Here is a 72,089-nt window from a genome sequence, read left to right on the forward strand (position 1 = left end):
GAACCAATAACAGTCAACTCTGGCAGAACCAAAAACGGTCAACTCTGGTAGAACCAAAAACAGTCAACTCTGGTAGAACCAAAAACAGTCAACACGGTCAACTCTGTGGTAGAACCAAAAACAGTCAACTGGTAGAACCAAAAACGGTCAACTCTGGTAGAACCAAAAACGGTCAACTCTGGTAGAACCAAAAACGGTCAACTCTGGTAGAACCAAAAACGGTCAACTCTGGTAGAACCAAAACGGTCAACTCTGGTAGAACCAAAAACGGTCAACTCTGTGGTAGAACCAAAAACAGTCAACTCTGGTAGAACAAAAAACGGTCAACTCTGGTAGAACCAAAAACGGTCAACTCTGGTAGAACCAAAAACGGTCAACTCTGGTAGAACAAAAAACGGTCAACTCTGGTAGAACCAAAAACGGTCAACTCTGGTAGAACCAAAAACGGTCAACTCTGGTAGAACCAAAAACAGTCAACTCTGGTAGAACCAAAAACGATCAACTCTGTGGTAGAACCAAAAATGGTCAACTCTGTGGTAGAACCAAAAACGGTCAACTCTGGTAGTACTGTGGCACCTGCTGGACACGCTCACCATCCACTAAACTAGGAGACTACTCCTCCGGCCACACGGTGGCGCTGTCTGTGTATGAAGGGATTCTCTTTTTACATAGCAGCGTCGGCAAGGTTCCTCTGTTTTGATGTTAAAGAGGTAAAGTTTACTGTTTTGAATCCTGTTGCGAGGAAGTGTTTGGGATCATCAAAAGGAGTTCAATAAATATCATGCATATGTTTCATTTGTTACAGAAAGCGTTTGTTTACATTCACAGTATGTTTCGAAGGATCTGCTTTTAAAGGTAGGAGAGCTGTCTACTTGCTATCTTGATTGTGAGCTAACTAGTTTAGAGTATGATTCATCTGACCGTAAACTAGCTCTAGCTAGATAGCCAACTAACGCTAACGTTGCTTTGCAAGCTGATTATGAGAGCTCATCTCGCCAATGTCAGAACTACCTTGCTATGCTACAAGCTACTGATCTTGGCGAAGCGGTCTCACTGCAGTCCCTGGTTCGAATCCTGGCTGCATCACATCCGGCCGTGATTGGGAGTCCCATAGCGGTGTATGGGGTTCTGCCTGCTTCAATGTTTCGCCTTTTATCGTTGTGGTTCTGCTTACGACTTAATTTTCTGTTGAACTGATATCTCTAACATGAACTTATCTATAGCATTATGAACTGCTGAATAAAGGAGGCTCACAATGTATTGGAGTTTTACTCACTGTCAACATGATCTGACCTGACGCACTTCAAATCAAATGAGGTCTGGACGATATGGAGAAAACATCATATTGTGTGTTTTTTTATTAGACGGTTATACGGTATTTTATGTTTTAGAATAATAAAAGTTAAACATGTTCTTTATGAGTAGTGCGTGACCCTAGGGTGTACATTCTGAGTGTTATATACTGTTCAATTAAACTTCAACCCCAAATTATTTTCAGCATTTAAATCTATTTCTGCATTTCCTGCACTCATGTGAGATCATTTCCACACTGCCACGTAGGGCTGGACGATATGGGCAAACAATCTAGGCCTTATTTTTAAACACATGTTGGAATTGCAATTTGACTTGTGATTTAGAGCAAAACACTTGGGTGAACTGTTGGAATCGTGGAAAATAATTATTATTTAAATTCTATAGTTATAAGTTGGCACTTCGAATACAATTTGACATGACAACAAATTAAAATGCCAGGGAGGAGTTATTGCCACAGGGAAGGAACCACAGTGTTTACAAGTGTTTCCTAGGGGACCCTATAATTTTTCACTACATGTTTTCACTTAGCTACTTCATGAAGTTAACATATTCTTGCTTAGCGTGTTCCTCTTTGATTTAGGTTTACAACATCACTGGTATTATCAGTCCCTTTGGAAGGCTGTACCTTATTCTAAAATTGATTAAATCGTTTTTTTTCCCTCAATCTATACACACTACCCCACAAAAACAGGTTATTAGAGATTTTTGCTAATTTATTACACAAAAAAAAAATCACATTAACATAATTATTCAGACCCTTTACTCAGTACTTTGTTGAAGCACCTTTGGCAGCGATTACAGCCTCCAGTCTTCTTGGGTATGACTCTACAAGCTTGGTACACCTGTATTTGGGGAGTTTCTCCCATTCTTCTCTACAGATCCTCTCAAGCTCTGTCAGGTTGGATGGGGAGTGTCGCTGCACAGCTATTTTCAGGTCTCTCCAGAGATGTTCGATCAGGTTCAAGTCTGGGCTCTGACTGGGCCACTCATGGACACTCAGAGACTTGTCCTGAAGCCACTCCTGTGTTTTCTTGGCTGTGTGCTTAGGGTTGTTGTCCTGTTGGAAGTTGAACCTTCGCCCCCAATCTGAGGTCCTGAGGGCTCTGGAGCAGGTTTTCATTAACAATCTCTCAGTACTTTGCTCTGTTCATCTTTGCCTTGATCCTGATTAGTCTCCCAGTCTCTGCCGCTGGAAAACACACCCACAGCATGATGCTGCCACCACCATGCTTCACAATAGGGATGGTGCCACCACCATGCTTCACCGTAGGGATGGTGCCAGGTTTCCTCCAGACGTGACACTTGACATTCAGGTCAAAGAGTTCAATCTTGGTTTCATCAGACCAGAGAATCTTGTTTCTCATGGTCTGAGAGTCCTTTAGGTGCCTTTTGGCAAACTCCAAGCGGGCTGTCATGTGCCTTTTACTGAGGAGTGGCTTCCGTCTGGCCACTCTACCATAAAGGCCTGATTGGTGGAGTGCTGCAGAGATGGTTGTCCTTCTAGAAGGTTCTCCCATCTCCACAGAGGAACTCTGTCAAAATGACCATCCGTTTCTTGGTCACCTCCCTGTCCAAAGCCCTTCTCCCCCGATTGCTCAGTTTGGCCTGGTGGCCAGCTTTAGGAAGACTGTTGGTGGTTCCAAACTTCTTCCATTTAAGAATGATGGAGGCCATTGTGTTCTTGGGGACCTTCAATGCTCAGAATGATGGAGGCCACCTTCAATGCTGCAGAATGATGGAGGCCACTGTGTTCTTGGGGACCTTCAATGCTCAGAATGATGGAGGCCATGCTGCAGAATGATGGAGGCCACTGTGTTCTTGGGGACCTTCAATGCTGCAGAATGATGGAGGCCACTGTGTTCTTGGGGACCTTCAATGCTGCAGAATGATGGAGGCCACTGTGTTCTTGGGGACCTTCAATGCTGCAGAATGATGGAGGCCATAGGGGACCTTCAATGCTGCAGAATGATGGAGGCCACTGTGTTCCTGGGGACCTTCAATGCTGCAGAAATGTTTTGTCTCAGATCTGTGCCTTGCTACCATCCTGTCTCAGAGCTCTACGGACAAATCTTTCAACCTCATGGCTTGGTTTTTGCTCTGACATGCGCTGTCAACTGTGGAACCTTAAATAGACAGGTTTGTGCCTTTCCAAATCATGTCCGATTAATTTAATTTACCACAGGTGGACTCCAATCAAGTTCTAGAAACATCTCAGGGATGGTCAATGGAAACAGGATGCACCTGAGGTCAATTTAGAGTCTCATAGCAAAGGGTCTGAATACTTATGTAAATACATTATTTATGTTTTTTATTTTTAATAACTTTGCAAAAATGTCTATAAACCAGTTTTCGGCTTTGTCATTATGGGGTATTGTGTGCAGATAGTGGTGAATTTATTTCAAAAATCCATTTTAGAATAAGTCTATAACGTAACAAAATGTGTAAAAAGACAAGGGGTCTGTATACTTTCCAAAGGCACTGTATAGCTAATTATGTTTTCTCTTACTCAGGGTAGCCTAGTGGTTAGTGTTGGACAAGTAACTGAAAGGTTGCAGATTGAATCCCCAAGCTGACAAGGTACAAATCTGTCATTCTGCCCCTGAACAAGGCAGTTAACCCACTTTTCCTAGGCCGTCATTGTAAATAAGAATTTGTTCTTAACTGACTTGCCTAGTTAAATAAATGTATTCGCTGGCTAGCGATTAGCGTTAGTGGCTAACATGATTTAGGTCCAACTTGCTAAGAAAAGACAAACTAGCTGTTTGCTGATGTAGGAAACACAAACTAATAGTGTCACTATAGAAAACTGGTGGATTTATATTAAGAAGCAAAGTGAAAGCAGCATCGTTGTTGTGTTGACCAGGAAGACTGATTATACAAGTCTCTCTGCATTGACCAGGCAGACTGATTATACAAGTCTCTCTGTGTTGACCAGGCAGACTGATTATACAAGTCTCTCTGTGTTGGCCCTACACCCAGGCAGACTGATTATCCAAGTCTGGCCTCTGCATCCCTACCACAGAAGCAGACTGCTCAGCCCAGTCAAAAGTTCGCTCTCTGTGTGGAACAAACCAGGCAGACTGATTATACAAGTGAAACCCCTCTCTTTAAGGAATACCAGGCAGACTGTAATTATAAAATATTTTAGATGCACTGACCAGGCAGATTTGATTATACTGGATAAAGTCTCTAAATGACTGTGTTGACCAGGCAGACTGATTATACAAGTCTCTCTGTGTTGTGTTGACCAGGCAGACTGAATATACAAGTCTCTCTGTGTTGACCAGGCAGACTGAATATACAAGTCTCTCTCTGTGTTGTGTTGACCAGACAGACTGAATATACAAGTCTCTCTCTGTGTTGACCAGGCAGACTGAATATACAAGTCTCTCTCTGTGTTGTGTTGACCAGGCAGACTGATTATACAAGTCTCTCTGTGCTGCATTGACCAGGCAGACTGATTATACAAGTCTCTCTGTGTTGACCAGGCAGACTGAATATACAAGTCTCTCTCTGTGTTGTGTTGACCAGGCAGACTGATTATACAAGTCTCTCTGTGCTGCATTGACCAGGCAGACTGATTATACAAGTCTCTCTGTGTTGACCAGGCAGACTGATTATACAAGTCTCTCTGTGTTGTGTTGACCAGGCAGACTGAATATACAAGTCTCTCTCTGTGTTGTGTTGACCAGGCAGACTGATTATACAAGTCTCTCTCTGTGCTGCATTGACCAGGTAGACTGAATATACAAGTCTCTCTGTGTTGACCAGGCAGACTGATTATACAAGTCTCTCTGTGTTGACCAGGCAGACTGATTATACAAGTCTCTCTGTGTTGTGTTGACCATGCAGACTGAATATACAAGTCTCTCTGTGTTGTGTTGACCAGGCAGACTGAATATACAAGTCTCTCTGTGTTGTGTTGACCAGGCAGACTGAATATACAAGTCTCTCTGTGTTGTGTTGACCAGGCAGACTGAATATACAAGTCTCTCTCTGTGTTGTGTTGACCAGACAGACTGATTATACAAGTCTCTCAGTGCTGCATTGACGAGGCAGACTGATTATACAAGTCTCTCTGTGTTGTGTTGACCAGGCAGACTGAATATACAAGTCTCTCTGTGTTGTGTTGACCAGGCAGACTGATTATACAAGTCTCTCTGTGTTGACCAGGCAGACTGATTATACAAGTCTCTCTGTGTTGTGTTGACCAGGCAGACTGAATATACAAGTCTCTCTCTGTGTTGTGTTGACCATGCAGACTGAGTACAATTCTCTCTCTGTGCTGCATTGACCAGGCAGACTGAATATACAAGTCTCTCTGTGTTGACCAGGCAGACTGAATATACAAGTCTCTGTGTTGACCAGGCAGACTGAATATACAAGTCTGTCTGTGTTGTGTTGACCATGCAGACTAACGATAACATAGCTATATACACAGGGTACCAGTACTGAGTCAATGAGAAACGATAACATGGCTATATACACAGGGCAGACTGAGTCAATGAGTAACGATAACATGGCTATATACACAGGGTACCAGTCTGTGATAGCATGGCTATATACACAGGGTACCAGTACCGAGTCAATGAGTAACGATAACATGGCTATATACACAGGGTACCAGTACTGAGTCAATGAGTAACGATAACATGGCTATATACACAGGGTACCAGTACTGAGTCAATGAGTAACGATAACATGGCTATATACACAGGGTACCAGTACTGAGTCAACGTGCAGGGGTATGAGGTAATTGAGGTAGGTATGTACATATAACTAGGAATAAAGTGACTAGGCAACAGGATAGATAATAAACAGTAGCAGCAGTGAAGTAGCAGCAGTGAATGTGAGGAGTCAACAGAGTTGGGGCAGAAAGGGTTGATGCAGACCGTCCAGGTAGATGTTTGGTTACTATTCAACTAACTACTTATCAGTCTCATGGGGGTAGAAGTTACTATTCAACTAACTACTTATCAGTCTCATGGGGTAGATGTTTGGTTACTATTCAACTAGTTATCAGTCTCATGTCATTAGAAGCTGTTTGGTTACTATTCAACTAACTACTTATCAGTCTCATGTCATGGGGGTAGAAGCTGTTTGGTTACTATTCAACTAACTACTTATCATTCAACTATTCAACTACTAGTTATCAGTCTCATGGGGGTAGAAGTTTGGTTACTATTCAACTAACTACTTATCAGTCTTTGCTGTTGGTTACTATTCAACTAACTAGTTATCAGTCTCATGTCATGGGGGTAGAAGCTGTTTGGTTACTATTCAACTAACTAGTTATATCAGTTCTCTAGTTATCAGTCTCATGGGGGTAGAAGCTGTTTGGTTACTATTCAACTAACTAACTATCAGTCTCATGGTTTGGGGGTAGAAGCTGTTTGGTTACTATTCAACTAACTAGTTATCAGTCCTGAAGCTGTTTGGGTACTATTCAACTAACTAACTATCAGTCTCATGGGGTAGACGCTGTTTGGCTACTATTCAACTAACTAGTTATCAGTCTCATGGGGGTAGAAGTCTCATGGTTTGGGGTAGAAGCTGTTTGGTTACTATTCAACTAACTAGTTATCAGTCTCATGGGGTGTTTGGTTACTATTCAATTCAACTAACTATCACTATCAGTTACTATTCAACTAACTAGTTATCAGTTTGGGGGAAGCTGTTTGGTTACTATTCAACTAACTAACTATCAGTCTCATGGTTTGGGGGTAGAAGCTGTTTGGTTACTATTCAACTAACTAACTATCAGTCTCATGGTTTGGGGGTAGAAGCTGTTCGGGGTCCTGTTGGTTCCAGACTTGGGGCATCGGCATCGGTTTGGACCATGATACATCCTCAGTGATGTGAGAGGGGTTTGACTTGTAATTCCTCCCCAGCTTCCTGAGTCTCTGGGGCGGGTTGACTGTCTAGGACCAGGATGGAGACGGCGCTGTTGGATGGCTGGAAGGAGGAGAGGGCGGAGCTGAGGGCGGAGGTGTCTCGCCTGCAGAATGAGCTGGCTGAGAGTCACGCTGAGAGAGAGGAGCTGGAGTCACGTGCCCAGGCCCTCACAGACCGGGTGAGTCCCCACCTCCCCAGGCCCTCACAGACAGGGTGAGTCTCCACCTCCCCAGGCCCTCACAGACAGGGTGAGTCCCCACCTCCCCAGGCCCTCACAGACAGGGTGAGTCCCCACCTCCCCAGGCCCTCACAGACAGTGTGAGTCCCCACCTCCCCAGGCCCTCACAGACAGGGTGAGTCCCCACCTCCCCAGGCCCTCACAGACAGGGTGAGTCCCCACCTCCCGAGGCCCTCACAGGCAGGGTGAGTCCCCACCTCCCCAGGCCCTCACAGACAGGGTGAGTCCCCACCTCCCCAGGCCCTCACAGACAGGGTGAGTCCCCACCTCCCCAGGCCCTCCAGACAGGGTGAGTCCCCACCTCCCCAGGCCCTCACAGACAGGGTGAGTCCCCACCTCCCCAGGCCCTCACAGACAGGGTGAGTCCCCACCTCCCCAGGCCCTCACAGACAGGGTGAGTCCCCACCTCCCCAGGCCCTCACAGACAGGGTGAGTCCCCACCTCCCCAGGCCCTCACAGACAGGGTGAGTCCCCACCTCCCCAGGCCCTCACAGACAGGGTGAGTCCCCACCTCCCCAGACCCTCACAGACAGGGTGAGTCCCCACCTCCCCAGGCCCTCACAGACAGGGTGAGTCCCCACCTCCCCAGGCCCTCACAGACAGGGTGAGTCCCCACCTCCCCAGGCCCTCACAGACAGGGTGAGTCCCCACCTCCCCAGGCCCTCACAGACAGGGTGAGTCCCCACCTCCCCAGGCCCTCACAGACAGGGCGAGTCCCCACCTCCCCAGGCCCTCACATTTGAACTCGTCTTTTGGGACCAGACCTCAACACTGTTGAGTGGAGAATGGGTTGAGTTCTGGTCTTCTGGAGAAACCTACATTTTCTGGAGTCGAGGCTTTCTTTTAGGACGGACCCCATTTAGTGGACTGGTTGGTTGTTTGGTCGTTACGCTTTTGGTCAACCCAGATTGTTTTGGTCGAGCAGTAACAATATATATATATATAAATACATACAGTTGAAGTGGGAAGTTTACATACACCTTAGCCAAATACATTTAAACTCAGTTTTACACAATTCCTGACATTTAATCCTAGTAAATATTCCCTGTTTTAGGTCAGTTAGGATCACCACTTTATTTTCAGATTGTGAAATGTCAGAATAATAGTAGAGAGAATGATTTATTTCAGCTTTTATTTCTTTCATCACATTCCCAGTGGGTCAGAAGTTTACATATCATTGTCCATCTGCATTGGAACACAGGAGTGATGGTTGCTGATAATGGGCCTCTGTGCGACCTATGTCGATATTCCATTAAAAATCAGCTGTTTCCAGCTACAATAGTAATTTACAACATTAACCATGTCTACACTGTATTTATGATCAATTTGATGATATTTGAATAGACAAAAAAAATGTGCTTTTCTTTAAAAAACAAGGACATTTCTAAGTGACCCCAAACGTTTTGAACAGCAGTGTAACTAACTCTCTGTCTCTATCCCCTGGTTAGCTGTCCCAGTCCCTGGACCCGTCCCTGTGTGTGCGCCCGGACAGTGACCTGAGAAGGAAGATGAGAGATGGCAGAGAGAGGGAGGCCCGGCAGGCTCTACTCATCCACAAACTGCAGAACAAGGTCTGGGTTTAAAGGGTTGGCGCTGTGGGGCTATAATGGACTTGTACATGGCAATGGGGCGGCAGGGTAGCCTAGTGGTTAGAGTGTAGAGGCGGCATGGTAGCCTAGTGGTTAGAGTGTAGAGGCGGCAGGGTAGCCTAGTGGTTAGAGTGTAGAGGCGGCAGGTAGCCTAGTGGTTAGAGTGTAGAGGCGGCAGGTAGCCTAGTGGTTAGAGTGTAGGGGTGGCAGGGTAGCCTAGTGGTTAGAGTGTAGGGGTGGCAGGGTAACCTAGTGGTTAGAGTGTAGGGGCGGCAGGGTAACCTAGTGGTTAGAGTGTAGGGGTGGCAGGGTAACCTAGTGGTTAGAGTGTAGGGGCGGCAGGGTAACCTAGTGGTTAGAGTGTAGGGGTGGCAGGTAGCCTAGTGGTTAGAGTGTAGGGGCGGCAGGTAGCCTAGTGGTTAGAGTGTAGGGGCGGCAGGTAGCCTAGTGGTTAGAGTGTAGGGGCGGCAGGTAGCCTACTGGTTAGAGTGGAGGGGCGGCAGGTAGCCTAGTGGTTAGAGTGGAGGGGCGGCAGGGTTTAAAGGGTTGGCGCTGTGGGGCTATAATGGACTTGTAATGGCAATGGGGCGGCAGGGTAGCCTAGTGGTTAGAGCATTGGACTAGTAACCGGAAGGTTGCAAGTTCAAACCCCCGAGCAAATCTGTCGTTCTGCACATGAACAGGCAGTTAACCCACTGTTCCTAGGCCGTCATTGAAAATAAGAATTTGTTCTTAACTGACTTGCCTAGTTACATAAAATATATTTTAAGAGCATACAGTCATCAAGTCAATGATCAGCGACTGGGCAGAATAAAATAATATAATAATATAATATATAATAATATAATAATATAATATATAATATAATATACTAAACATGGCCGTGGAAATAATTGTTGCTCCCTTGTTTACACTGTGATCATATGGTCTGTTGTCAGGTGGTTGAATACCGGGATCGCTGTCAGGGTTTGGAATACCAGGTGAAGACTGAAGAAAGAGAGATCCTGAAACGTGAGGTTAGAGGGAAATCTATCATTGGATGAATACCTTATTTAACCAGGTCCATTAAGATATTGAATCTCTTTTTCAAGCTCTTGATGAAGTGTGTTTAGCTGTAGTTTATTGAATCAGCAGAGAGGAAGAGGCGACACGGATAAAACACATCGGTCTGTTTTTTTTGCCCACCAAGCGATGAGTTGAGAGAGTGTCGAATTTGTTAAAACAAAATATGAATAGCTTATTTGCTATGTGTGGCTTATTTGATCGAATAGAAGTTTTGTAATGATTTGGTCGTTACGAGTGTACTGATATATCTTGAAAACACTTTATATCAGCGTTTTGCCTGGTTGCCACAAGATACCACAGACACAAAGTCATAAACCCATGCTATTTATACTATTTATTTTCTTAAAATGTGATTTTAAACCTAACCCTAACCGCACTGCTAACCTTACGCCTAACCTTAAATTAAGACCGACAAGCAAATGTTTGTTTTCATGACTTTTTATGATGTAGCCATTTTGAATTTGTGGCTGTGGTAACTAGTGGAAACCGTTGTGCCTGTTGTAAACACGCATATCTGCTCTCTTATTGGCTAGAATGGTCCCACCTGATCTCGCCTCCTACCGACTGCCTTCCATTTTTTAAATAATTTCCCCCCCAATGTTAGAGTGGCCACTACAGTATCAAGTCAATAATCTAATGTGTGATATCAGTTAATTTGGGTTTGTCTTCCTCTGTTGTGTTGTTGTGCAGAGGAGGATCAGGGATGAGCACAGTGACTCCTTAGAGAGCGCCCTCATCAGGCTGGAGGAAGAACAGCAGAGGTGAGTGGGACACATCGTGTCTGAAAACTGTGTTAAACAGACACAGAAGATCTAAGGGTGTCTGGGTTGAATAAATCACAGTTAAAGAAGATGTTGTTAACTGTGTCAGAGTGTTGTCAACAAACACTCTTTTCAGACCAGGTAGGTATTAGTCTTCCCAAAGTCAATCCAAAACTTAATTTATTGATAAGACAGAGAGCAGAATGTGCCATCCATGGAGTTAGACTCAACCACTACTTCCATGGTAATCGTCCCAGTCGTTTACTGGCCTACAAGCTACGCAGTAATGATCAATTAACTGATATAGCAACTATTGAATCTGAAACTGTGGAAAACAATCAGAATGAATGAATGAATGAAATATTTTCCTGCTTCTTCATTTGGGAGAGATGTGAATACATCACTAATTTAGCTTTTCTTAAAAAAGGTGTCCTCACTCGCCCATTATGTTTGATAAATATCGATATTAAACTGTTCATCTCCAGACTTACTTACCCAAATAGGTCCACACGGACCAAAGCGGGTTGGGTTAAAACCCGTTTCTCTTCAGATAACCTCGGTCGACTATTACATGTCTTAGATGCTTGATCAGAACCAACAGCTCCTTGGCTGTACTATGTCTCGAGGCAGAAAGAGGTTTTAATAGACTAGATGGTCTGGTCTGCCTTGGAACATATGGGAATTGGCTCCAATTGTATTAATATGATTAAAGTACTATATGCCAATCTATGACTATCTATATGACTATGATATGATATGACTATCTCTCAGCCATAGTTATAACAGGTAATATCTGCTCGGTTTAAAATCACTAGAAGCAGCAGACAAGGTGATGCAATTCTCCTTTGCCATTTTTGTTATACATTGGAACACCTGGCCCAGGCAATTCCTCAATCGAAATAAATAACACCAATTTCCCTCAAATCTACTGATCACTTCATCTCATTATACGCAGATTATATTTTACTATATCTAGACCATGTATCTCAATCACTCCCAAACACATTGAAAATCACAGATCAATTCAGCTTTTATCTCATGTTATAAAGATAATCGGCCCTACTGTTGGATGGTTGGATGGAGGCGTGGGGTTGGAGGAACAGGAAGAGAGGTTGGATGGAGGCGTGGGGTTGGGGGAACAGGAAGAGAGTTGGATGGAGGTGTGGGGTTGGGGGAACAGGCGTGGGGTTGGGGGAAGGAAGAGAGTTGGATGGAGGCGTGGGGTTGGGGGAACAGGAAGAAGAGAGGTTGGGGGAACAGGAAGAGATGGATGGAGGCGTGGGGTTGGGGGAACAGGAAGAGAGTTGGATGGAGGCGTGGGGTTGGGGGAACAGGAAGAGAGGTTGGATGGAGGCGTGGGGTTGGGGGAACAGGGAGAGAGGTTGGATGGAGGCGTGGGGTTGGAGGAACAGGAAGAGAGGTTGGATGGAGGGTTGGGAGAACAGGAAGAGAGGTTGGATGGAGGCGTGGGGTTGGAGGAACAGGAAGAGAGGTTGGATGGAGGCGTGGGGTGGGGGAACAGGAAGAGAGGTTGGATGGAGGCGTGGGGGTTGGGGGAACAGGAAGAGAGGTTGGATGGATGCGTAGGGTTGGGAGAACAGGAAGAGAGGTTGGATGGAGGCGTGGGTTTGGGAGAACAGGAAGAGAGGTTGGATGGAGGCGTGGGGTTGGGGGAACAGGAAGAGAGTTGGATGGAGGCGTGGGGTTGGGGGAACAGGAAGAGAGGTTGGATGGAGGCGTGGGGTTGGGGGAACAGGAAAAGAGGTTGGATGGAGGCGTGGGGTTGGGGGAACAGGAAGAGAGGTTGGATGGAGGCGTGGGGTTGGGGGAACAGGAAGAGAGATTGGATGGAGCCGTGGGGTTGGGGGAACAGGAAGAGAGGTTGGATGGAGGCGTGGGGTTGGGGGAACAGGAAGAGAGGTTGGATGGAGCCGTGGTGTTGGGGGAACAGGAAGAGAGGCGTGGGGTTGGGGGAACAGGAAGAGAGGTTGGATGGAAGCGTGGGGTTGGGGGAACAGGAAGAGAGATTGGATGGAGGCGTGGTGGGAACAGGGGGTGGTGGGAACAGGAAGAGAGGTTGGAAGGAGGCGTGGGGTGGGGGGAACAGGAAGAGAGGTTGGATGGAGGCGTAGGGTTGGGGGAACAGGAAGAGAGATTGGATGGAGGCGTGGGGTGGTGGGAACAGGAAGAGAGGTTGGATGGAGGTGTGGGGTGGGGGAACAGGAAGAGAGGTTGGATGGAGGCGTGGGGTTGGGGGAACAGGAAGAGAGTTGGATGGAGGCGTGGGGTTGGGGGAACAGGAAGAGAGGTTGGATGGAAGCGTGGGGTTGGGGGAACAGGAAGAGAGGTTGGATGGAGGCGTGGGGTTGGGGGAACAGGAAGAGAGTTGGATGGAGGCGTGGGGTTGGGGGAACAGGAAGAGAGGTTGGATGGAGGCGTGGGGTTGGGGGAACAGGAAGAGAGGTTGGATGGAGGCGTGGGGTTGGGGGAACAGGAAGAGAGTTGGATGGAGGCGTGGGGTTGGGGGAACAGGAAGAGAGGTTGGATGGAGGCGTGGGGTTGGGGGAACAGGGAGAGAGGTTGGATGGAGGCGTGGGGTTGGAGGAACAGGAAGAGAGGTTGGATGGAGGGTTGGGAGAACAGGAAGAGAGGTTGGATGGAGGCGTGGGGTTGGATGGAGCGTGGGGTTGGAGGAACAGGAAGAGAGGTTGGATGGAGGCGTGGGGTGGGGGAACAGGAAGAGAGGTTGGATGGAGGCGTGGGGGTTGGGGGAACAGGAAGAGAGGTTGGATGGAGGCGTGGGGGTTGGGGGAACAGGAAGAGAGATTGGATGGAGGCGTGGGGGTTGGGGGAACAGGAAGAGAGGTTGGATGGAGGCGTGGGGGTTGGGGGAACAGGAAGAGAGGTTGGATGGAGGCGTGGGGTTGTGGGAACAGGAAGAGAGGTTGGATGGAGGCGTGGGGTTGGGAGAACAGGAAGAGAGGTTGGATGGAGGCGTGGGGTTGGGAGAACAGGAAGAGAGGTTGGATGGAGGCGTGGGGTTGGGGGAACAGGAAGAGAGGTTGGATGGAGGCGTAGGGTTGGAGGAACAGGAAGAGAGGTTGGATGGAGGCGTGGGGGTTGGGGGAACAGGAAGAGAGGTTGGATGGAGGCGTGGGGTTGTGGGAACAGGAAGAGAGGTTGGATGGAGGCGTGGGGTTGGGGGAACAGGAAGAGAGGTTGGATGGAGGCGTAGGGTTGGAGGAACAGGAAGAGAGGTTGAATGGAGGCGTGGGGGAACAGGAAGTAGGGTGGCTCACCACATTAGGTTTCTTTATCTTTATATAATGACTGTTATAACTTTTACAACTTTTATATGATCAATACTTTATTTTGTTTATGTACTTTTTTCTAAATGTTTTAGTTTGTTTTTGAGTGTCAGCTCACAGGTAAATATAATATAAACTGCTGTTAAATCATAGGAATGTGTCTATAGTACCTGCAACCACCACTATATATATATTTATTTTGTCACAATCAATATAATAAGGTACCGTGACAAGATTGTGACGCTTAATTCCCTTTGGGTGTGTTTGGGTGTGTTTGGGTGTGTTTGGTGTGTGTTTGTGTGTGTTTGGGTATGTTTGGGTGTGTTTGGTGTGTGTTTGGGTGTGTTTGGGTGTGGTTGGGTGTGTTTGGTGTGTGGGTGTGTGTGTTTGGGTGTGTTTGGTGTGTGTTTGGGTATGTTTGGGTGTGTTTGGTGTATGTTTGGGTGTGGTTGGGTGTGTTTGGTGTGTGGTTGGGTGTGTTTGGTGTGTGGGTGTGTGTGTTTGGGTGTGTTTGGTGGTGTTTGGGTATGTTTGGGTGTGTTTGTGTATGTTTGGGTGTGTTTGGTGTGTTTGGGTGTGGTTGGGTGTTTGGGTGTGTTTTGTGTTTGTGAGCAGGAGTGTAGGGCTGGCAGAGCTGAACTCTCTCCTTCGAGGCCAGCTCAGCCAATCAGGCCAGGTAAATGAAGCACTGAGAGAGGACCTTTGCAAACTGACTACCGATTGGTCCAAAGCGGTGGAGGAGGCGGGACTGAGGGAGATGGAGTGGCAGAAAGAGAAAGAGGTAGACTGATTGACATTAGACTGACTAGGAGATGTGTTTCATTGTTGTTTCCTAAGTTACTGGAGTTGTGTCGTCATGCAGGACCATCCCTGTCTTCCTTCCCCTCTTCTCTCTCTCTCTTCTTCTTCAGCGACTGACCGGTCATGTCGACCGGGGGCAGAGTCGTCTGATGTCCATGTGGGGAGATGTGGTCACTCTGAGACGACACTGTCACACTGTGAAGACTGCCACTGACAGGTGAGGTAAACAGATGCCTGGAAAACAATTCAAACCAGTATCTTAAACTCTATCTCTACACGTGTGTCTGAAGTGGCACCCTACTCCCTATATAGTGCACTACTTTTGACTAGAGCTGTGGTTTAAAGAGCCCTATGGCTCTGGTCTAAAGTAATGCACTGCATAGGGATTAGAGTGCCATTCTGGATGTACGTCTGATATATAGTCCAGTTGATAATGATTGTTGTTTGTCTCACCCACAGGGACCTCTGGGAGCTTAGAGCTGAGTTCTCTCGTCTGTCTTCCTCTCTCCTCTCCCACTGTGATTCAGTGGTGTCTCTATCTCTACGGCCCAGTGACCCTACAACCAGCCTCCATCCTGCTCCCCGCTCTGCCTCCGCCCCACCCCACTCCTCCACCCCGGGCTCACCTCCTCTCTCCTCCACCCTAGGCCCTCTCTCCTTGCAGGATCTGGAACACGACCAGAAGGAGAGAGAGCGGGAGAGAGAGGAGAGAGAGAGGGAGCTGACAGAGCTCAGAGCCCTCTATGAAGCTGAGACCCTGCATCTGAATAACAGGTCAGACTAGAAGGTTACTCCAGCCGTAAAGGGAGCCCTGCCTCTGAATAACAGGTCAGACTAGAAGGTTACTCCAGCCGTAAAGGGAGCCCTGCATCTGAATAACAGGTCAGACTAGAAGGTTACTCCAGCCGTAAAGGGAGCCTTGCATCTGAATAACAGGTCAGACTAGAAGGTTACTCCAGCCGTAAAGGGAGCCCTGCCTCTGAATAACAGGTCAGACTAGAAGGTTACTCCAGCCGTAAAGGGAGCCTTGCATCTGAATAACAGGTCAGACTAGAAGGTTACTCCAGCCTAAAAGGTTACTCCAGCCGTAAAGGGAGCCCTGCATCTGAATAACAGGTCAGACTAGAAGGTTACTCCAGCCGTAAAGGGAGCCCTGCCTCTGAATAACAGGTCAGACTAGAAGGTTACTCCAGCCGTAAAGGGAGCCCTGCATCTGAATAACAGGTCAGACTAGAAGGTTACTCCAGCCGTAAAGGGAGCCCTGCATCTGAATAACAGGTCAGACTAGAAGGTTACTCCAGCCGTAAAGGGAGCCCTGCATCTGAATAACAGGTCAGACTAGAAGGTTACTCCAGCCGTAAAGGGAGCCCTGCCTCTGAATAACAGGTCAGACTAGAAGGTTACTCCAGCCGTAAAGGGAGCCCTGCCTCTGAATAACAGGTCAGACTAGAAGGTTACTCCAGCCGTAAAGGGAGCCCTGCCTCTGAATAACAGGTCAGACTAGAAGGTTACTCCAGCCGTAAAGGGAGCCCTGCCTCTGAATAACAGGTCAGACTAGAAGGTTACTCCAGCCGTAAAGGGAGCCCTGCCTCTGAATAACAGGTCAGACTAGAAGGTTACTCCAGCCGTAAAGGGAGCGCTGCCTTTCCTGCATTCACCATCTGAAAACAATACTCACTGCTTTGGTTGTGTCCCAAATGGCACATTATTCCCTGTATAGTGCATTCCCTTTGACCGGGGGGCTCTCCCTTTGACCTGGGGGCTCTCTCTTTGACCTGGGGGCTCTCTCTTTGACCGGGGGCTCTCCCTTTGACCGGGGGCTCTCCCTTTGACCTGGGGGCTCTCTCTTTGACCTGGGGGCTTCCCTTTGACCTGGGGGCTCTCCCTTTGACCTGGGGGGCTCTCTCTTTGACCTGGGGGCACTCCCTTTGACCGGGGGCTCTCCCTTTGACCTGGGGGCTCTCCCTTTGACCTGGGGGGCTCTCTCTTTGACCTGGGGGCTCTCCCTTTGACCTGGGGGCTCTCTCTTTGACCTGGGGGCTCTCTCTTTGACCTGGGGGCTCTCTCTTTGACCTGGGGGCTCTCGGGGGCTCTTTGACCTGGGGGCTCTCTCTTTGACCTGGGGGCTCTCCCTTTGACCTGGGGGCTCTCCCTTTGACCTGGGGGCTCTCTCTTTGACCTGGGGGCTCTCTCTTTGACCTGGGGGCTCTCTCTTTGACCTGGGGCTCTCTCTTTGACCGGGGGCTCTCTCTTTGACCTGGGGGCACTCCCTTTGACCGGGGGGGCTCTCTCTTTGACCTGGGGGCTCTCCCTTTGACCGGGGGCTCTCCCTTTGACCTGGGGGCTCTCCCTTTGACCGGGGGCTCTCCTCTTTGACCTGGGGGCTCTCCCTTTGACCTGGGGGCTCTCCCTTTGACCTGGGGGCTCTCCTTTGACCTGGGGCTCTCTCTTTGACCGGGGGCTCTCTCTTTGACCTGGGGGCACTCCCTTTGACCGGGGGCTCTCCCTTTGACCTGGGGGCTCTCCCTTTGACCTGGGGGCTCTCTCTTTGACCTGGGGGCTCTCTCTTTGACCTCTCCCTTTGACCGGGGGCTCTCTCTTTGACCTGGGGCTCTCCCTTTGACCTGGGGGCTCTCTCTTTGACCTGGGGGCTCTCCCTTTGACCTGGGGGCTCTCCTTTGACCGGGGGCTCTCCCTTTGACCTGGGGGCTCTCTCTTTGACCTGGGGGCTCCCTTTGACCGGGGGCTCTCCCTTTGACCTGGGGGCTCTCCCTTTGACCTGGGGGCTCTCTTTGACCTGGGGGCTCTCCTTTGACCTGGGGGCTCTCCCTTTGACCTGGGGGCTCTCTTTGACCTGGGGCTCTCTCTTTGACCTGGGGGCTCTCTCTTTGACCGGGGGCTCTCCCTTTGACCGGGGGCTCTCCTTTGACCTGGGGGCTCTTTCTTTGACCTGGGGGCTCTCTCTTTGACCGGGGGCTCTCTCTTTGACCTGGGGGCACTCCCTTTGACCTGGGGGCTCTCTCTTTGACCTGGGGGCTCTCTCTTTGACCTGGGGGCTCTCTCTTTGACCGGGGGCTCTCTCTTTGACCTGGGGGCTCTCACTTTGACCGGGGGCACTCCCTTTGACCGGGGGCTCTCTCTTTGACCTGGGGCACTCCTCTTTGACCTGGGGGCACTCTCTTTGACCTGGGGGCACTCTCTTTGACCTGGGGGCACTCTCTTTGACCTGGGGGCACTCTCTTTGACCTGGGGGCTCTCTTTGACCTGGGGGCTCTCCTTTGACCTGGGGGCACTCCCTTTGACCTGGGGGCACTCTCTTTGACCGGGGGGCACTCCTTTGACCGGGGGCACTCCCTTTGACCGGGGGCTCTCTCTTTGACCGGGGGCTCTCCCTTTGACCTGGGGGCACTCCATTTGACCGGGGGCTCTCCCTTTGACCTGGGGGCTCTCTCTTTGACCTGGGGGCTCTCTTTGACCTGGGGCACTCCCTTTGACCGGGGGCTCTCCCTTTGACCTGGGGGCTCTCCCTTTGACCGGGGGCTCTCTCTTTGACCTGGGGGCTCTCCCTTTGACCTGGGGGCTCTCTCTTTGACCTGGGGGCTCTCTCTTTGACCTGGGGCTCTCTCTTTGACTGGGGGCTCTCTCTTTGACCTGGGGGCACTCTCTTTGACCTGGGGGCTCTCCCTTTGACCTGGGGGCTCTCTCTTTGACCTGGGGGCTCTCTCTTTGACCGGGGGCTCTCTCTTTGACCTGGGGGCACTCCTTTGACCTGGGGGCTCTCTCTTTGACCTGGGGGCTCTCTCTTTGACCTGGGGGCACTCCCTTTGACCTGGGGGCTCTCTCTTTGACCTGGGGGCACTCTCTTTGACCTGGGGGCTCTCCTTTGACCGGGGGCACTCTCTTTGACCGGGGGGGCACTCTCTTTGACCTGGGGGCTCTCTTTGACCTCTTTGACCTGGGGGCACTCTCTTTGACCTGGGGGCTCTCTCTTTGACCTGGGGGCTCTCTCTTTGACCTGGGGGCTCTCTTTGACCGGGGGCCTCTCCCTTTGACCGGGGGCCTCTCCCTTTGACCGGGGGCCTCTCCCTTTGACCGGGGGCACTCCTTTGACCGGGGGGCACTCTCTTTGACCGGGGGCCTTTGACCGGGGGCACTCCCTTTGACCTGGGGGCTCTCCCTTTGACCGGGGGCCTCTCCCTTTCCTGGGAACCTTTGGTTGCATTTGACCAGGGGACTTTGGGACACAGCCTTTGTCTCTGCCTCAGACATGATACATCCTGTTTCTCATTGTCTAGAGGTAAACAGGGTTGCATTTGGGACACAGCCTTTGTCTCTGCCTCAGACATGATACATCCTGTTTCTCATTGTCTAGAGGTAGACAGGGTTGTTTCTGCACTCCTCCAACCGTCCTCCTCTCACTCTGCATCCACAGGACAGGAGTTACACAGTTACACACACTGCACAGGATCTCAGAGTTATCTCCTAGCATTCAGGATCAAAAGATAGAACGCCAGGAGGAGGAGATGAAGATGGAGCGAGGGATGGCTTCGGAGAAGAAAGAGGAGAGACAGACAAACACAGAGAGAACTCTAGAGTGTGTCTATCAGGCCGTTCTAAAACTGGTAAGACTGACCGCTCGGATCAGAATATACAGAGCATTGGGGAAGTATCACGTTTACATAAGTATTCATTTGTTGAAGCACCTTTGGCAGCGATTACAGCCTCCAGTCTTCTTGGGTTTGACGCTACAAGCTTGGCACACCTGTATTTGAGGAGTTTCTCCCATTCTTCTCTGTAGATCCTCTCAAGCTCTGTCAGGTTGGATGGGGAGTGTCGCTGCACAGCTATTTTCAGGTCTCTCCAGAGATGTTCGACCGGGTTCAAGTCCGGGCTCTGGCTGGACCACTCAAGGACATTCAGAGTCTTGTCCCTAAGCCACTCCTACGTTGTCTTGGCTGTGTGCTTAGGGTCAATGTCCTGTTGGAAGGTGAACCTTCGCCACGGTCTGAGATCCTGAACACTCTGGGTCAGGTTTTCATCAAGGATCTCTCTGTACTTTGCTCTGTTCATCTTTCCCTCCATCCTGACTAGTCTCCCAGTGCCTGCTGCTGAAAAACATCCCCACAGCATGATCCTGTCACCACCATGCTTCACTGTAAGGATGGTGCCACCACCATGCTTCACTGTAAGGATGGTGCCAGGTTTCCTCCAGACGTGGTGCTTGGCATTCAGGTCAAAGAGTTCAATCTTGGTTTCATCAGATCAGAGAATTTTGTTTCTCATTGTCTGAGAGTCCTTTGGGTGCCTTTTGGCAAACTCCAAGCAGGCTGTCATGTGCCTTTTACTGAGGAGTGGCTTATGTCTGGTCACTTTACCATAAAGGCCTGATTGGTGGAGTGCTGCAGAGATGGTTGTCCTTCAGGAAGGTTCTCCCATCTCCACAGAGGAACTCTGAACCTCTGTCAGTGTGACCATTGGGTTCTTGGTCACCTCCCTGACCAAGGCCCTTCTCACCTGTTTGCTCAGTTTGGCTGGACGGCCAGGTCTAGGAAGAATCTTGGTGGTTCCAAACTTCTTCAATTTAAGAATGATGGAGGCCACTGTGTTCTTGGGGACCTTCAATGCTGCAGAAATGATGGAGGCCACTGTGTTCTTAGGGACCTTCAATGCTGCAGAAAATGTTGTGGTACCCTTCCCCAGATCTTTGCCTTGCTACCATCCTGTCTCGGAGCAATACGGACAAATCTTTCAACCTCATGGCTTGGTTTTTTCTCTGACATGCACTGTCAACTGTGGGACCTTATATAGACAGGTGTCTGCCTTTCCAAATCATGTCCAATCAATTGAATTTACCTCAAGTGGACTCCAATCAAGTTGTAGAAACATCTCAAGGATGATCAATGGAAACAGGATGCACCTGAGCTCTATTTTGAGTCTTAAGGCAAAGGGTCTGAATACTTATGTAAATAAGGTATTTATGTTTTTTATTTTTTATAAATTTGCTAAACAAAAAATGTTTCAACTGTTTTCGCATTGTCATTATGGGATATTGTGTGTAATTTTTTATTTTTTTTAAATGAAGAAAATATTTAATCCATTTTAGAATAAGGCTATTTACAAATCAATTGTTTTGGTACCCTTCCTTCTACTACGTATAAATGAACACATCCCCCCAGCCCACTGTATCGGTCCATTAGAATAGCCTGTTTAATGTTATAAATTAACACATCCCCCCAGCCCACTGTATTGGTCCATTAGAATAGCCTGTTTAATGTTATAAATGAACACATCCCCCCAGCCCACTGTATTGGTCCATTAGAATAGTCTGTTTAATGTTATAAATGAACACCCCCCCCCCCCAGCCCACTGTAGTGGTCCATTAGAATAGCCTGTTTAATGTTATAAATGAACACCCCCCCCCCCAGCCCACTGTATTGGTCCATTAGAATAGTCTGTTTAATGTTATAAATGAACACATCCCCCAGCCCACTGTATTGGTCCATTAGAATAGCCTGTTTAATGTTATAAATGAACACATCCCCCAGCCCACTGTATTGGTCCATTAGAATAGTCTGTTTAATGTTATAAATGAACACATCCCCCAGCCCACTGTATTGGTCCATTAGAATAGCCTGTTTAATGTTATAAATGAACACACCCCCCAGCCCACTGTATTGGTCCATTAGAATAGTCTGTTTAATGTTATAAATGAACACATCCCCCAGCCCACTGTATTGGTCCATTAGAATAGTCTGTTTAATGTTATAAATGAACACATCCCCCAGCCCACTGTATTGGTCCATTAGAATAGCCTGTTTAATGTTATAAATGAACACCCCCCCCCCAGCCCACTGTATTGGTCCATTAGAATAGTCTGTTTAATGTTATAAATGAACACCCCCCCCCCCCCCCCCAGCCCACTGTATTGGTCCATTAGAATAGCCTGTTTAATGTTATAAATGAACACATCCCCCAGCCCACTGTATTGGTCCATTAGAATAGCCTGTTTAATGTTATAAATGAACACATCCCCCAGCCCACTGTATTGGTCCATTAGAATAGCCTGTTTAATGTTATAAATGAACACACCCCCAGCCCACTGTATTGGTCCATTAGAATAGCCTGTTTAATGTTATAAATGAACACATCCCCCAGCCCACTGTATTGGTCCATTAGAATAGCCTGTTTAATGTTATAAATGAACACATCCCCCCCCCCCCCCCCAGCCCACTGTATTGGTCCATTAGAATAGCCTGTTTAATGTTATAAATGAACACACCCCCCAGCCCACTGTATTGGTCCATTAGAATAGTCTGTTTAATGTTATAAATGAACACACCCCCCAGCCCACTGTATTGGTCCATTAGAATAGCCTGTTTTACATATATTCTGTTGTTTCTCTTGTCCAGTCCAAGGTGCTGAGCTCCCAGAGTCTGGATGGACAGAGTAGCAGTAGCCATACTCTGTCTCTGTCCAGTGATTGGTTAGGACCAGACCTGTTGACTAGAGGGCTAACCCAGGTGCTGGCTGTATTGGCCCAGGCTGAGACCAACCTGCTGTGGCGGCACCAGGAAGTACAGGTCTGTTGATGACATGTATCTGTCCCGCTGTTCCGATAGGCTGTTTGAAGACGGCACCCAGCAGGCCAAGCGTGTTCTACTGATGTCATTTCAACCTGTTTTTCCTCCTGGGTAGCGAAGATATCTCTTCTTTTTTCGCCATGAACTAGTTAAGACCAAACAACCAACCAGTGTCCATGTCTCATCCCTTCAGGAGGCTGCGGCCAGCCTGCGGAGGCTGGGTGAGGAGAGAGCAGGACTGGAACAGAGAGTCAGACAGCTGGAGACGGACACAGAGGAGAGGCAGAAACAGAGCCTGTATGAAGAACAGGAGCTCGCTCACATTCAGGACATGTTACTCAGGTAGGACATGTTACTCAGGTAGGACATGTTACTCAGGTAGGACATGTTACTCAGGTAGGACATGTTACTCAGGTAGGACATGTTACTCAGGTAGGACATGTTACTCATGTTACTCAGGTAGGACATGTTACTCAGGTAGGACATGTTACTCAGTAGGACATGTTACTCAGGTAGGACACTCAGGTAGGACATGTTACTCAGGTAGGACACTCAGGACATGTTACTCAGGTAGGACATGTTACTCAGGTAGGACATGTTATTCAGGTAGGACATGTTACTCAGGTAGGACACGCATGACATGTTACTCAGGTAGGACACGCAGGACATGTTACTCAGGTAGGACATGTTACTCAGGTAGGACATGATACTCAGGTATGACATGTTACTCAGGTAGGACACACAGGACATGTTACTCAGGTAGGACATGTTACTCAGGTAGGACATGTTACTCAGGTAGGACATGATACTCAGGTAGGACATGATACTCAGGTAGGACATGTTACTCAGGTAGGACATGTTACTCAGGTAGGACACACAGGGCATGTTACTCAGTTAGGACACTCAGGACATGTTACTCAGGTAGGACACACAGGACATGTTACTCAGGTAGGACACACAGGACATGTTACTCAGGTAGTACACTCAGGACATGTTACTCAGGTAGGACATGTTCCTCAGGTAGGACACTCACAACATGTTACTCAGGTAGGACACACAGGACATGTTACTCAGGTAGGACATGTTACTCAGGTAGGACACTCACAACATGTTACTCAGGTAGGACATGTTCCTCAGGTAGGACACTCACAACATGTTACTCAGGTAGGACACACAGGACATGTTACTCAGGTAGGACACTCAGGTAGGACATGTTACTCAGGTAGGACATGTTACTCAGGTAGGACACTCAGGACATGTTACTCAGGTAGGACACACAGGACATGTTACTCAGGTAGGACACACAGGACATGTTACTCAGGTAGGACATGTTACTCAGGTAGGACACACAGGACATGTTACTCAGGTAGGACACTCAGGACATGTTACTCAGGTAGGACACTCAGGACATGTTACTCGGGTAGGACATGTTACTCAGGTAGGACACACAGGACATGTTACTCAGGTAGGACATGTTACTCAGGTAGGACACTCAGGACATGTTACTCAGGTAGGACACTCAGAACATGTTACTCGGGTAGGACATGTTACTCAGGTAGGACACACAGGACATGTTGCTCAGGTAGGACACTCAGGACATGTTACTCAGGTAGGACATGTTACTCAGGTAGGACATGTTACTCAGGTAGGACATGTTACTCAGGTAGGACACTCAGGACATGTTACTCAGGTAGGACATGTTACTCAGGTAGGACACTCAGAACATGTTACTCAGGTAGGACACACAGGACATGTTACTCAGGTAGGACATGTTACTCAGGTAGGACACTCACAACATGTTACTCAGGTAGGACATGTTCCTCAGGTAGGACACTCACAACATGTTACTCAGGTAGGACACACAGGACATGTTACTCAGGTAGGACACGCAGGACATGTTACTCAGGTAGGACATGTTACTCAGGTAGGACACTCAGGACATGTTACTCAGGTAGGACACTCAGGACATGTTACTCAGGTAGGACACTCAGAACATGTTACTCAGGTAGGACATGTTACTCAGGTAGGACATGTTACTCAGGTAGGACACTCAGAACATGTTACTCAGGTAGGACACTCAGAACATGTTACTCAGGTAGGACACTCAGGACATGTTACTCAGGTAGAACATGTTACTCAGGTAGGACATGTTACTCAGGTAGGACATGTTACTCAGGTAGGACATGTTACTCAGGTAGAACACTCAGAACATGTTACTCACCACTGACGTCACTGACTGGAAATCACTGGAGCTTCACCCATCTATGTTTCTGTTGTTGATATTGTTTCTGTTGATGTTGTTGATGTTTCTGTTGATATTGTTGCTGTTTCTGTTGATATTGTTGATGTTTCTGTTGATGTTGTTGATGTTGTTGATGTTTCTGTTGATGTTGTTGATGATGTTTCTATTGATGTTGTTGATATTGTTTCTGTTGATGTTGTTGATGTTTCTGTTGATATTGTTGCTGTTTCTGTTGATGTTGTTGATGTTGTTGATGTTTCTGTTGATGTTGCTGTTGTTTCTGTTGATGTTGTTGATGTTGTTGATGTTTCTGTTGATGTTGTTGATGTTGTTGATGATGTTTCTATTGATGTTGTTGATGTTGTTGATGTTTCTGTTGATATTGTTGCTGTTTCTGTTGATGTTGTTGATGTTTCTGTTGATGTTGTTGATGTTTCTGTTGATGTTGTTGATGTTTCTGTTGATGTTGTTGATGTTGTTTATGTTGATGTTGTTGATGTTGTTGATGTTTCTGTTGTTGATGTTGTTGATGTTTCTGTTGTTGATGTTGTTGATGTTTCTGTTGATGTTGTTGATGTTGTTGATGTTTCTGTTGTTGATGTTGTTGATGTTTCTGTTGATGTTGTTGATGTTTCTGTTGATGTTGTTGATGTTGTTTATGTTTCTGTTGTTGATGTTGTTGATGTTTCTATTGATGTTGTTGATGTTGTTGATGTTTCTGTTGATGTTGTTGATGTTGTTTGTGCTGTTGCTGTTTCTGTTGATGTTGCTGTTGTTTCTGTTGATGTTGTTGATGTTGTTTGTGCTGTTGCTGTTGTTTCTGTTGATGTTGTTGATGTTTGTGCTGTTGCTGTTGTTTCTGTTGATGTTGTTGATGTTGTTGATGTTTTGTGCTGTTGCTGTTGATGTTGTTGATGTTGTTGATGTTGTTTCTGTTGATGTTGCTGTTGTTTCTGTTGATGTTGTTGATGTTGTTTGTGCTGTTGCTGTTGTTTCTGTTGATGTTGTTGATGTTTGTGCTGTTGCTGTTGTTTCTGTTGCTGTTGTTTCTGTTGATGTTGCTGTTGTTTCTGTTTATGTTGTTGATGTTGTTGGTGCTGTTGCTGTTGATGTTGTTGATGTTGTTGATGTTGTTGATGTTGTTGATGATGTTGATGTTGTTGGTGCTGTTGCTGTTGATGTTGTTGATGTTGTTGATTTTGTTTGTGCTGTTGCTGTTGTTTCTGTTGCTGTTGTTTCTGTTGATGTTGTTGCTGTTGTTTCTGTTGATGTTGTTTCTGTTGATGTTGATGTTGTTGATGTTGTTGGTGCTGTTGCTGTCGATGTTGTTGATGTTGTTGATGTTGTTTGTGCTGTTGATGTTGTTTGTGCTGTTGATGTTGTTTGTGCTGTTGATGTTGTTTGTGCTGTTGCTGTTGATGTTGTTGTTGATGTTGATGTTGTTGATGTTGTTTCTGTTGATGTTGCTGTTGTTTCTGTTGATGTTGTTTGTGTTGTTGCTGCTGTTTGTTGTTGCTGTTAATGTTGATGTTGTTTGTGTGTCAGTGAGAGAGAGATGGTGGGCTCCCTGAGGAGTCAGCTGAAGGAAGAAGAGAGACAGAGTGAGGAGAGGAGGAAGGAGAACGAACGACTGAGACTGGAGAGAGAGAGGGAGGAGGAGCAGAGGAACGAGCTGGAGAGCGAGAGGCAGAGACGGTACCTAGTCCAGGTTACTGTAAAGTTACTGTAAAGTTACTGTAAAGTTACTGTAAAGCACTTTGTGACAACTGTTAATGTTACGAGGGCTTTATAAACCGTTTGATTGACAGGTTGGAGGCGGACCTGGTAGAGAATGCCCATCTCAGTGAGCGTGAGGCTTGTATCCGCATGGAGCTGCATGTTCTACAGGGAGCGCTGCAGAGAGAACAGCTGGACAGGGAGAGGGCAGAGGAGGAAGCTGCTGATGCTAGGGATGCGCTAAGCAAGGTACAACTATCACCTCTGACCTATAACCTCTGAGTCTTAGATTGAATCTGACACATGCTCTGTGTATTTAGTAGGCCTTTGTTTACATGATTGGTTAGGATTCTGCACTCTCACTGCCGCGGCCTTGGTTCGATTCCCGGTCAGGGAAGTAACCGAAAGGTTGCTGGATCGAATCCCCGAGCTGACAAGGTACAAATCTGTCGTTCTGCCCCTGAACAAGGCAGTTAACCCACTGTTTCCCGGTAGGCCGTCAATGTAAATACGAATTTGTTCTTAACTGACTTGCCTAGTTAAATAAAAGTTATGATGGTGATCGCTCACCTGTTAAAGCCTGCGAACTACAGTCAGTGGCCAGAAACAGTGCCTGAACCCTTTAGAATTACCTGGGTTTCTGAATAGATTGGTCATTACAATTTGATCTGATCTTCATCTAAGTGACAACAATACCCTTTAGAATTACCTGGGTTTCTGAATAGATTGGTCATTACAATTTGATCTGATCTTCATCTAAGTGACAACAATAGACAAACAGTCTGCTTAAACTAACAACACACACATTATTCTATATTTCTTGTCTATATTGAATACATCAATATAGACAAGGAAAAGTATGTGAACCCCCCCAGGCTAATGACTTCTCCAAACGATAATTGGAGTCAGGAGTCAGCTAACCTGGAGTCCAATCAATGAGACGAGATTGGAGATGTTGGTTAGAGCTGACTTGCCCTATTAAAAAAACACTCACAAAATGTGTGTTTGCTATTCACAAGAAGTATTGCCTGATGTGAACCATGCCTCGAACAGAAGAGATCTCAGAAGACCTAAGATGAAGAATTGTTCACTTGCATAAAGCTGGAAAGGGTTCCAAATGTATCTCTAAAAGCGTTGATGTTCATCGGTCCACGGTAAGACAAATTATCTATAAATGGAGAAAGTTCAGCACTGTTGCTACTCTTCCTAGGACTGGCCATCCTGCAAAGAGGACTGCAAGAGCACAGCGCAGAATGCTCAGTGAGGTTAAGAAGAATCCTAGAGTGTCAGCTAAAGACTTAAAGAAGTCTCTGGAACATGCTAACATCTCTGTTGACGAGTCTACGATACGTAAAACACTAAAGAAGAATGGTGTTCATGGGAGGACACCATGGAAGAAGACACTGCTGTCCAAAAAAACATTGCTGCACTTCTGAAGTTTGCAAAAGAGCACCTGGATGTTCCACCGCTCTACTGGCAAAATATTCTGTGGACCGATGAAACTACAGTTGAGTTGTTTGGAAGGAACACACACCACCATGTGTGGAGTAAAGAAGACACAGCACACCAACATCAAAACCTCATCCCAACTGTAAAGTATGGCCATCCTCCAAAAGTCTTTGCCTCACTGTGCGTGCAGATGCACTCACACCTGCCTGCTGCCATCCCTAAGGAAGCTCTGTACTGGTGGTGCCCTGATCCCGCAGCTGAATAAACTTTAGGAGACGGTCCTGGCGCTTGCTGGACTTTCTTGGGCGCACTGAAGCCTTCTTCACAACAATTGAACCGCTCTCCTTTAAGTTCTTAATTATCCGATAAATGGTTGTTTTAGGTGCAATCTTCCTTGCCTGTGAAGTCCTTTTTGTGCAAAGCAATGATGACGGCACGTGTTTCCTTGCAGGTAACCATGGTTGACAGAGGAAGAACAATGATTCCAAGCACCACCCTTCTTTTGAAGCTTCCAGTCTGTTATTCAAACTCAACCAGCATGACAGAGTGATCTCCAGCCTTGTCCTCGTCAACACTCACACCTGTGTTAAGGAGAGCATCACTGACATGATGTCAGCTGGTCCTTTTGTGGCAGGGCTGAAATGCAATGGAATTTTTTGGGGAGATTCATTTCATTTGCATGGAAATGAGGGACTTTGCAATTAATTGCAATTCATCTGATCACTCTTCATAACATTCTGGAGTATATGCAAATTGCCATCATACAAGCTGAGGCAGCAGACTTTGTGAAAATTAATATTTGTGACATTCTCAAAACTTTTGGCCACGACTGTACGTCTTTCATATTAATGCGTAATTCCTTTTGTTTTTTGATTTCTCACAAGAAAGAAGCTTATCTCTGTGAAATGTTAATGTAGTGTACCACAAGCTTTTTATTTCAAAGCCTTTTTTTTACTTTATCCAGCTCATGTCATGCTAATTGAATCCAGCTCATGTCATGCTAATTGAATCCAGCTCATGTGCTCATGTCATGCTAATTTAAAACGGCTCATGTCATGCTAATTTAAACCAGCTCATGTCATGCTAATTTAAAACGGCTCATGTCATGCTAATTGAATCCAGCTCATGTCATGCTAATTGAATCCAGCTCATGTCATGCTAATTGAATCCAGCTCATGTCATGCTAATTGAATCCAGCTCATGTCATGCTAATTGAATCCAGCTCATGTCATGCTAATTGAATCCAGCTCATGTCATGCTAATTGAATCCAGCTCATGTCATGCTAATTGAATTCAGCTCATGTCATGCTAATTGAATCCAGCTCATGTCATGCTAATTTAGTTTTTTGTGTCCCGCGGAAACAACTTTGCAGACAACGACCACAACATGTAATAGGGTGCAATAGGTTACAACAGAGCTCGGTGCTTATTATCGGGTGTAATAGGTTACAACAGAGCTCGGTGCTTATTATCGGGTGTAATAGGTTACAACAGAGCTCGGTGCTTATTATCGGGTGTAATAGGTTACAACAGAGCTCGGTGCTTATTATCGGGTGTAATAGGTTACAACAGAGCTCGGTGCTTATTATCGGGTGTAATAGGTTACAACAGAGCTCGGTGCTTATTATCGGGTGTAATAGGTTACAACAGAGCTCGGTGCTTATTATCGGGTGTAATATTATCCTCCTTCCTCTCTCCTCCCTCTCTCTGCCCTTTCCTTCTCTCCAGGCCCGTGAGTCAGTGTTAACCCTTTCGTCTGGTCAAACCCTTCTGAAGAGAGAAGTGTCAGAGCACCGTGACGCCCTAGAGAAGATGGCTGCCTTAAACGAAGCATTAGCCAAGGACAAGAGAGAGCTCAACGCCCAGGCACTACAGGTAGACATTAACCCTGAGGCCCAGTCTCTACAGTTAGACATTAACCCTGAGGCCCAGCCTCTACAGGTAGACATTAACCCTGAGGCCCAGCCTCTACAGGTAGACATTAACCCTGAGGCCCAGTCTCTACAGGTAGACATTAACCCTGAGGCCCAGACTCTACAGGTAGACATTAACCCTGAGGCCCAGCCTCTACAGGTAGACATTAACCCTGAGGCCCAGCCTCTACAGGTAGACATTACATTTACATTTAAGTAATTTAGCAGACGCTCTTATCCAGAGCGACTTACAAATTGGTGCATTCACCTTATGACATCCACACACACACACACACACACACACACACACACACACACACACACACACACAACACAATCACTGTTACACACACACACACACACACACACACACACACACACACACACAATCACTGTTACACACACACACACACACAATCACACACACACGCACAATCACTGTTACATTTACATTTACATTTGAGTCATTTAGCAGACGCTCTTATCCAGAGCGACTTACAAATTGGTGCATTCACCTTATGACATCCAGTGGAACAGGCATTAACCCTGAGGCCCAGCCTCTACAGGTAGACATTAACCCTGAGGCCCAGCCTCTACAGGTAGACATTAACCCTGAGGCCCAGCCTCTACAGGTAGACATTAACCCTGAGGCCCAGCCTCTACAGGTAGACATTAACCCTGAGGCCCAGACTCTACAGGTAGACATTAACCCTGAGGCCCAGCCTCTACAGGTAGACATTAACCCTGAGGCCCAGACTCTACAGGTAGACATTAACCCTGAGGCCCACCCTCTACAGGTAGACATTAACCCTGAGGCCCAGACTCTACAGGTAGACATTAACCCTGACGCCCAGTGATTTATTGCACTTTTACATCGACGTTGAACATGACATGTCCACTGTCAAATAAATGTTCTACATAAATTACTGCGTCTGAATATGCTGCTGTACTGTCTCAGACATCTGCTCTTACCCTCAAGCTTGAGATGGAGATGGCTGACCTCCAGGTCCAGCTACAGGGACTAGAGTCAAAGGTCGTGACCCTTCGTAGGGAGCTTCACACCCAGTCCAATGAGAGCACAGAGTTAAGGTAGGTCATGATGTGACTTCCTCAAAGTAGACAGACCTTTATGTCCATTACATCTGGTTTGAAGACTAAATATGAACATTCATTTTCCTCGGTGCCTGTCTGTGAGGGCTGATTGGTGATCGTGATAGTTCCATCAGTGTTCTGTAATAGGCTGTGTGTGACAATCAATCGATATCTTATCAATCAATGTATTTGGGTGTGTACAGGACTCGTAGAAGATCAGAGCTCAGCTCCCTGCAGCAGCTCAGGGACAGAGAGCGAGAGCTGGAGAGAGAGGTGGAGACCCTACGGGAGGAGAAGGAGAGAGAGGTGGAGACCCTACGGGAGGAGAAGGAGAGAGAGGTGGAGACCCTACGGGAGGAGAAGGAGAGAGAGGTGGAGACCCTACGGGAGGAGAAGGAGAGAGAGGTGGAGACCCTACGGGAGGAGAAGGAGAGAGAGGTGGAGACCCTACGGGAGGAGAGAGGAAGGGTTGGAAAACGACTGGAAGAGGTGAAGGAGAACAGTAGAGTCTTCCTCTGTATGGTTTGTGTTGCTTCTACTCACTTGATTATTTTATTGTTCTTGATGTGGGTTACAGCTGTCGGTGCAGCACGGTGCAGTGTGTGGGGAGTTGAGAGGTCTGCAGGCAGAGCTGTGCCAAGCGACAGAGCAGCAGAGGAGGGCAGAGAGAGAGACTGAGGAACTACTAAGAGAGAACCAGGATGTGACGGGGACTGTCCTCTCATTGGAGAGAGAGAGAGACCAGCTGGGGCAGGACATTGAGGAACTCAGGTGAATATACTTTTCATGCTTTACAAATGTATAAAGGAAAAGTTCAAAGCTGAAAATGTTGTAAAGAAAACACTACCTTAAAGGGATAGTTGACCCAAACATGTTTGTCCTCACCCTGTAGTCAGTCTATGTAAAAGGCTTGACAGTTTGTCCTCACCCTGTAATCAGTCTATGTGGTAGTAGTGGTAGTAGCATCGTAGTGGTAGTAGTATTGTTGTGGTAGTAGTGGTAGTAGCATCGTAGTGGTAGTAGTATTGTTGTGGTAGTAGTGGTAGTAACATCGTAGTGGTAGTTGTATTGTTGTGGTAGTAGTGGTAGTAGCATCGTAGTGGTAGTAGTATTGTTGTGGTAGTAGTGGTAGTAGCATCGTAGTGGTAGTAGTATTGTGGTGGTAGTAGCATCGTAGTGGTAGTAGTAGTATTGTTGTGGTAGTAGTGGTCATAGCATCGTAGTGGTAGTAGCACCGTAGTGGTAGTAGTATTGTTGTGGTAGTAGTGGTAGTAGCATTGTAGTGGTAGTAGTATTGTTGTGATAGTAGAGGTAGTAGCATCGTAGTGGTAGTAGTATTGTTGTGGTAGTAGTATTGTTGTGGTAGTAGCATCGTAGTGGTAGTAGTATTGTTGTGGTAGTAGTGGTAGTAGCATCGTAGTGGTAGTAGTGGTAGTAGTATCGTAGTGGTAGTAGTGGTAGTAGCATCGCAGTGGTAGTAGTATTGTTGTGGTAGTAGTGGTAGTAGCATCGTAGTGGTAGTAGCATCGTAGTGGTAGTAGCATCGTAGTGGTAGTAGCATCGTAGTCATAGTAGCATCGTAGTGGTAGTAGCATCGTAGTGGTAGTAGCATCGTAGTGGTAGTAGTATCCTAGTGGTAGTAGTATTGTTGTGGTAGTAGTGGTAGGATCATCGTAGTGGTAGTAGTATTGTTGTGGTAGTAGTATCGTAGTGGTTGTAGCACCGTAGTGGTAGTAGCATCGTAGTGGTAGTAGTATCCTAGTGGTAGTAGTATCCTAGTGGTAGTAGTATCCTAGTGGTAGTAGTATCCTTGTGGTAGTGGTGGTAGTAGGATCGTAGTGGTATTAGCATCGTAGTGGTAGTAGTATCGTTGTGGTGTAGTGGTAGTAGCATCGTAGTGGTAGTAGTATCGTTGTGGTAGTAGTATTGTTGTGGTAGTAGTATTGTTGTGGTAGTAGTATTGTTGTGGTAGTAGCATCGTAGTGGTAGTAGTATTGTTGTGGTAGTAGTGGTAGTAGCATCGTAGTGGTAGTAGTATTGTTGTGGTAGTAGTGGTAGTAGCATCGTAGTGGTAGTAGTATTGTTGTGGTAGTAGTGGTAGTAGCATCGTAGTGGTAGTAGTATTGTTGTGGTAGTAGCATCGTAGTCGTAGGAGTATCCATGTGGTAGTAGTATTGTTGTGGTAGTAGCATCGTAGTAGTATTGTTGTGGTAGTAGTGGTAGTAGCGTCGTAGTGGTAGTAGAATTGTTGTTGTGGTAGTAGTGGTAGTAGCATCGTAGTGGTAGTAGTATTGTTGTGGTAGTAGCATCGTAGTGGTAGTAGTATTGTTGTGGTAGTAGTGGTAGTAGCATCATAGTGGTAGTAGTGGTAGTAGTATCGTAGTGGTAGTAGTGGTAGTAGCATCGCAGTGGTAGTAGTATTGTTGTGGTAGTAGTGGTAGTAGCATCGTAGTGGTAGTAGCATCGTAGTGGTAGTAGCATCGTAGTGGTAGTAGCATCGTAGTGGTAGTAGCATCGTAGTCGTAGTAGCATCGTAGTGGTAGTAGCATCGTAGTGGTAGTAGTATCCTAGTGGTAGTAGTATTGTTGTGGTAGTAGTGGTAGGATCATCGTAGTGGTAGTAGTATTGTTGTGGTAGTAGTATCGTAGTGGTTGTAGCACCGTAGTGGTAGTAGCATCGTAGTGGTAGTAGTATCCTAGTGGTAGTAGTATCCTAGTGGTAGTAGTATCCTTGTGGTAGTGGTGGTAGTAGGATCGTAGTGGTATTAGCATCGTAGTGGTAGTAGTATCGTTGTGGTGTAGTGGTAGTAGCATCGTAGTGGTAGTAGTATCGTTGTGGTAGTAGTATTGTTGTGGTAGTAGTATTGTTGTGGTAGTAGTATTGTTGTGCTAGTAGTATTGTTGTGGTAGTAGTATTGTTGTGGTAGTAGTGGTCGTAGTGGTAGTAGTATTGTTGTGGTAGTAGTGGTAGTAGCATCGTAGTGGTAGTAGTATTGTTGTGGTAGTAGTGGTAGTAGCATCGTAGTGGTAGTAGTATTGTTGTGGTAAGTCGCTCTGGATAAGAGCGTCTGCTAAATGACTTAAATGTAAATGTGGTAGTAGTGGTAGTAGCGTCGTAGTGGTAGTAGTATTGTTGTGGTAGTAGTGGTAGTAGCATCATAGTGGTATTAGTATTGTTGTGGTAGTAGCATCGTAGTCGTAGGAGTATCCATGTGGTAGTAGTATTGTTGTGGTAGTAGCATCGTAGTAGTATTGTTGTGGTAGTAGTGGTAGTAGCGTCGTAGTGGTAGTAGAATTGTTGTTGTGGTAGTAGTGGTAGTAGCATCGTAGTGGTAGTAGTATTGTTGTGGTAGTAGCATCGTAGTGGTTGTAGCATCTTAGTGGTAGTAGTATCGTAGTGGTAGTAGCATCGTAGTGGTAGTAGTATCCTTGTGGTAGTAGTATCCTTGTGGTAGTAGTGGTAGTAGCATCGTAGTGGTAGTAGCATCGTTGTGGTAGTAGCATCGTAGTCATAGTAGCGTCGTAGTGGTAGTAGCATCGTAGTGGTAGTAGCATCGTAGTGGTAGTAGTATTGTTGTGGTAGTAGCATCGTAGTGGTATTAGCATCGTAGTGGTATTAGTATTGTTGTGGTAGTAGTGGTAGTAGCATTGTAGTGGTAGTAGTATTGTTGTGGTAGTAGTGGTAGTAGCATCGTAGTGTTATTAGCATCGTAGTGGTAGTAGTGGTAGTGGTAGTAGTATTGTTGTGGTAGTTGTGGTAGTAGCATCGTAGTGGTAGTAGTATTGTTGTGGTAGTAGAGGTAGTAGCATCGTAGTGGAAGTAGCATCGTTGTGGTAGTAGCATCGTAGTGGTAGTAGCATCGTAGTGGTAGTAGCATCGTAGTGGTAGTAGCGTCGTAGTGGTAGTAGTATTGTTGTGGTAGTAGCATCGCAGTGGTAGTAGTATTGTTGTGGTAGAGGTAGTAGCATCGTGGTGGTATTAGTATCGTTGTGGTAGTAGAGGTAGTTGCATCGTAGTGGTAGTAGTGGTAGTAGTATCGTAGTGGTAGTAGTGGTAGTAGCATCGTAGTGGTAGTAGTATTGTTGTGGTAGTAGAGGTAGTAGCATCGTAGTGGTAGTAGTATTGTTGTGGTAGTAGCATCGTAGTGGTTTTAGCATCGTAGTGGTAGTAGTGGTAGTAGCATCGTAGTCATAGTAGTATTGTTATGGTAGTAGTGGTAGAAGCATCGTAGTCGTAGTAGTATCTTTGTGGTAGTAGTGGTAGTAGCATCGTAGTGGTAGTAGTATTGTTGTGGTAGTAGTGGTAGTAGTATCCTTGTGGTAGTAGTGGTAGTAGCATCGTAGTGGTAGTAGCATCGTAGTGGTAGTAGCATCGTAGTCGTATTGTTGTGGTAGTAGTGGTAGTAGCATCGTAGTTGTAGTAGCATCGTAGTCGTATTGTTGTGGTAGTAACATCGTAGTGGTAGTAGTATCGTAGTGGTAGTAGCATCGTAGTTGTGGAATGTATGCACACATGACTGTAAGTCGCTTTGGATAAAAGCGTCTGCTAAATGGCATATATTATTATTATTTATTATTAGTATTGTTGTGGTAGAAGTGGTAGTAGTAGTAGTATTGTTGTGGTAGTAGAGGTAGTAGCATCGTAGTGGTAGTAGTATTGTTGTGGTAGTTGCATCGTAGTGGTAGTAGCATCGTAGTGGTATTAGCATCGTAGTGGAAGTAGTATTGTTGTGGTAGTAGCATCGTAGTGGTTTTAGCATCGTAGTGGTAGTAGTGGTAGTAGCATCGTAGTCATAGTAGTATTGTTGTGGTAGTAGTGGTAGAAGCATCGTAGTTGTAGTAGTATCTTTGTGGTAGTAGTGGTTGTAGCATCGTAGTCGTAGTAGTATCCTTGTGGTAGTAGTGTCGTAGTTGTAGTAGCATCGTAGTCGTATTGTTGTGGTAGTAGCATCGTAGTGGTAGTAGCATCGTAGTGGTAGTAGCATCGTAGTCGTATTGTTGTGGTAGTAGCATCGTAGTGGTAGTAGTATCGTAGTGGTAGTAGCATCGTAGTTGTGGTAGTAGCATCGTAGTCGTAGTTAGTATTGTTGTGGTAGTAGTGGTAGTAGCATCGTAGTGGTAGTAGTATTGTTGTGGTATTAGCATCGTAGTGGTAGTAGTGGTAGTAGCATCGTAGTGGTAGTAGTATTGTTGTGGTAGTAGTGGTAGTAGCATCGTAGTGGTAGTAGTATTGTTGTGGTAGTAGAGGTAATAGCATCGTAGTGGTAGTAGTATTGCTGTGGTAGTAGAGGTAGTAGCATCGTAGTGGTATTAGCATCGTAGTGGTAGTAGTATTGTTGTGGTAGTAGTGATAGTAGCATCGTAGTGGTAGTAATATTGTTGTGGTAGTAGCATCGCAGTGGTATTAGCATCGTAGTGGTAGTAGTATTGTTGTGGTAGTAGTGGTAGTAGCATCGTAGTGGTAGTAGTATTGTTGTGGTAATAGTGATAGTAGCATCGTAGTGGAAGTAGTATTGTTGTGGTAGTAGCATCGTAGTGGTAGTAGTATTGTGGTGGTAGTAGCATCGTAGTGGTAGTAGCATCGTAGTGGTAGTAGTGGTAGTAGCGTCGTAGTGGTAGCAGTATTGTTGTGGTAGTAGCATCATAGTGGTAGTCGTATTGTTGTGGTAGTAGAGGTAGTAGCATCGTGGTGGTAGTAGTATTGTTGTGGTAGTAGAGGTAGTAGCATCGTAGTAGTGGTATTAGTATCGTAGTGGTAGTAGTGGTAGTAGCATCGTAGTGGTAGTAGTATTGTGGTGGTAGTAGCATCGTAGTGGTAGTAGCATCGTAGTGGTAGTAGCGTCGTAGTGGTAGTAGTATTGTTGTGGTAGTAGTGGTAGTAGCATCGTAGTGGTAGTCGTATTGTTGTGGTAGTAGAGGTAGTAGCATCGTGGTGGTAGTAGTATTGTTGTGGTAGTAGAGGTAGTAGCATCGTAGTGGTAGTAGTGGTAAAAATAATAATAATAAATAAATAATAAATGCCATTTAGCAGACGCTTTTATCCAAAGCGACTTACAGTCATGTGTGCATACATTCTACGTATGGGTGGTCCCTGGGATCGAACCCACTACCCTGGCGTTACAAGCGCCATGCTCTACCAACTGAGCTACAGAAGGACCACTGGTATTAGTATTAGTATCGTAGTGGTAGTAGTGGTAGTAGCATCGTAGTGGTGGTAGCATCGTAGTGGTAGTAGTATTGTTGTGGTAGTAGTGGTAGTAGCATCATAGTGGTAGTTGTATTGTTGTGGTAGTTACATCGTAGTGGTAGTAGTATTGTTGTGGTAGTAGCATTGTAGTGGTTGTAGCATGGTAGTGGTAGTAGTATTGTAGAGGTAGTTGCATCGTAGTGGTAGTAGTATTGTTGTGGTAGTAGCATCGTAGTGGTTTTAGCATCGTAGTGGTAGTAGCATCGTAGTGGTAGTTGCATCGTAGTGGTAGTAGTATTGTTGTGGTAGTAGCATCGTAGTGGTATTAGCATCGTAGTGGTAGTAGTGGTAGTAGTGGTAGTAGTATCGTAGTCATAGTAGTATTGTTGTGGTAGTAGTGGTAGTAGCATCATAGTCGTAGTAGTATCTTTGTATCTTTGTGGTAGTAGTGGTAGTAGCATCGTAGTGGTAGTAGTATTGTTGTGGTAGTAGTGGTAGTAGTATCCTTGTGGTAGTAGTGGTAGTAGTGTCGTAGTGGTAGTAGCATCGTAGTCGTATTGTTGTGGTAGTAGCATCGTAGTGGTAGTAGTGGTAGTAGCATCGTAGTGGTAGTAGCATCGTAGTTGTGGTAGTAGCATCGTAGTCGTAGTTAGTATTGTTGTGGTAGTAGCATCGTAGTGGTAGTAGTATCCTTGTGGTAGTAGCATCGTAGTGGTAGTAGTATTGTTGTGGTATTAGCATCGTAGTGGAAGTAGTATTTTTGTGGTAGTAGTGGTAGTAGCATCGTAGTGGTAGTAGCATCGTAGTTGTGGTAGTAGCATCGTAGTCGTAGTTAGTATTGTTGTGGTAGTAGCATCGTAGTGGTAGTAGTATTGTTGTGGTATTTTCATCGTAGTGGTAGTAATGGTAGTAGCATCGTAGTCATAGTAGTATTGTTGTGGTAGTAGCATCGTAGTAGTATTGTTGTGGTAGTAGTGGTATTAGCATCGTAGTGGTATTAGCATCGTAGTCGTAGTAATATATAATAATAATATAATAATAATAATAATATAATAATATATAATATATAATAATAATAATATATGCCATTTAGCAGACGCTTTTATCCAAAGCGACTTACAGTCATGTGTGCATACATTCTACGTATGGGTGGTCCCGGGGATCGAACCCACTACCCTGGCGTTACAAGCGCCATGCTCTACCAACTGAGCTACAGAAGGTAGTAGTATTGTTGTGGTAGTTGCATCGTAGTAGTATTGTTGTGGTAGTAGCATCGTAGTATTATTGTTGTGGTAGTAGTGGTATTAGCATCGTAGTGGTATTAGCATCGTAGTCGTAGTAGTATTGTTGTGGTAGTAGCATCGTAGTATTATTGTTGTGGTAGTAGTGGTATTAGCATCGTAGTGGTATTAGCATCGTAGTCGTAGTAGTATTGTTGTGGTAGTAGCATCGTAGTAGTATTGTTGTGGTAGTAGTGGTAGTAGCATCGTAGTGGTATTAGCATCGTAGTCGAAGTAGTATTGTTGTCGTAGTAGCATTGTAGTAGTATTGTTGTGGTAGTAGTGGTAGTAGCATCGTAGTGGTATTAGCATCGTAGTCGTAGTAGTATTGTTGTCGTAGTAGCATCGTAGTGGTATTAGCATCGTAGTCGTAGTAGTATTGTTGTGGTAGTAGCATCGTAGTAGTATTGTTGTGGTAGTAGTGGTAGTAGCATCGTAGTGGTATTAGCATCGTAGTCGTAGTAGTATTGTTGTCGTAGTAGCATCGTAGTGGTATTGGCATCGTAGTCGTAGTAGTATTGTTGTGGTAGTAGCATCGTAGTATTATTGTTGTGGTAGTAGTGGTAGTAGTGGTATTAGCATCGTAGTGGTAGTAGTATTGTTGTGGTAGTAGTGGTATTAGCATCGTAGTGGTATTGTTGTGGTAGTAGCATCTTAGTGGTATTGTTGTAGTAGTAGTGGTATTAGCATCGTAGTGGTAGTAGCATCGTAGTCGTGGTAGTATTGTTGTGGTAGTAGCATCGTAGTGGTATTAGCATCGTAGTGGTAGTAGCATCGTAGTGGTATTAGCATCGTAGTGGTAGTAGCATCTAGTAGTATTGTTTTGGTAGTAGTGGTAGTAGCATCGTAGTCGTAGTAGTATTGTTGTGGTAGTAGTGGTAGTAGCATCGTAGTGGTATTAGCATCATAGTGGTATTAGCATCCTAGTGGTATTAGCATCGTAGTGGTATTAGCATCGTAGTCGTAGTAGCATTGTTGTGGTAGTAGCATCGTAGTGGTAGTAGCATCGTAGTGGTATTAGCATCGTAGTCGAAGTAGTATTGTTGTGGTAGTAGTGGTAGTAGCATCGTAGTCGTAGTAGTATTGTTGTGGTAGTAGTGGTATTAGCATCGTAGTGGTATTAGCATCGTAGTGGTATTAGCATCGTAGTGGTATTAGCATCGTAGTGGTATTAGCATCGTAGTGGTATTAGCATCGTAGTCGTAGTAGCATCGTAGTGGTAGTAGCATCATAGTGGTAGTAGCATCGTAGTGGTATTAGCATCGTAGTGGTATTAGCATCGTAGTGGTATTAGCATCGTAGTGGTATTAGCATCGTAGTGGTATTAGCATCGTAGTGGTAGTAGTATTGTTGTGGTCTCTCCCTGTATGTATGAGTTGTATTTGTCTCTCCAGGATCCTGACGGTCTCACAGCAGCACCAGTTAACCCAGGCCCAGCAGCAGGTCTCAGGGCTGGAGGTAGAGAGTAGGCAGCTGCAGATCCAGGTCACCACTCTGCTCCAGACCAAGGATGTGATGCAGGGTGAGCAGTTGCCCAATTTCCATTTGGCAGGAAGACAGAATGTCTTGGAGCCTACTTCAAGAATATAAGCCTACTGTAGCCTACAATGAAAATATGACAAAAGTGCCACAGATTTACCTCTCTGTGAGTTGGGTTCTCCAGATCCCATCAAATTACACAGAACCAGCCCATTTAATCACATCTTGTATGTGTTCATTTTCAACAGTTATTCAACTCATCGTGGCTTTGTTGTATTGGTCCCTGATATCTCTATCTTCCAGGGGAGGTCCAGTGTCTGAGGGGAGAGATGGAGAGAGGGAGGAGCCAGACAGAGAAGGAGAAACAGGAGGAGCGAGAGGAGAGAGAGAGGAGCCAGAGAGAGAGTGAGGTCTGGCAGGCTGACCTGGAAAGGCTGCAGTTACTGGTAGATCAGACAACAGAGAAAGGGACAAGACAAGAGGAGGAACGGAGAGAAGAGAGGGAAGGATGGCAGAGAGAGAGGATGGCGTTGAGCTCGGAGCTGGGGCACAGAGATGGAGAGGTGGTGGCGATGAAGAGCAGGATGGAGGGATTGGAGAAGGAGAGGGAGGAGATGTCGTGTCTGTTGGAGGAGAGAGACGCAGAGCTGGAGAGACTAACCGCAGAACACAAGAGCCACCTACACAGAGAGAGAAAGCTGAAGGAGGAGGGGGAGAGATGGAGAGAGAGAGCAGAGGAGGGAGAGAGATGGAGAGAGAAAGCAGAGGAGGGAGAAAGATGGAGAGAGAGAGCAGAGGAGGGAAAGAGATGGAGGGAGAAAGCAGAGGAGGGAGAGAGATGGAGAGAGAAAGCAGAGGAGGGAGAGAGATGGAGAGAGAAAGCAGAGGAGGGAGAGAGATGGAGAGAGAGAGCAGAGGAGGGAGAGAGATGGAGGGAGAAAGCAGAGGAGAGAGCAGAAGAGGGGGAGAGATGGAGGGAGAAAGCAGAGGAGGGAGAGATGGAGGGAGAGAGCAGAAAAAAGAGCAGAAGAGGGGAGAGATGGAGGGAGAAAGCAGAGGAGGGAGAGAGATGGAGAGAGAAAGCAGAGGAGAGAGCAGAAGAGGGGGAGAGATGGAGGGAGAAAGCAGAGGAGAGAGTAGAAGAGGGGGAGAGATGGAGGGAGAAAGCAGAGGAGGGGGAGAGATGGAGGGAGAGAGCAGAAAAGAGAGCAGAAGAGGGAGAGAGATGGAGGGAGAAAGCAGAGGAGGGAGAGAGATGGAGAGAGAAAGCAGAGGAGAGAGCAGAAGAGGGGGAGAGATGGAGGGAGAAAGCAGAGGAGAGAGCAGAAGAGGGGGAGAGATGGAGGGAGAAAGCAGAGGAGGGGGAGAGATGGAGGGAGAGAGCAGAAAAGAGAGCAGAAGAGGGAGAGAGATGGAGGGAGAGAGCAGAGGAGAGGGAGAGAGAAAATGTGAGACTGAGTCAGAGGCTCACTGAAAAAGAGAAGAATAACAGTGAACAACTAAAGGCTGTGAAAAGAGAGAGTGACAAGATAGCAGAACAACTGAAAAAGGAGGAGGTAGATGGAAGGAATAGATTAGAGAAGATAGAAGAACTGAAAACTAGAATGATCTCACTGGAGGAAGAAAGAGACAATCTGGAGGCAGAACTGAAGAAAACTGAACTATTGGAGAACAAGATGTTTGCCGCGGAGAGAGAGAACTCACAGCTCAGAGAGAGGGAGAGAGAAAGATACCAGGAGGAGAGTCTGAGAAAGAGGAGGAAGGAGTCGGAGGGAAGGGAGAGATTAGAGAAGATAGAGGAACTGAAAACTAGAATAATCTCACTGGAGGAAGAAAGAGACAATCTGGAGAGGGGAATGGTGGAAATGAGTCAGAGGTTTAAAGAAACAGAGAATAAAGAGAGTGAACAACTGAAAGACAGGAGAAGAGAGATGGAGAAGGTGGCAGAAGTTCTGAGAACAAGGGAAGGAGAGATGAGAAAGAGAGAGGAGGAGATGACAGAGCTGAAAGCCATGATCATCTCTCTGGAGGAAGAGTTGAAGGACATTGAGATATTAAAGGGAAACCTTCAGGCTTTAGAAGAGGTCAACACCAAACTCCGGGACAAGGAGATAGAGGAAGAGAGGAAGACGGAAAAGAGAGAAGCAGAAGAGAGGGAGAGGGCGGAGAGATTGAAAGAAGAGCTGACACAGAAAGACGCGGAGGTACAGGAGGTGAAGAACAGGATGGAGGGATTGGAGAAGGAGAGGGAGGAGATGTCGTGTCTGTTGGAGGAGAGAGACGCAGAGCTGGAGAGACTAACCGTAGAACACAAGAGCCACCTACACAGAGAGAGAAAGCTGAAGGAGGAGGGGGAGAGATGGAGAGAGAGAGCAGAGGAGGGAGAGAGATGGAGAGAGAAAGCAGAGGAGGGAGAGAGATGGAGGGAGAAAGCAGAGGAGAGAGCAGAAGAGGTAGAGAGATGGAGAGAGAAAGCGGAGGAGGGAGAGAGATGGAGAGAGAAAGCAGAGGAGGGAGAGAGATGGAGAGAGAAAGCAGAGGAGAGAGCGGAAGAGGTAGAGAGATGGAGGGAGAGAGCAGAGGAGGGAGAGAGATGGAGGGAGAGAGCAGAGGAGGGAGAGAGATGGAGGGAGAGAGCAGAGGAGGGAGAGAGATGGAGGGAGAGAGCAGAGGAGAGGGAGAGAGAAAATGTGAGACTGAGTCAGAGGCTCACTGAAAAAGAGAAGAATAACAGTGAACAACTAAAGACTGTGAAAAGAGAGAGTGACAAGATAGCAGAACAACTGAAAAAGGAGGAGGTAGATGGAAGGAATAGATTAGAGAAGATAGAAGAACTGAAAACTAGAATGATCTCACTGGAGGAAGAACGAGACAACCTGGAGGCAGAACTGAAGAAAACTGAACTATTGGAGAACAAGATGTTTGCTGCGGAGAGAGAGAACTCACAGCTCAGAGAGAGGGAGAGAGAAAGATACCAGGAGGAGAGTCTGAGAAAGAAGAGGAAGGAGTCGGAGGGAAGGGAGCGAGAGGAGAGACTGAGAGGAAAGCTGGAGCTGAGAGAAGGAGAGGTTGAGGTCTTGAGAGTGAAGTTGATTGTCTTAGAAGAAGAGAGGGATGAGGGGAAGAGAGAGCAGAAGACACTAGAGGGGAAGATAGAGAGACAGATGGCTCAGCTGAGGGAAAGAGAAGAGGAGGTAGAGAAACTGAGGGAGGAGGAAGAGAAGGCCGGGGCTAGGCTACAGCAGAGCGAGGAAGAGTTGAGAAATCTGAAAGACAGAATGCACCAGTCAGAGCTCTCAGAGAAACACGTCTCAGACCTTCTGATAGAGACGGAGTCTTTACTAGAGACCGAGAGGAGTCAGAGCAGAGACAGGGATAAAGCACTACACCTGGCCAAGGAGGAGAGGGAGAGAGAACGGGCACAGGAAACAGAGCAGCACAACATGAGACTGGAAGAGGAGGTGAAGAAATGGAAAGAAAGAGTGGAGGAACGGATAAAAGAAGTAGCAAAGCTCTCACAGCTCCTGAAGGAGAGAGAGGAGGAGGACTTTAGGGTGAGAGCGATAGAGAGCGGTGGAGAAAGACAGAGACAGAAGGAGGAACTGAAAAGGAGTGAGGAGGAGAGGGAGAGACAGGAGGATGTTTTGAGGAGGAACAAGGAGGAGAGGGAATGGTTGGGTGCCCAGCTGAAAGAGGAGCAGACGGAGGGAGAGAGACTGAGGTCCAGACTAGAGGAGGTGCAGAGAGGACAACGCCTCCTGCAGGAGGATAGAGGATGTCGCGTAGAGAGGCTGGGGGCTCAGGTTAAATCCCTGGAGGAGGAGAGAGACCACCTCTTAGCTGAGATCAGGATGAAGGAAAGAGAGGCTGGGATCCTGAAGGATGAGACTCACAGAGAGAGGAGAGAGAAGGAGAGGACTGGCTCCTCACTGAGAAGGATGGAGGAGGAGTTGAAGGAGAGCAGGGAGGCGCTGGCCCTCCGTCTGGCCACCCTGAAGGAGCAGGGAGCAGAGATGACCAGGATCAGGGAGAGAAGCAGGAAGGAGGTGCAGGAGAAGGAGGGGGACAACCAGAAGATGAGAGAGGGGCTGAAGAAAGCCATGCAGGAGATGGCTACCCTGAACCAGCTGCTGGAGGAGAGCCACAGGGAGGGGGAGAGGCTAAGGAGCCTCCTGCAGGAGAGGAAAGAGGAGATGGTGAAGAGCAGGGAGGAGAGCCTGCGTGCTGCCCGGGGGGAGGTGGAGGAGCTGCGAGGGAGGACCAGGGCTGTGGAGCAAGAGAAAAGGGAGGTGGAGAGAAAGCTCAGAGACAGAGAGGAGGAGATGGAGGAGGCAGTGAGAGAGAAGGACAGGAGACAGAAGGAGATGGAGGAGGTGTTGGGAGAGAAGGAGGCTGAGCTGACCACCACCAGGGCTAGACTGGATGTCCTGGAGGAACAGAGGACAGAGCTCAGATGTCTGGCTGCTGAGAAGGCAGTTACACAGCTCAGAGAGAGAATCAGAGTGGTGGAGGGAGAGATGGAGGGAGTGAGAGAAGAGAAGAAGAGCGAGATCGAGAGGCTTCAGCGGAAGATGGAGACGTTGAGACAGGAAGAGGAGGAGAGGAGGGAGAGTCTGAAACTAAGGGAGCAGGAGAGCCTGAGGCGTGTAGAGTTAGTCACTGACATGCTGAGAGAGAGGGAGACGGAGCTGGAGAGGGTGAGAGAGAAAGCTTACAGAGAGGAGAAAGGTCAACTGGAGGAGAGGAAGAGAGACACAGAGGAAGTGAAACTGCAGAGTCTGGAGAAAGAAGACACAGATGAACAGAGGAGACTGATAGAGCCTGGGGAACAAAGGGAGGCGACAGACCAGAAGACAGGAGAAAGCAGTCGGGAGGGTCCAGGAAGAGAGGTCTGGCTTCAGGACGAGGTAGATACTCTGAGGAAGAGAGTGTCCTCCCAGCTCCTGGACTCAGAGGAAAGGGAGAGACTGTTGAGACAGAGAGAAGAGGAGGGCCAGGAGAGTCTTAGACTGTTGAGACAGAGAGAGACAGAGCTTTACACCCTGAGAGAGAGAGTAGAGGAACTCGGTAAGGACAGAGACCGTGTCACAGCTGCCCTGGAGAAGACTGAGGCTACCATGATTGGCTACCGGGACAGAGCCCACCAACAGGAGCAAAGCAGAGGGGCGGGATCTGAGGTTAGTACAACTCCTCTCTATGGTTGCGCCCCAAATGACCCCTATGGACCCTGATCACTAGTAGTGCACTATACAGGGAATAGGGTTCCACAGGGCTCTAGTCTAATGTAGTGCACTATATAGGGAATAGGGTTCCATAGGGCGCTGGTCTAAAGTAATGCACTATATAGGGAATAGGGCTCTGGTCTATAGTAGTGCACTATACAGGGAATAGGGTTCCACAGGGCGCTGGTCTAAAGTAGTGCACTATACAGGGAATAGGGTTCCACAGGGCTCTGGTCAACAGTAGTGCACTATACAGGGAATAGGGTTCCATAGGGCGCTGGTCAACAGTAGTGCACTATACAGGGAATAGGGTTCCACAGGGCGCTGGTCTAAAGTAGTGCACTATATAGGGAATAGGGTTCCATGGGGCGCTGGTCAACAGTAGTGCACTACATAGGGAATAGAGCTCTGGTCTATAGTAGTACCACTATATAGGGAATAGGGCTCTGGTCTATAGTAGTACCACTATATAGGGAATAGGGCTCTGGTCTATAGTAGTGCACTATATAGGGAATAGGGCTCTGGTCTAAAGTAGTGTACTATATAGGGAATAGGGTTCCATAAAGGATATGGCCTGGTGTCTGTAGGTAAAGGATGTGGTCTGGTGTCTAGGTAAAGGATGTGGTCTGGTGTCTGTAGGTAAAGGATGTGGTCTGGTGTCTGTAGGTAAAGGATGTGGTCTGGTGTCTAGGTAAAGGATGTAGTCTGGTGTCTGTAGGTAAAGGATGTGAGCTGATCAGGAGAAGGGACTGGACCAGACACTACTTTACAAATGGCATCTCATCCCCTATATAGGGCACTGCTTTAGACCGGGACCCATGTGTTAACATTTCAGCTGTTATAACTCTCCTCCTCAAGAAATGTTATAACCCCCCAAGACATGTTATAACCCCCCAAGATATGTTATAATCCCCAAGACATGTTATAACCCCCCCAATAAATGTTATAACCCCCTAAGGGACATTATAACCCCCCAATACATGTTATAACCCCCCAATACATGTTATAACCCCCAATACATGTTATAACCCCCAAGAAATGTTATAACCCCCAAGACATGTTATAACCCCTAAGGGACATTATAACCCCCAAGACATGTTATAACCCCCAAGATATGTTATAACCCCCCAATACATGTTATAACCCCCAAGGCATGGTATAACCCCTAAGGGACATTATAACCCCCCCAAGACCTGTTATAACCCCCCCAAGACCTGTTATAACCCCCCAAAGCATGTTATAACCCCCAGGGCATGTTATAACCCCCAGGGCATGTTATAACCCCCAGGGCATGTTATAACCCCCAAGACATGTTATAACCCCCAAGACATGTTATAACCCCTAAGGCATGTTTTAACCCCTAAGGCATGTTACAACCCCGCAAGACAATTTATAACCCCCCAAGGCATGTTATAACCCCCAGGGCATGTTATAACCCCCCAATACATGTTATAACCCCCCAAGGCATGTTATAACCCCCTAAGGGACAGTTTTCCAGTTGTGAGCAGCAATTCAGTGTCTGTCTGGTGAGTACCTGTCGGACCCATCTGCCCATACAGGAGACAGTAGTGCTGTACAGTTCAGTACACGACCCTGATGTAAAAGACTGCATGTGCTGCAGAGGGCCGTGGCCCAGCTAGAGATGGACCCTGGTGTAAAAGACTGTCTGTCTGTCCTGCAGAGGGCCGTGGCCCAGCTAGAGATGGACCCCCTGGTCCAGGAACGTCTGTCTGTCCTGCAGAGGGCCGTGGCCCAGCTAGAGATGGACCCTGGTGTAAAAGACTGTCTGTCTGTCTGTCCTGCAGAGGGCCGTGGCCCAGCTAGAGATGGACCCCCTGGTCCAGGAACGTCTGTCTGTCCTGCAGAGGGCCGTGGCCCAGCTAGAGATAGACCATAGACGGCTACAGAGGAGGAACACACTACTGGAACAACGTACTGACAGACTGAAGACTGAGAGGAAACACCTCAGAGAGATGCTGACACAGGTACACAGATCCTCCTTGTTTTCTACCTTCTTTACCTGCACAACTAAAGGTTAAGTCAATCATCCATTCACCTGATTTTGGATCCCGAATAGAAAGGAGGTGCCCTCACATTTGCCTGTTTTCTAGTCCCAGACTTGGATAATTCAGAACAGTTACCTTACTATTTGGAATGATACTTCTGATGTGGTTTGTGTTAAAGACGGAGAGAGGATCATCACGTGATGAGTTGTCCCCCAGCAGCCTCAGAGACCGAGCTCAGGTTGGTCACCAACCGTCTGCTAACTACTCTGGTCACGTCACTAGCAGCTACAACTCAATGGGCTCTACTACAGTGCAGTTGGACTGCACCAAATAACTCATCTACAAATCACTTTGCATCCTAAATAACTTCAGTAATTATGTGAGTGGAAATCTGCACAGAGGATTACTCGGGGGGGGGGGGGTGTGCTGAATTTAGACAGAGCATTAACTCCTTTCTGTTCTGTAGGAGTCCAGGGGCTTGGTTGGTCTGGAAACAGAGGAGTTGGGACTCCTTAGGACCAAGGTGAAGGAGCTAGAGGACCAGGTAGGTCACTGTAGGCACTGTGGCTGTGTCCCAATCTGTATCCAAATCCCTTAAGGGCTCATCAGAGTGCACAGTAGTTTCTGCACAACAGTGTCTGCACAGTAGTGTCTGCACAGTAGTTTCTGCACAACAGTGTCTGCACAACAGTGTCTGCACAGCAGTGTCTGCACAGCAGTGTCTGCACAGCAGTGTCTGCACAACAGTGTCTGCACAACAGTGTCTGCACAACAGTGTCTGCACAACAGTGTCTGCACAACGGTGTTCTACAATATTGAACCATTGCTTTCATATTCTTTTTTAATTCTCAGCGCGCCTCCCTGAAGCGATTTCTCCAACCGTTCAAAAGAAGAGAAGCCGTGTACACAGAGTGTATTTTGGGGAGGTGCACGGTCACTGGGCCGCGGGACTATTACAGTTCTGTAGCTTTGGACTCTGAATCACGCAGAGGACCATAAATATTGATCACGGTGTCTGATCGGTATAGATGATATCTATTGATCATGGTGTCTGATCATTATAAATCATCATTATTGATCACGGTGTCTGATCGGTATAGATCATATCTATTGATCATGGTGTCTGATCGTTATAAATCATAATTATTGATCACGGTGTCTGATCGTTATAAATCATAACTATTGATCACGGTGTCTGATCATTATAGATCATAATTATTGATCACGGTGTCTGATCGGTATAGATCATATCTATTGATCATGGTGTCTGATCGGTGTCTGATTGTTATAAATCATAACTATTGATCACAGTGTCTGATCGTTATAAATCATAACTATTGATCACGGTGTCTGATCGTTATAAATCATAACTATTGATCACGGTGTCTGATCATTATAGATCATAATTATTGATCACGGTGTCTGATCATTATAGATCATAACTATTGATCACGGTGTCTGATCATTATAGATCATAATTATTGATCACGGTGTCTGATCGGTATAGATCATATCTATTGATCATGGTGTCTGATCGGTGTCTGATTGTTATAAATCATAACTATTGATCACAGTGTCTGATCGTTATAAATCATAACTATTGATCACGGTGTCTGATCGTTATAAATCATAATTATTGATCACGGTGTCTGATCATTATAGATCATAACTATTGATCACGGTGTCTGATCATTATAGATCATAACTATTGATCACGGTGTCTGATCATTATAGATCATAACTATTGATCACGGGCCGGTGAGAGAATACGGTGTCATTTCAGATGTATACTATGATATATGATACTATGATTTGTCAAGCTTATTTAATCATAATTTATCAAGGTGATGATTTTATATTAATGTTGACCGTTCCCTAACCTCGCAGGTACACTACCTACAGCTGACACTCGTCCTCGACCACCGGGAGAGGGTGGAGTTTATCCAACACTCCTCCAGGAACAACAAATGGCTGGTGTCTCTTCGCCAAGACTTGACTGATTCTCTGGTATTGGTCTCGCAGCAACCAATCCCCTCTGTGCTGGAGTCAGAGACACACCGATTGGATAGGAGTGTCAGGGAGGAGGAGATGAGATTGTCTCTCAGTCAGAGTTGAAGATGAAGCACAGTATGTTTGCCTCCGAAATGGCACCCTATTGTCTTCCAGGGCTCTGGTCAAAAGTAGTGCACTATATCGGGAATAGGGTGCCATTTGGGTCTAAAGTAGTGCACTATATCTGGAATATGGTGTATTTTGGGTCTAAAGTAGTGCACTATATCTGGAATAGGGTGCCATTTGGGTCTAAAGTAGTGCACTATATCTGGAATAGGGTGCCATTTGGGTCTAAAGTAGTGCACTATATCTGGAATAGGGTGTATTTTGGGTCTAAAGTAGTGCACTATATCTGGAATAGGGTGCCATTTGGGTCTAAAGTAGTGCACTGTATCTGGAATAGGGTGCCATTTGGGTCTAAAGTAGTGCACTATATCTGGAATAGGGTGCCATTTGGGACCTACCCTATGTATACTGAACAAATATATAAAAACAACATGCAACTATATCAACAATTGTACTGAGTTCCACTTCATATTAACTCAATTGAAATAAATGAATTAGGCCCTAATCTATGGATTTAACATGACTGGGCAGGGGCAGAGCCATGGGTGGGCCTGGGAGGGCATAGGCCCACCCACTTGGGAAAAAGGCCCACTCACTGGAGGGCCAGGCCCAGCCAATCAGAATTAGTTTTTCCCCACAAAAGGGCTTTATTACAGACATAAATACTCCTCTGTTTGATCAGCTGTCTGGGTGGCTGGTCTCAGACGATTTCGCAGGTGAAGAAGCTGGATGTGGACCTCCTGGGCTGGCCTGGTTACATGTGGTCTGCGGTTCTGAGGCTGGTTGGACGTATCACCATATTCTCTAAAAGGACATTGGAGGTGGCTTATGGTAGAGAAATGAACATTCAATTATCTGGCAACAGCTCTGGTGGACATTCCTGCTGTCAGCATTCCAATTGCACCCTCATTCAAAACTTGAGACATCTGTGGCATTGTGTTGTGTGACAAAACTGTGCATTTTAGAGTGGCCCTTTACTGTCCCCAGCACAAGGTGCACCTGTGTAATGCTCATGCTGTTAAATAATCTTCTTGATATGCCACACCTGTCAGGTGGATGGTTTATCTTGGCAAAGAAGAAATGCTCACTAACAGTGATGTAAATTAATTTGTGCACAACTTTAAATGTTGTGTTTATATTTTTGTTCAGTGTAGTTATCATATACCTTTTATGCGTTTGAATCCGAGTTGGGGTCAATTCACTTTTCAATGTAGTCAATTCAGGAAGTGAATATTTCCAATTCATGAGGATTTTTCCAATTCATGAAAACCCGATTCCGACTTAGGAGGCCTCTCATACCCACTTCAGTAGTCGGTATTCAGACTTAACTTAGGAAGGTGTGTAACATGCTTTTCTTTTGAGCTCGCTGAATACATTTAATTAAACCGCTGAAAACCCTCCCACTTGCTGGGCGACAGATTTTCTTGTGGAGTTTTGATACAGTGGGGTTTTCAGTACATGTGTCTTCAGCCATCCCTTTAAATACCTTCTAGAGAACAGGTTCAGAATATAGAATCCTTCTAGAGAACAGGTTCAGAATATAGAATCCTTCTGGAGAACAGGTTCAGAATATAGAATCCTTCTGGAGAACAGGTTCAGAATATAGAATTCATCGAGAGAACAGGTTCAGAATATAGAATCCATCTAGAGAACAGGTTCAGAATATAGAATCCTTCTGGAGAACAGGTTCAGAATATAGAATCCTTCTGGAGAACAGGTTCAGAATATAGAATCCATCTAGAGAACAGGTTCAGAATATAGAATCCTTCTAGAGAACAGGTTCAGAATATAGAATCCTTCTGGAGAACAGGTTCAGAATATAGAATCCATCTAGAGAACAGGTTCAGAATATAGAATCCTTCTGGAGAACAGGTTCAGAATATAGAATCCTTCTTGAGAACAGGTTCAGAATATAGAATCCATCTAGAGAACAGGTTCAGAATATAGAACCCTTCTAGAGAACAGGTTCAGAATATATAATCCTTCTAGAGAACAGGTTCAGAATATAGAATCCATCTAGAGAACAGGTTCAGAATATAGAATCCTTCTAGAGAACAGGTTCAGAATATTGAATCCATCTAGAGAACAGGTTCAGAATATAGAATCCTTCTAGAGAACAGGTTCAGAATATAGAATCCATCTAGAGAACAGATTCAGAATATAGAATCCATCTAGAGAACAGGTTCAGAATATAGAATCCATCTAGAGAACAGGTTCAGAATATTGAATCCTTCTAGAGAACAGGTTCAGAATATAGAATCCTTCTAGAGAACAGGTTCAGAATATAGAATCCATCTAGAGAACAGATTCAGAATATAGAATCCATCTAGAGAACAGGTTCAGAATAAATAATAATTTGAGAGAACAGGTTCAGAATATAGAATCCTTCTAGAGAACAGGTTCAGAATATAGAATCCTTCTAGAGAACAGGTTCAGAATATAGAATCCTTCTAGAGAACAGGTTCAGAATATAGAATCCATCTAGAGAACAGGTTCAGAATATAGAATCCTTCTAGAGAACAGGTTCAGAATATAGAATCCATCTAGAGAACAGGTTCAGAATATAGAATCCTTCTAGAGAACAGGTTCAGAATATAGAATCCATCTAGAGAACAGATTCAGAATATAGAATCCATCTAGAGAACAGGTTCAGAATAAATAATAATTTGAGAGAACAGGTTCAGAATATAGAATCCTTCTAGAGAACAGGTTCAGAATATAGAATCCTTCTAGAGAACAGGTTCAGAATATAGAATCCTTCTAGAGAACAGGTTCAGAATATAGAATCCTTCTAGAGAACAGGTTCAGAATATAGAATCCTTCTAGAGAACGGGTTCAGAATATAGAATCCTTCTAGAGAACAGGTTCAGAATATAGAATCCATCTAGAGAACAGGTTCAGAATATAGAATCCTTCTAGAGAACAGGTTCAGAATATAGAATCCATCTAGAGAACAGATTCAGAATATAGAATCCATCTAGAGAACAGGTTCAGAATAAATAATAATTTGAGAGAACAGGTTCAGAATATAGAATCCTTCTAGAGAACAGGTTCAGAATATAGAATCCTTCTAGAGAACAGGTTCAGAATATAGAATCCTTCTAGAGAACAGGTTCAGAATATAGAATCCTTCTAGAGAACAGGTTCAGAATATAGAATCCTTCTAGAGAACGGGTTCAGAATATAGAATCCATCTAGAGAACAGGTTCAGAATATAGAATCCTTCTAGAGAACAGGTTCAGAATATAGAATCCATCTAGAGAACAGGTTCAGAATATAGAATCCTTCTAGAGAACAGGTTCAGAATATAGAATCCTTCTAGAGAACAGGTTCAGAATAAATAATAATTTGAGAGAACAGGTTCAGAATATAGAATCCTTCTAGAGAACAGGTTCAGAATATAGAATCCATCTAGAGAACAGGTTCAGAATATTGAATCCTTCTAGAGAACAGGTTCAGAATATAGAATCCTTCTAGAGAACAGGTTCAGAATATAGAATCCATCTAGAGAACAGGTTCAGAATATAGAATCCTTCTAGAGAACAGGTTCAGAATATAGAATCCTTCTAGAGAACGGGTTCAGAATATAGAATCCATCTAGAGAACAGGTTCAGAATATAGAATCCTTCTAGAGAACGGGTTCAGAATATAGAATCCATCTAGAGAACAGGTTCAGAATATAGAATCCATCTAGAGAACAGGTTCAGAATATAGAATCCATCTAGAGAACAGGTTCAGAATATAGAATCCATCTAGAGAACAGGTTCAGAATAAATAATAAGTTGAGAGAACAGGTTCAGAATATAGAATCCATCTAGAGAACAGGTACAGAATATAGAATCCATCTAGAGAACAGGTTCAGAATATAGAATCCATCTAGAGAACAGGTTCAGAATATAGAATCCATCTAGAGAACAGGTTCAGAATATAGAATCCATCTAGAGAACAGGTTCAGAATATAGAATCCATCTAGAGAACAGGTTCAGAATATAGAATCCTTCTAGAGAACAGGTTCAGAATATAGAATCCTTCTAGAGAACAGGTTCAGAATATAGAATCCATCTAGAGAACAGGTTCAGAATATAGAATCCTTTAGAACTGGTTCAGAATATAGGGATCATGTAAAAACAAGGCAATAGTATTCAGACCCCTTGGATTTCTTCACATGTTACAAAGGATTCAAATGGATTTCATTGAACTTTTTTCTCAACAATGTACACAAAATATTCTGTCCATGTAAAGACAAAACATCTATATATTTTTAAAGATTATTAGAAATTACATTACTAAAATATAGGTTTTGCATGAATATTCAGCTCTGAGTCGGTACAGGTTAGACAGAAACACTTTTGGCAGCGATTACAGCTGTGAGTCTTTCTGGGTAAGTCTCTAATAGTCATTACAGCTATGAGTCTCTCTGGGTAAGTCTCTAAGAGTCATTACAGCTGTGAGTCTCTCTGGGTAAGTCTCTAAGAGTGATTACAGCTGTGAGTCTCTCTGGGTAAGTCTCTAAGAGTGATTACAGCCGTGAGTCTTTCTGGGTAAGTCTCTAAGAGTCATTACAGCTGTGAGTCTCTCTGGGGAAGTCTCTAAGAGTGATTACAGCTGTGAGTCTCCCTGGGTAAGTCTCTAAGAGTGATTACAGCCGTGAGTCTTTCTGGGTAAGTCTCTAAGAGTCATTACAGCCGTGAGTCTTTCTGGGTAAGTCTCTAAGAGTGATTACAGCCGTGAGTCTTTCTGGGTAAGTCTCTAAGAGTCATTACAGCCGTGAGTCTTTCTGGGTAAGTCTTTAAGAGCTTCACACCTTAATTGTGCATCATTTGCACATTATTCTTTTCAAATATCCACAAGCTCTGTCAAGGTGTTGGGATCATGGCTAGACAGCCACAGATTTTCAAGCAAAACTGTAACTCGGCCACTCAGGAACATTCACTGTCTTCTTGGTAAGCATCGCCAGTGTATATTTGGCCTTGTGTTGTAGGTTATTGTCCTGCTGAAAGGTGAATTCATCTCCCAGTGTCTGGTGGAAAGCAGACTGAACCAGGTTTTCATCTAGAATTTTTCCTGTGCTTAGCTTCATTCCATGTTTTTATCCTGAAAAACTCCTCATTATTTGCCGATGTCAAGCATACCCATACCATGATGCAGCCGCCACTATGCTTGAAAAAGAAGGAGGCAGTTACTCAGTGACGTATTGGATCTGCCCCAAACACAAGGTTTACAGTTTTCCAAATACAGTGAAATGCCTTTCTTCAAAGTTACGAACCAAACAATACAGTAAATCAATATCAATGTAAAGATAACAGGGTAGAACAAACACACAACAGAAATAAACCTAAAAATAACCACACAATGTAAGAAGCATACTACTGAATATGTACAGGGATACTGGAGTGATGGAGGTAGATATGTATAGGGGGAAGGGGACAGGGATTGTCATGCTGGTGAAAGAGGACCCAAAAGCGACTTGGCGAAAACAGAGTCTTTAATCCAGTAAAGTAAATACAATCCAAAAAACACAACTTTCACTCGAAATGACGAGGACAAACTGGAGACTCGATCTTGAACAGCAGGTGAACAACAGGTTGCCTCGGGAAGGCACTTGAACCAGACAGACTCAGACACCTGCTCACCACGCAGCATCTGAGGAAAACACGACACGACAGGGCGATACACAAATACAGCACGGTGAATTCTAGACAAGGAACCGACAGGGCAGAAACGAATAACAAGGAGAGAAATAGGGACTCTAATCAGGGAAAAGGATCGGGAACAGGTGTGGGAAGGCTAAATGATGATTAGGGGAATAGGAACAGCTGGGAGCAGGAACGGAACGATAGAGAGAAGAGAGAGCGAGAGAGTGAGAGAGGGAGGGGGAGAGAGAGGGATAGAAAGAGGGAAAGAACCTAATAAGACCAGCAGAGGGAAACGAATAGAATGGGGAGCACAGGGACAAGACATGATAATAAATGACAAAACATGACAGTACCCCCCCACTCACCGAGCGCCTCCTGGCGCACTCGAGGAGGAATCCTGGCGGCAACGGAGGAAATCATCAATGAGTGAACGGTCCAGCACGTCCCGAGACGGAACCCAACTCCTCTCCTCAGGACCGTAACCCTCCCAATCCACTAAGTATTGGTGACCCCGTCCCCGTGAACGCATGTCCATGATCTTATGTACCTTGTAAATAGGTGCGCTCTCGACAAGGACGGGGGGGGGGGAGGGAAGACGAACGGGAGTGCGAAGAAAGGGCTTGACACAGGAGACATGGAAGACAGGATGGACGCGACGAAGATGTCGCGGAAGAAGCAGTCGCACAGCGACAGGATTGACGACCTGGGAGACACGGAACGGACCAATGAACCGCGGAGTCAACTTACGAGAAGCTGTCGTAAGAGGAAGGTTGCGAGTGGAAAGCCACACTCTCTGGCCGCAACAATACCTTGGACTCTTAATCCTGCGTTTATTGGCGGCTCTCACAGTCTGTGCCCTGTAACGGCAAAGTGCAGACCTCACCCTCCTCCAGGTGCGCTCACAACGTTGGACAAACGCTTGAGCGGAGGGAACGCTGGACTCGGCAAGCTGGGATGAGAACAGAGGAGGCTGGTAACCCAGACTACTCTGAAACGGAGATAACCCGGTAGCAGACGAAGGAAGCGAATTGTGAGCGTATTCTGCCCAGGGAGCTGTTCTGCCCAAGACGCAGGGTTTCTGAAAGAAAGGCTGCGTAGTATGCGACCAATCGTCTGATTGGCCCTCTCTGCTTGACCGTTAGACTGGGGATGAAACCCGGAAGAGAGACTGACGGACGCACCAATCAAACGACAGAACTCCCTCCAAAACTGTGACGTGAATTGCGGGCCTCTGTCTGAAACGGCGTCTAACGGGAGGCCATGAATTCTGAATACATTCTCGATAATGATTTGTGCCGTCTCCTTAGCGGAAGGAAGTTTAGCGAGGGGAATGAAATGTGCCGCCTTAGAGAACCTATCGACAACCGTAAGAATCACAGTCTTCCCCGCAGACAAAGGCAGACCGGTAATGAAGTCTAGGGCGATGTGAGACCATGGTCGAGAAGGAATGGGGAGCGGTCTGAGACGACCGGCAGGAGGAGAGTTACCCGACTTAGTCTGCGCGCAGTCCGAACAAGCAGCCACGAAACGGCGCGTGTCACGCTCCTGAGTCGGCCACCAAAAGCGCTGGCGAATAGACGCAAGAGTGCCTCGAACACCGGGATGACCAGCTAACTTGGCAGAGTGAGCCCACTGAAGAACAGCCAGACGAGTGGAAACAGGAACGAAAAGGAGGTTACTAGGACAAGCGCGGCGACGCAGTGTGCGTGAGTGCTTGCTTAACCTGTCTTTCAATTCCCCAGACTGTTAACCCGACAACACGCCCATAAGGAAGAATCCCCTCGGGATTAGTAGAAGCCACAGAAGAACTAAACAGACGGGATAAGGCATCAGGCTTGGTGTTCTTGCTACCCGGACGGTAAGAAATCACAAACTCGAAACGAGCGAAAAACAACGCCCAACGAGCTTGACGGGCATTAAGTCGTTTGGCAGAACGGATGTACTCAAGGTTCTTATGGTCTGTCCAAACGACAAAAGGAACGGTCGCCCCCTCCAACCACTGTCGCCATTCGCCTAGGGCTAAGCGGATGGCGAGCAGTTCACGGTTACCCACATCATAGTTGCGCTCAGATGGCGACAGGCGATGAGAAAAATAAGCGCAAGGATGAACCTTATCGTCAGACTGGAAGCGCTGGGATAGAATGGCTCCCACGCCTACCTCTGAAGCGTCAACCTCGACAATGAATTGTCTAGTGACGTCAGGAGTAACGAGGATAGGAGCGGACGTAAAACGTTCTTTTAGAAGATCAAAAGCTCCCTGGGCGGAACCGGACCACTTAAAGCACGTCTTGACAGAAGTAAGAGCTGTGAGAGGGGCAGCAACTTGACCGAAATTACGAATGAAACGCCGATAGAAATTAGCGAAACCTAAAAAGCGCTGCAACTCGACACGTGACCTTGGAACGGGCCAATCACTGACAGCTTGGACCTTAGCGGAATCCATCTGAATGCCTTCAGCGGAAATAACGGAACCGAGAAAAGTAACGGAGGAGACATGAAAAGAGCACTTCTCAGCCTTTACGTAGAGACAATTCTCTAAAAGGCGCTGTAGAACACGTCGAACGTGCTGAACATGAATCTCGAGTGACGGAGAAAAAATCAGGATATCGTCAAGATAGACAAAAACAAAGATGTTCAGCATGTCTCTCAGAACATCATTAACTAATGCCTGAAAAACAGCTGGCGCATTGGCGAGACCGAACGGCAGAACCCGGTACTCAAAATGCCCTAACGGAGTGTTAAACGCCGTTTTCCACTCGTCCCCCTCTCTGATGCGCACGAGATGGTAAGCGTTACGAAGGTCCAACTTAGTAAAGCACCTGGCTCCCTGCAGAATCTCGAAGGCTGATGACATAAGGGGAAGCGGATAACGATTCTTAACCGTTATGTCATTCAGCCCTCGATAATCCACGCAGGGGCGCAGAGTACCGTCCTTCTTCTTAACAAAAAAGAACCCCGCCCCGGCCGGAGAGGAAGAAGGCACTATGGTACCGGCGTCAAGAGACACAGACAAATAATCCTCGAGAGCCTTACGTTCGGGAGCCGACAGAGAGTATAGTCTACCCCGAGGAGGAGTGGTCCCCGGAAGGAGATCAATACTACAATCATACGACCGGTGAGGAGGAAGGGAGTTGGCTCGGGACCGACTGAAGACCGTGCGCAGATCATGATATTCCTCCGGCACTCCTGTCAAATCGCCAGGTTCCTCCTGAGAAGTAGGGACAGAAGAAACGGGAGGGATGTCTCAGCCTCCAGTATTTATGCTGCAGTAGTTTATGTGTCGGGGGGCTAGGGTCAGTTTGTTTATCTGGAGTACTTCTCCTGTCCTATTCGGTGTCCTGTGTAAATCTAAGTGTGCGTTCTCTAATTCTCTCCTTCTCTCTTTCTTTCTCTCTCTCGGAGGACCTGAGCCCTAGAACCATGCCCCAGGACTACCTGACATGATGACTCCTTGCTGTCCCCAGTCCACCTGGCCATGCTGCTGCTCCAGTTTCAACTGGCCTGGGCCCTAGGACCATGTCCCAGGACTACCTGACATGAGGACTCCTTGCTGTCCCCAGTCCACCTGGCCATGCTCCTGCTCCAGTTTCAACTGTTCTGCCTTACTATTATTCAACCATGCTGGTCATTTATGAACATTTGAACATCTTGGCCACGTTCTGTTATAATCTCCACCTGGCACAGCCAGAAGAGGACTGGCCACCCCACATATGCTCTCTCTAATTCTCTCTTTCTTTCTCTCTCTCGGAGGACCTGAGCCCTAGGACCGTGCCCCAGGACTACCTGACATGATGGCTCCTTGCTGTCCCCAGTCCACCTGACTGTGCTGCTGCTCCAGTTTCAACTGTTCTGCCTTATTATTATTTGACCATGCTGGTCATTTATGAACATTTGAACATCTTGGTCATGTTCTGTTATAATCTCTACCCGGCACAGCCAGAAGAGGACTGGCCACCCCACATAGCCCGGTTCCTCTCTAGGTTTCTTCCTAGGTTTTGGCCTTTCTAGGGAGTTTTTCCTAGCCACCGTGCTTTTACACCTGCATTGTTTGCTGTTTGGGGTTTTAGGCTGGGTTTCTGTACAGCACTTTGAGATATCAGCTGATGTACGAAGGGCTATATAAATAAATTTGATTTGATTTGATTTGATTTGGATGGCAGACATTAAACACTTCACATGACAAGAAACGTTCCAGGATAGGATAGAATTACTAGACCAATTAATAGAAGGATTATGACATACTAGCCAGGGATGACCCAAAACAACAGGTGTAAACGGTGAACGGAAAATCAAAAAAGAAATAGTCTCACTGTGGTTACCAGATACTGTGAGGGTTAAAGGTAGTGTCTCAAATCTGATACTGGGAAGATGACTACCATCTAAGGCGAACATGGGCGTAGGCTTCTCTAACTCTCTGAAAGGAATGTCATGTTTCCGAACCCATGCTTCGTCCATGAAACAACCCTCAGCCCCAGAGTCTATCAAGGCACTACATGTAGCACCCGAACCGGTCCAGCGTAGATGGACCGACAAAGTAGTACAGGATTTTGATGGAGAGACTTGAGTAGTTGCGCTCACCTGTAGCCCTCCGCTTACAGATGAGCTCTGGCTTTACTGGACATGAATTAACAAAATGTCCAGCAACTCCGCAATAGAGACACAGGCGGTTGGTGATCCTCCGTTCCCTCTCCTTAGTCGAGATGCGAATCCCTCCCAGCTGCATGGGCTCAGTCTCTGAGCCAGAGGAGGAGATGGTTGCGATGCGGAGCAGGGAAACACCGTTGATGCGAGCTCTCTTCCACGAGCCCGGTGACGAAGATCTACCCGTCGTTCTATGCGGATGGCGAGAGCAATCAAAGAGTCCACATCTGAAGGAACCTCCCGGGAGAGAATCTCATCCTTAACCACTGCGTGGAGTCCCTCCAGAAAACGAGCGAGCAGCGCCGGCTCGTTCCACTCACTAGAGGCAGCAAGAGTGCGAAACTCAATAGAATAATCCGTTATGGACCGTTCACCTTGGCATAAGGAAGCCAGGGCCCTAGAAGCCTCCCTACCAAAAACTGAACGGTCAAAAACCCGAATCATCTCCTCTTTAAAGTTCTGGAACTTGTTAGAGCAATCAGCCCTTGCCTCCCAGATAGCTGTGCCCCATTCTCGAGCCCGGCCAGTAAGGAGTGAAATGACGTAAGCAACCCGAGCTCTCTCTCTAGAGTATGTGTTGGGTTGGAGAGAGAACACAATCTCACACTGCGTGAGAAAGGAGCGGCACTCAGTGGGCTGCCCGGAGTAGCAAGGTGGGTTATTAACCCTAGGTTCTGGAGGCTCGGCAGGCCAGGAAGTAACAGGTGGCACGAGACGTAGACTCTGGAACTGTCCAGAGAGGTCGGAAACCTGAGCGGCCAGGTTCTCCACGGCATGGCGAGCAGCAGACAATTCCTGCTCGTGTCTGCCGAGCATGGCTCCTTGGATCTCGACGGCAGTGTAACGAGCGTCTGAAGTCGCTGGGTCCATTCCTTGGTCGGTTCCTTCTGTCATGCTGGTGAAAGAGGACCCAAAAGCGACTTGGCGAAAACAGAGTCTTTAATCCAGTAAAGTAAATACAATCCAAAAACACAACTTTCACTCGAAATGACGAGGACAAACTGGAGACTCGATCTTGAACAGCAGGTGAACAACAGGTTGCCTCGGGAAGGCACTTGAACCAGACAGACTCAGACACCTGCTCACCACGCAGCATCTGAGGAAAACACGACACGACAGGGCGATACACAAACACAGCACGGTGAATTCTAGACAAGGAACCGACAGGGCAGAAACGAATAACAAGGAGAGAAATAGGGACTCTAATCAGGGAAAAGGATCGGGAACAGGTGTGGGAAGGCTAAATGATGATTAGGGGAATAGGAACAGCTGGGAGCAGGAACGGAACGATAGAGAGAAGAGAGAGCGAGAGAGTGAGAGAGGGAGGGGGAGAGAGAGGGATAGAAAGAGGGAAAGAACCTAATAAGACCAGCAGAGGGAAACGAATAGAATGGGGAGCACAGGGACAAGACATGATAATAAATGACAAAACATGACAGGGATACTGGAGTGATGGAGGTAGATATGTATAGGGGTTAGGAGACAGGGATACTGGAGTGATGGAGGTAGATATGTATAGGGGGAAGGTGACTATATACAGGGTCAGTACCATATTAACAATGTACAGGGCTACTGGAGTGATAGAGGTAGATATGTATAGGGGGAAGGAGACAGGGATACTGGAGTGATGGAGGTAGATATGTATAGGGGGAAGGAGACAGGGATACTGGAGTGATGGAGGTAGATATGTATAGGGGGAAGGTGACTATATACAGGGTCAGTACCATATTAACAATGTACAGGGCTACTGGAGTGATAGAGGTAGATATGTATAGGGGGAAGGAGACAGGGATACTGGAGTGATGGAGGTAGATATGTATAGGGGGAAGGAGACAGGGATACTGGAGTGATGGAGGTAGATATGTATAGGGGGAAGGAGACAGGGATACTGGAGTGATGGAGGTAGATATGTATAGGGGTAAGGAGACAGGGATACTGGAGTGATAGAGGTAGATATGTATAGGGGTAAGGTGACAGGGATACTGGAATGATGGAGGTAGATATGTATAGGGGTAAGGAGACAGGGATACTGGAGTGATGGAGGTAGGGGACAGGGATACTGGAGTGATGGAGGTAGATATGTATAGGGGGAAGGAGACAGGGATACTGGAGTGATGGAGGTAGATATGTATAGGGGGAAGGAGACAGGGATACTGGAGTGATGGAGGTAGATGTGTATAGGGGGAAGGAGACAGGGATACTGGAGTGATGGAGGTAGGGGACAGGGATACTGGAGTGATGGAGGTAGATATGTATAGGGGGAAGGAGACAGGGATACTGGAGTGATGGAGGTAGATATGTATAGGGGGAAGGAGACAGGGATACTGGAGTGATGGAGGTAGATATGTATAGGGGGAAGGAGACAGGGATACTGGAGTGATGGAGGTAGATATGTATAGGGGGAAGGAGACAGGGATACTGGAGTGATGGAGGTAGATATGTATAGGGGGAAGGGGACAGGGATACTGGAGTGATGGAGGTAGATATGTATAGGGGGAAGGAGACAGGGATACTGGAGTGATGGAGGTAGATATGTATAGGGGGAAGGGGACAGGGATACTGGAGTGATGGAGGTAGATATGTATAGGGGGAAGGGGACAGGGATACTGGAGTGATGGAGGTAGATATGTATAGGGGGAAGGGGATACTGGAGTGATGGAGGTAGATATGTATAGGGGGAAGGAGACAGGGATACTGGAGTGATGGAGGTAGATATGTATAGGGGGAAGGAGACAGGGGTGTATGGGGGAAAGGAGACAGGGATACTGGAGTGATAGAGGTAGATATGTATAGGGGGAAGGAGACAGGGATACTGGAGTGATGGAGGTAGATATGTATAGGGGGAAGGGGACAGGGATACTGGAGTGATGGAGGTAGATATGTATAGGGGGAAGGAGACAGGGATACTGGAGTGATGGAGGTAGATATGTATAGGGGGAAGGAGACAGGGGTGTATGGGGGAAAGGAGACAGGGATACTGGAGTGATAGAGGTAGATATGTATAGGGGGAAGGGGATACTGGAGTGATGGAGGTAGATATGTATAGGGGGAAGGAGACAGGGATACTGGAGTGATGGAGGTAGATATGTATAGGGGGAAGGAGACAGGGATACTGTAGTGATGGAGGTAGATATGTATAGGGGGAAGGAGACAGGGATACTGGAGTGATGGAGGTAGATATGTATAGGGGTAAGGGGATACTGGAGTGATGGAGGTAGATATGTATAGGGGGAAGGAGACAGGGATACTGGAGTGATGGAGGTAGATATGTATAGGGGTAAGGAGACAGGGATACTGGAGTGATGGAGGTAGATATGTATAGGGGGAAGGGGATACTGGAGTGATGGAGGTAGATATGTATAGGGGGAAGGAGACAGGGATACTGGAGTGATGGAGGTAGATATGTATAGGGGGAAGGAGACAGGGGTGTATGGGGGAAAGGAGACAGGGATACTGGAGTGATAGAGGTAGATATGTATAGGGGGAAGGAGACAGGGATACTGGAGTGATGGAGGTAGATATGTATAGGGGGAAGGGGACAGGGATACTGGAGTGATGGAGGTAGATATGTATAGGGGGAAGGAGACAGGGGTGTATGGGGGAAAGGAGACAGGGATACTGGAGTGATAGAGGTAGATATGTATAGGGGTAAGGTGACAGGGATACTGGAATGATGGAGGTAGATATGTATAGGGGTAAGGAGACAGGGATACTGGAGTGATAGAGGTAGATATGTATAGGGGTAAGGTGACAGGGATACTGGAGTGATGGAGGTAGATGTGTATAGGGGGAAGGGGACAGGGATACTGGAGTGATGGAGGTTGATATGTATAGGGGGAAGGAGACAGGGATGTATGGGGGAAAGGAGACAGGGATACTGGAGTGATGGAGGTAGGGGACAGGGATACTGGAGTGATGGAGGTAGATATGTATAGGGGGAAGGAGACAGGGATACTGGAGTGATGGAGGTAGATATGTATAGGGGGAAGGGGACAGGGATACTGTAGTGATGGAGGTAGATATGTATAGGGGGAAGGAGACAGGGATACTGGAGTGATGGAGGTAGATATGTATAGGGGGAAGGAGACAGGGATACTGGAGTGATGGAGGTAGATATGTATAGGGGGAAGGTGACTATATACAGGGTCAGTACCATATTAACAATGTACAGGGCTACTGGAGTGATAGAGGTAGATATGTATAGGGGGAAGGAGACAGGGATACTGGAGTGATGGAGGTAGATATGTATAGGGGGAAGGAGACAGGGATACTGGAGTGATGGAGGTAGATATGTATAGGGGGAAGGAGACAGGGATACTGGAGTGATGGAGGTAGATATGTATAGGGGTAAGGAGACAGGGATACTGGAGTGATAGAGGTAGATATGTATAGGGGTAAGGTGACAGGGATACTGGAATGATGGAGGTAGATATGTATAGGGGGAAGGAGACAGGGATGTATGGGGGAAAGGAGACAGGGATACTGGAGTGATGGAGGTAGGGGACAGGGATACTGGAGTGATGGAGGTAGATATGTATAGGGGGAAGGAGACAGGGATACTGGAGTGATGGAGGTAGATATGTATAGGGGGAAGGAGACAGGGATACTGGAGTGATGGAGGTAGATGTGTATAGGGGGAAGGAGACAGGGATACTGGAGTGATGGAGGTAGATATGATATAGGGGGAAGGAGACAGGGATACTGGAGTGATGGAGGTAGATATGTATAGGGGGAAGGAGACAGGGATACTGGAGTGATGGAGGTAGATATGTATAGGGGTAAGGAGACAGGGATACTGGAGTGATGGAGGTAGATATGTATAGGGGGAAGGGGACAGGGATACTGGAGTGATGGAGGTAGATATGTATAGGGGGAAGGAGACAGGGATACTGGAGTGATGGAGGTAGATATGTATAGGGGGAAGGGGACAGGGATACTGGAGTGATGGAGGTAGATATGTATAGGGGGAAGGGGACAGGGATACTGGAGTGATGGAGGTAGATATGTATAGGGGGAAGGGGATACTGGAGTGATGGAGGTAGATATGTATAGGGGGAAGGAGACAGGGATACTGGAGTGATGGAGGTAGATATGTATAGGGGGAAGGAGACAGGGGTGTATGGGGGAAAGGAGACAGGGATACTGGAGTGATAGAGGTAGATATGTATAGGGGGAAGGAGACAGGGATACTGGAGTGATGGAGGTAGATATGTATAGGGGAAGGGGACAGGGATACTGGAGTGATGGAGGTAGATATGTATAGGGGGAAGGAGACAGGGGTGTATGGGGGAAAGGAGACAGGGATACTGGAGTGATAGAGGTAGATATGTATAGGGGGAAGGGGATACTGGAGTGATGGAGGTAGATATGTATAGGGGGAAGGAGACAGGGATACTGGAGTGATGGAGGTAGATATGTATAGGGGGAAGGAGACAGGGATACTGTAGTGATGGAGGTAGATATGTATAGGGGGAAGGAGACAGGGATACTGGAGTGATGGAGGTAGATATGTATAGGGGGAAGGAGACAGGGATACTGGAGTGATGGAGGTAGATATGTATAGGGGTAAGGGGATACTGGAGTGATGGAGGTAGATATGTATAGGGGGAAGGAGACAGGGATACTGGAGTGATGGAGGTAGATATGTATAGGGGTAAGGAGACAGGGATACTGGAGTGATGGAGGTAGATATGTATAGGGGGAAGGGGATACTGGAGTGATGGAGGTAGATATGTATAGGGGGAAGGAGACAGGGATACTGGAGTGATGGAGGTAGATATGTATAGGGGGGAAGGAGAGAGGGGTGTATGGGGGAAAGGAGACAGGGATACTGGAGTGATAGAGGTAGATATGTATAGGGGGAAGGAGACAGGGATACTGGAGTGATGGAGGTAGATATGTATAGGGGTGTATGGGGGAAGGGGACAGGGATACTGGAGTGATGGAGGTAGATATGTATAGGGGGGGAAGGAGACAGGGGTGTATGGGGGAAAGGAGACAGGGATACTGGAGTGATAGAGGTAGATATGTATAGGGGTAAGGTGACAGGGATACTGGAGTGATGGAGGTAGATGTGTATAGGGGGAAGGGGACAGGGATACTGGAGTGATGGAGGTTGATATGTATAGGGGGAAGGAGACAGGGATGTATGGGGGAAAGGAGACAGGGATACTGGAGTGATGGAGGTAGGGGACAGGGATACTGGAGTGATGGAGGTAGATATGTATAGGGGGAAGGAGACAGGGATACTGGAGTGATGGAGGTAGATATGTATAGGGGGAAGGGGACAGGGATACTGTAGTGATGGAGGTAGATATGTATAGGGGGAAGGGGACAGGGATACTGGAGTGATGGAGGTAGATATGTATAGGGGGAAGGAGACTATATACAGGGTCAGTACCATATTAACAATGTACAGGGATACTGGAGTGATGGAGGTAGATATGTATAGGGGGAAGGTGAGTAGAGTGTGTGAGAGTGTACATAGAGACATAGAGACAGTAATAGAGGAAGATATGTATAGGGGGAAGGTGACTAGAGTGTGTGAGAGTGTACATAGAGACAGTGCAAAAATAAAATACAGGGGTCAACTCAAGAGTCCATGCTGTTAGCTATTTAGTCAGCTATTTAGCAGTCTTGGAGATAGAAGGTGTTCCGGAGTCTTATGGCTTGGGGATAGAAAGTGTTTCAGAGTCTTATGGCTTGGGGATAGAGGTTGTTCAGGAGGCTGTTAGGCTTTGCATTTAGACCAAAAAGTGTATTTCTTTTCCATTTTGTATTTATATGACTTTAGTGCCTTGTCGCGTGATGCTATCGCGTCAGCATGGACCAACATTCCTGTGAAACGTTCCTGATACCTTGTAGCATGCCCCAAAGAATTCAGGTTGTTCTGGATGCACAGGGGGACCTAACCCGGTACTAGATGGGTGTAATCCACAGCATAATTATTAATTTAGCCATGCTTAAAGAGATGTTCAATGTCTGATGTGTTAATGTTACTCAGCTACCAATCGCTGCCCTTCTTCATGAGGCTCTTGTAAAGCTCCCTGGTCTTTGAGGTTGAATCTGTGCTTGAAATTCAACAGTTGACTGAGGGTCCGATGTTATATGTATTGGGGACAGTGGAAGTCATTCCAAAATCACGTCAACCCCTATTATTCCATGTCATTATGTGATTTGTTAAGCCACATTCTGAACTAATTTAGGCTTGACATAACAAAGGGTCTGAATACTTAATCAATTACTATTTTAGTTATGTTTTTATTCATTTATATTAACTTGTTTTTAAATCTTCCACTTTGACACAGAGTATTTTGTGTAGATAGTTAACTAATGACAAGTCAATTAATTTTAATCCCACTAATGAAGAAATATGAAAGGGTCTGAATTATTTATACAAGGTACTGTATATGCATCTGTTTCAGCACGAACTGGTACACTTATAAATACTCTGATTTTGTAGATTATTTAGGCAGGATTAGGAAAGTATGTATAATAAATAAAATAAAAAACATGTTTGGAGAGCCTTTATATTCACCAAATATATTGATGAATCAAAAATGGTGGTTTGATTCATCCTGAAAGTTGTCATGTTGAAGTTCAATCAATCAATTGGAAGGTGAGAAAAGTGTACAATAGGGGTTAAACAGTAGTCCTATAAATCTACCCTGATCCTCACTGATCATGGAACTGTAATAGGGGTTAAACAGTAGTCCTATAAATCTACCCTGATCCTCACTAAACATGGAACTGTAATAGGGGTTAACCAGTAGTCCTATAAATCTACCCTGATCCTCACTGATCATGGAACTGTAATAGGGGTTAAACAGTAGTCCTATAAATCTACCCTGATCCTCACTGATCATGGAACTGTAATAGGGGTTAAACAGTAGTCCTATAAATCTACCCTGATCCTCACTGATCATGGAACTGTAATAGGGGTTAAACAGTAGTCCTATAAATCTACCCTGATACTTACTAATCATAGAACTGTAATAGAGGTTGAACAGTAGTCCTATAAATCTACCCTGATCCTCACTAATCATGGCACTATAATAGGGGTTAAACAGTAGTCCTATAAATCTACCCTGATCCTCACTAATCATGGCACTATAATAGGGGTTAAACAGTAGTCCTATAAATCTACCCTGATCCTCACTAATCATGGCACTATAATAGGGGTTGAACTGTAGTCCTGTAAATCTACCCTGGCAGAATGCATCTCCTTCCTGAGCGGTATGACGGCTGCGTGGTCCCATGGTGTTTATACTTGTGTACTATTGTTTGTACAGATGAACGTGGTACCTTCAGGTGTTTGGAAATTGCTCCCAAGGATGAACCAGACTTGTGGAGGTCTACAATTTTTTTTCTGAGGTATTGGCTGATTTTTATTTATTTTCCCCATGATGTCAAGCAAAGAGGCACTGAGTTTGAAGGTAGGCCTTGAAATACATCAGAAGCTTCTAAAGCCATGAAATCATTTTCTGGAATTTTCCAAGCTGTTTAAAGGTACAGTCAATTTAGTGTATGTAAATTTCTGACCCACTGGTATTGGGTCAGAACAAACTGGGAACAAACTATAGTTTTGGCAAGTCGGTTAGGACATCTACTTTGTACATGACACAAGTCATTTTTCCAACAATTGTTTACAGACAGATTATTTCACTTGTGATACAGTGAATTATAAGTGAAATAATCTGTCTGTAAACAATTGTTGGAAAAATGACTTGTGTCATGTACAAAGTAGATGTCCTAACCGACTTGCCAAAACTATAGTTTGTTAACAAGAAATTTGTGGAGTGTTTGAAAAACAAGTTTTAATGACTCCAACCTAAGTGTATGTAAACTTCCGACTTCAACTCTATGTATGTTTTAACTTCAAAATAACGTGTTTCCAGAACAACACAAGTTTACTGAATCCTTTTTTCAGACGTTGTTTTCATCATACTGTCATAAATTGTATAGAACACCTACCACGAAAGGTATGAGTTATTGTCCAGCGTCTTTGATATTAAATGTGTTTTGACCACCGGCCGCCATGGGGCTCTAGATACTATAAAACGCGCAATCTGTTTCCGTCTCTCACACTGGCGCCTGTTGATCGACCTGACGAGGCGTTTCCACCGTAGCCTGTTTATCCTCTCTTCCCCCTCGACCTCGATCAATGGTATTTACAGAAAACGATAGAGGGACTGACGTTTCTAAACCCTCTCAAGAAAATATCATTTACTTTAAAATGTTCTGTCCTTTAACTGTAATTTCGGGCAGTCTGAGATGGGTGCGCCATATTGGTCAGCAACGCATTCAAAAGACCGGGGACTCATTTATCAACATGAACATTTGCTTGAGTGCGTACACAGTACTCCACCACTTGGGAACTGCTTGTCATGCGTAGACCACTGAATGGGGAAAGTGATCATTAAATAATTCCCCTTTCTTTGTATTTCCATTGTGAATATATGCAACATATAGACAGGCTGCTATCTATACACAGACTTGGAATCATTGGCCACTTTAATAAATGGAACACTTAGTCACTAATAATGTTTACATATCTTGCATTACTCATCTCATATTATTATATACTGAATTACACACTATTCTACTATAGAATAACTATCTTCAAAGTAATGACTCGGGACGTCGGGTTTGAAATGAAAGCTTCTTTTAGTAATAAATACTTGTTCACGTTACATTTAACAAATGTAGATTCTACAGAACAATAAAAGTACGTTGCTAGCGAAAAGTCAGAATAATCACTTAACATTTGCACATAACTGGCGCGTTCTCTCTCTACTTCCGGTCGCAAGGCATTCTGGAACTTGCCGTCAAAAGCGTAATTCAATACTAACCAATACAACAAATATGTATGTAGTTCTCTCAATCTCCAACACACAAATTCTAAGACGATTACATATGTAAAGAAAATATCTTTAGATACAGCTCAATGAATTAACTTAAACATTATCTCTGTAACCCATTAAAGTTACAACATCTACTGTATCTTAGTCTATGCATTACTCTTCTCATATGTATATACTGTATTCTATACTATTCTACTGTATCTTAGTCTATACATTACTCATCTCATATGTATATACTGTATTCTATACTATTCTACTGTATCTTAGTCTATACATTACTCATCTCATATGTATATACTGTATTCTATACTATTCTACTGTATCTTAGTCTATACATTACTCATCTCATATGTATATACTGTATTCTATACTATTCTACTGTATCTTATTCTATGCATTACTCTTCTCATATGTATATACTGTATTCTATACTATTCTACTGTATCTTAGTCTATGCATTACTCTTCTCATATGTATATACTGTATACTATACTATTCTACTGTATCTTAGTCTATGCATTACTCTTCTCATATGTATATACTGTATTCTATACTATTCTACTGTATCTTAGTCTATGCATTACTCATCTCATATGTATATACTGTATTCTATACTATTCTACTGTATCTTAGCCTATGCATTACTCATCTCATATGTATATACTGTATTCTATACTATTCTACTGTATCTTAGTCTATGCATTACTCTTCTCATATGTATATACTGTATTCTATACTATTCTACTGTATCTTAGTCTATGCATTACTCTTCTCATATGTATATACTGTATTCTATACTATCCTACTGTATCTTAGTCTATACATTACTCATCTCATATGTATATACTGTATTCTATACTATTCTACTGTATCTTAGTCTATGCATTACTCTTCTCATATGTATATACTGTATTCTATACTATTCTACTGTATCTTAGTCTATACATTACTCATCTCGTATGTATATACTGTATACTATACTATTCTACTGTATCTTGGTCTATGCATTACACATTATGGCTGTATACACATTAGAACTGTATATATTATAGCTGTATACACATTACAACTGTATATATTATGGCTGTATACACATTACAACTGTATACACATTGCAACTGTATATATTATGGCTGTATACACATTACAACTGTATATATTATGGCTGTATACACATTACAACTGTATATATTATGGCTGTATACACATTACAACTGTATATATTATAGCTGTATACACATTACAACTGTATATATTATGGCTGTATACATATTACAACTGTATACACATTACAACTGTATACACATTACAACTGTATATATTATGGCTGTATACACATTACAACTGTATACACATTGCAACTGTATATATTATGGCTGTATACACATTACAACTGTATATATTATGGCTGTATACACATTACAACTGTATATTATGGCTGTATACACATTACAACTGTATATATTATAGCTGTATACACATTACAACTGTATATATTATGGCTGTATACACATTACAACTGTATATATTATGGCTGTATACACATTATGGCTGTATTCACATTACAACTGTATATATTATAGCTGTATACACATTACAACTGTATATATTATGGCTGTATACACATTATGGCTGTATTCACATTACAACTGTATATATCATAGCTGTATACACATTACAACTGTATATATTATGGCTGTATACACATTATAGCTGTATACACATTACAACTGTATATATTATGGCTGTATACACATTATGGCTGTATTCACATTACAACTGTATATATTATAGCTGTATACACATTACAACTGTATATATTATAGCTGTATACACATTACAACTGTATATATTATGGCTGTATACACATTACAACTGTATATATTATGGCTGTATACACATTATGGCTGTATACACATTACAACTGTATACATATTACAACTGTATATATTATGGCTGTATGCATATTATAGCTGTATACACATTACAACTGTATACATATTACAACTGTATATATTATAGCTGTATACATATTGCAACTGTATATATTATAGCTGTATACACATTACAACTGTATACATATTATAGCTGTATACACATTACAACTGTATACACATTGCAACTGTATATATTATGGCTGTATACACATTACAACTGTATACACATTACAACTGTAAAGATTATGGCTGTATATATTACAACTGTATACACATTACAACTGTATATATTATAGCTGTATACACATTACAACTGTATATATTATGGCTGTATACACATTACAACTGTATATATTATGGCTGTATACACATTATGGCTGTATACACATTACAACTGTATATATTATGGCTGTATACACATTAAAACTGTATACACATTGCAACTGTATATATTACAGCTGTATACACATTATGGCTGTATACACATTACAACTGTATACACATTGCAACTGTATATATTATGGCTGTATACACATTGCAACTGTATATATTATGGCTGTATACACATTGCAACTGTATATATTATAGCTGTATACATATTATAACTGTATATATTATAACTGTATACACATTGCAACTGTATATATTATAGCTGTATACATATTATAGCTGTATACACATTACAACTGTATACACATTACAACTGTATACATATTACAACTGTATATATTATGGCTGTATACACATTGCAACTGTAT

General features: G+C 45.5%; 3 protein-coding genes across 3 annotated transcripts; 2 read left to right on the forward strand and 1 right to left on the reverse strand.

Annotated features, from left to right (window-relative positions):
- Positions 1-16,676: 16,676 nt before the first annotated feature.
- On the reverse strand, positions 16,677-19,193 carry LOC124044487 (neurofilament heavy polypeptide-like). The gene has a single exon (XM_046364116.1). It carries the CDS (start codon positions 19,191-19,193, stop codon positions 16,677-16,679), a length of 2,517 nt encoding a protein of 838 aa, XP_046220072.1.
- A 4,394-nt stretch (positions 19,194-23,587) lies between these two features.
- LOC124044488 (trichohyalin-like) lies at positions 23,588-42,346 on the forward strand (the record flags this gene model as incomplete). Its single annotated transcript, XM_046364117.1, has 8 exons — positions 23,588-23,598; positions 26,602-26,758; positions 29,687-30,064; positions 30,438-30,701; positions 30,830-30,960; positions 39,824-39,951; positions 40,212-40,221; positions 41,269-42,346. Coding segments are annotated over exons 1-8 (2,157 nt in total), but the record flags the coding sequence as incomplete, so codon positions are not given.
- A 152-nt stretch (positions 42,347-42,498) lies between these two features.
- On the forward strand, positions 42,499-49,401 carry LOC124044306 (trichohyalin-like). Its single transcript, XM_046363960.1, has 5 exons — positions 42,499-45,085; positions 46,812-47,115; positions 47,315-47,374; positions 47,603-47,680; positions 49,024-49,401. The coding sequence occupies exons 1-2, from the start codon at positions 42,755-42,757 to the stop codon at positions 47,025-47,027; spliced, it is 2,547 nt and encodes an 848-aa protein (XP_046219916.1). The 5' UTR covers positions 42,499-42,754; the 3' UTR covers positions 47,028-47,115; positions 47,315-47,374; positions 47,603-47,680; positions 49,024-49,401.
- The last annotated feature ends 22,688 nt before the right edge of the window (positions 49,402-72,089 follow it).

The sequence above is a fragment of the Oncorhynchus gorbuscha genome, linkage group LG09, assembly GCF_021184085.1.
Source record: "Oncorhynchus gorbuscha isolate QuinsamMale2020 ecotype Even-year linkage group LG09, OgorEven_v1.0, whole genome shotgun sequence".
NCBI classification, from domain to species: domain Eukaryota; kingdom Metazoa; phylum Chordata; class Actinopteri; order Salmoniformes; family Salmonidae; genus Oncorhynchus; species Oncorhynchus gorbuscha.

Bases quoted from the DNA above. Each gene is read 5' to 3' on its own strand.
- LOC124044487 (XM_046364116.1), bottom strand. From the start codon at position 19,193: ATGCAACCAAAGGTTCCCAGGAAAGGGAGAGGCCCCCGGTCAAAGGGA.
- LOC124044306 (XM_046363960.1), top strand. From the start codon at position 42,755: ATGATCTCACTGGAGGAAGAACGAGACAACCTGGAGGCAGAACTGAAG. The intron at 45,086-46,811 runs GTTAGTACAACT...TCTGTCCTGCAG, and splicing joins GCAGAGGGGCGGGATCTGAG to AGGGCCGTGGCCCAGCTAGA.